Raw genomic sequence first — 72089 nt, forward strand, 5'->3', positions numbered from 1 at the left:
ACTGCCAGTTCACCAATGGACTTTTCACATTTTATTCTTTCATGGGCTGATAGCATCACTGGCTGGGCCAACATTTGTTCCCATCCCTAAGTGCTCTTGACCTGACTGCCTTGCTTGGCCCTGTTAGAGATCAGTTAAGAGTCAACCACATTACTGTGGATTTAGAGTCACACAAAGACCAGACTAGGTAAGGATGGCACGGTGGCACAGTGGTTAGCACTGCTGCCTCACAGCACCTGAGACCTGGGTTCAATTCCCGACTCAGGCGACTGACTGTGTGGAGTTTGCACGTTGTCTACGTGGGTTTCCTCTGGGTGCTCCGGTTTCCTTCCACAGTCCAAAGATGTGCGGGTCAGGCGAATTGGCCATGCTAAATTGCCCGTAGTGTTAGATAGGGATAAAAATGTAGGGGTATGGGTGGGTTGTGGGTCGGTGTGGACTTGTTGGGCTGAAGGGCCTGTTTCCACACTGTAAGTCTAATCATCTCTTTCACAATTATTTGATTCATGATCTGCCATGGTGGGATCTGAACCCCTGTCCCCAGGACATTACCCAGGCCCTTTTGGATTATAGTCAAATAACAGCACCACTATTTTACTATTGCATCCGTTTGATTTCATTCTTATTATTGAACTGAGACACCTAGCCTGTCCTGTCTGACAGGCACAGGACACAAGACATCCCCCCAAAAAAAGGCCAAGTTAGGGACATCCCTTACAATTAGGGGACATGACTTGTAGGTGTCGGTGTAATTTTGCAGAATTACATTTTATTTTGCTCAAACACTGCAAGAATCCATGTAAAAATCTGTAAAACTGTACAGAGGGTTTGACAGTTTGACATAGCATTGGGACACAGACAGACTTCACACCTGGTGTTTAAAAAGCTGAGCCATTTTGATGTAATTTAAAAGAAGTCCTGGGATTTACATATCAAGAACAGAAACCAGCATATCCCATTATAAAAGATGAAAGTTTTAATCTCAGATTGTTTACTGTGTCACGTCTCCATGACACCAGATACCTTTGGCTATAAATTCTGTGGAATTAACCTTCTGTGGATCTTAACCTCCACAACCACCTGATGAAGGAGCAGCACTCCGAGAGCTAGTGCTTCCAAATAAACCTGTTGGACTATTGCCTGGTGTTGCGTGATTTTTAAATTAGGAGACAATTGGCCACTGGTGTTCCAAGGCACCTGGAAAAACTGGCCTGGTCTTGAGTGTTGCATTTTTTAAAATTTTCTCAGTTTTGTATCTATAAGGCTTTTGCTGCACAAGTAATTTTGCCAAGCCCTCCTGGTGCTATTCTAAAGTGCAACAATACATTTTTACATTGCTTTCTCTACACAGATGCTGCCAGACCTGCTGGGTTTCTCCAGCAACTTGTGTTGTTCTTTTTAACACTGTTCCCCTTACCTTTTAGCTTGTTTGAAAAGTAAAGGCTTCTGCAGACATGTTTTTGGTGAAGTGGCCTGTCTTTTTACAACTGAGAGATTTGGAGGATAAAGTTCACACTTCACATCCACAGTAAGGTTTCCTGGGGCCTCAAGTAAATTGAGGAACAACAGAATGACATGACCAGCAATTTAAATAGTCGCAAGGAAACAGAGCAGAGTGCAGTTCAGGAGGAAGACCAAGAGCAAGCTGCACTGATGAAGCATCGGCAACTGAATCATAGCACTGGAATATTGACTGCTGATTGTAAGTTCGGTGCTGCTCTGAAACAGAAACATGTTGCAGGAAAAGGGAATTAGCTTTCAATCAGGGATTTCTGTTCTCGTTGATAGGTTCTTTTTCAACCTGTATATTTTGGGGAATGTTCCTGAGTATAATGAAGTTTTTCTCTCACTTTATCAATTATTCTTTCCAATTGGGTGGCACGGTGGCATAGTGGTTGGCACTGTTGCCTCACAGCGCCATAGATCTGGGTTCAATTCCTGCCTCAGGCAACTGACCGTGTGGAGTTTGCACGTTCTCCCCGTGTCTGCGTGGATTTCCTCCGGGTGCTCCAGTTTCCTCCCACAGTCCAAAGATGTGCGGGTCAGGTGAATTGGCCATGCTAAATTGCCTGTAGTGCTAGGTAAGTGGTAAATGTAGGGGTATAGGTGGGTTGCGCTTCGGCGGGTCGGTGTGGACTTGTTGGGCTGAAGGGCCTGTTTCCACACTGTAAGTAATCTATCAATTATCATGATCATTTTATGGTGCTGATAATGGACGTCGGTGTATCTATCTGTGGATATTAAGTTCTAAGTTCTTGACTGTATTCGAGACAGAGCTTGATAGATTAATGGATGCTGATGGGGTGAGGGAAATGGGGATAGAGTGGGAATATGGAGATGAGGGGCCAGATCAACCATGATTGTGTTTAATGATGGAGTGGGCCTGAAGGCAAAATAGCCGATTCCTGTGTACTCTGTTTTAATGTTCTATAAACTATAAACCTGGTTATAGGATAAATCAGCACAGATCAATATATTCTCATTCATTGCTGCATTTTGCAATTAATTAGCTGATACAACCTATTTAGAGGTTTCTTTCATTTAGTTTCTGAAGGCCTCACAAGATGAAACGTAACTGCCTCCACTCTCTTTCACTCTGGAACTTCACTGTCTGTGCCTCAATTTCCTCCTTCCTTTCCTGAAGGTGCTGACTCTCACTGGGGTATGGGGTCTCTCTCCCCTCACCTGAAGCTGCTGACTCACTAATTCTTGGTTGACTCACCCCCAGAGCCTCAGCAATTGCTATTTTTCATGTTTCAGCCTGCTATAATGTGTCAGAAGCTGTTTGGAGCTGTTGCAAGTCAGTGCTCTCCAGGCCTAGTTCCCACAAGCACTCCCTGTCTAGCAGCACTCACATGGGACTCAGGAAGGAATCTGGTCTGGAAGAGTTCATAGAAACTCTGGGCTCAGTTACTAACAACTCCAAAATGTTCAGCCTGAAAGAATGATTGAAACTGTCAATGGACATGATCCTACACAGTCCTACACTGATGTTTAGCCACAATCACCATTTCAGTCTGTAGGCTTTATACTTTTGCTATCTTTCTCCAATACTATAAACTGTCCATTTGTATCTCCACTGCCCAGTTCCCCGCTTTCTCAAAGTCCTGCTCCACTGTCACATCACTCCCTTTACTCACAAACCTATGTTGAATCTGGCGGTGCCACCACTTCAAGATCTCATCCTTGATTTCAAATTCCAACCTGGTCCCGCCCCCATCCTTATCTGTTCAAGCCTCTCTAGCCCCACGATCTTCTGAAATCTCTGTTCTCCTCTGATTCTGAGGTCCTGCACAGCTCTTATTTCCTGTTTCATTATTGGCAGCCATACCTGAACTGAGAATTTCCCTCTCCACTTCCTCTTGCCAGGCACTAAGTAAAACCTACCTCTTTGACTAAGGTTCTGGTTGGCTGTCATAATATCTCTTTGTGTCAAATTTGAGTCACATTTTGACTGAGGGTCAAATTTTGTTTGATGGCATCCCTGCAGATTATCTAGGGATGGCTTACTATGTCGAAGGTGCTTTGGAAATGCAACTTGTTATTGTCACTGATTATCTTTCTCTCCGTAGGTGAGGAACAGTGAAATGGATCTCCTCTTGCTGCTGTCATCTCTCATATTCTGTGGTAAGTACTTTGTTTATTGGAAACAGTGACGGAAGAGTGGCCTGTATTAGGCAGAGGGTTTGAGTCACAACTGTAATTGGGGCTGGGATTGCTGACTGTGGCTCGTTACATTCCTGGAGATTTTGTTCCATGGTTCACCCACCTCTAAATATCAAGCCCCCACCCAACAGTCATCATTGATTTGTTTTTAGTTGAGCTGCATTGAATCTATTTAAGAATGGGCTCAATGAGTTGAACAGTGGACTTGCAGCTCAGATCGGGCTGAATTGGAATCTATTTTCATGCCTGTGAGCAAAAATAGATTTCCAGCGCATTAACTTAAAACAAAGAACTGTGGAGTTTGGAAATCTGAAATGAAAACAGAAATTCAACAGGTCTGGCAGCATCTGTGGAGGGAAGGTAGAGTTAACTGGCTCTCAACGTTAACAGTTTCTCTCTCCAGAGATGCTGCCAGACCTGCTGAGTTTCTCCAGAAATTTCTGTTTTTATTGATGGTACTGTTTGGTTTTGAGGACAGAGGAGGAAAGACTCAGCTCAGTGTCAGTGTTGACAAAAGGAGTAAAGATTGTATTTTGGTAGCATTTTTCATGACCTGAGAGTATCCCAGATGCTCTGCAACCAAAGAAATGCTTTTTAAGCATAGCTGATGTTGTCATATTGGAAACACTGAAATCAATTCGTATACAATAAGCTTCCACAAACAGTAATTCGATAACGATTTTTTATTGGTGTTGATTGAGGGAATAAATATTGACACTGAGAAGAGCTCCTCTACTCTTCTTTGGAAATAGATCTTTCAGGTCCACGGGGGCCTGAATTTATCAAATCATACGTCAGATGGCACCTCCAACATTGTGACACTCCCTCGATGCTGCACTGAAATGTCAGCCACAACTTTTGAGTTCAAATCCTGGAATGGGATTTGAAGCCATAACTTGTACCCATACTGAGGTAACATTGTTACCCACTGTTCCCATATACATAAGCACCCTATCCTCCAGTACTCCTGTATTTATATATAAATTAATTCAATACTAATATTTATAAATTTGGTCTTTGTTTTCATTGTTATCTTTGTTAGTGAATTTTACACTCTCACAACTGCCTTGAGTAATAGGGCACACTTTTCCTGCTCTTTTTTCTAAATCACTTTCAATCTTACATTGATATCTTTTCATTCAAGACCCTTCAACTACTGGAAACATTCTGGGGGTTATTGGGACCCATCATAGGGAAATTAAAGGCTTTGGGATCAATGCTGGTTTTAGACTCTGCCTGATTTTACTCTTCATTAAAGTCAACAGAGAACAATTTTGGACATTCCTTCCCATTCTCTGGAATTTCCACCAGCGAAATTATGTCAGAAAAAGACCCTCTGTTTCTGCTTACCCTGTTCCTTCCATTCATAATGTTAAATACCTCTGTCAAATCACCTTGTACACCAGACAAGAAGAAATAGGAGCAGGAATTGGCCATTCAGCCCGTTGAATTTTCTCCATCATTCAATGAGATTATGGTTGATCTTTTAACTCAATTCTACTTTCTAACTCTAACCTCATATGGCTTGGTTGCCTCAGTGCCCAAAACTCTATACATCCCAATCTTAAATGAGTTCAGTCTTCCAGGTTCTCTCTGGGATTGAGAATTCCAAAGATTCATACTTATTTTGAGCTGAGACATTTCTCCTCAGCTCAGTGTTAAATGGCTTTTTCCCAACTTTCGACTATGAATCATAGACCCAGATTCTCCAACTTAGGGGGCAACAGCCTCTCAGCATCTACCTATAGCAACCGCCTTGTCCCTAAGAAAGTTATGGACAGAACTTGCCATTTTGTTTCTGACCAAATGTGGCAGTGAGTGCCTGTAGGATTGAGAGACTGCACCGTCCCCCACCCCCGCCATTGTGTCTTACCCAATCAACTCCCATGACATAGACGTCCCACCTCTCTGGCTGAACAGCAGCACAAAGGACTGGCACCATCAATGGCTTTGTGCTGCCACACTTTCACCCTCATTCATATCTAGATTGCCTCTATCCTGGGTTGAGAGTGTGATGCTGGAAAAGCACAGCAGGTCAGGCAGCATTAGAGGAGCAGGAGAATCAACGTTTCAGGCACTCTTGACTCGAGAAACGTCGGTTTTCCTGCTCCTCGCATGCTGCCTGACCTGCTGTGCTTTTCCAGCACCACACTCTCGACTCTGATCTCCAGCATCTGCAGTCCTCACTTTCTACTTCCTCTATCCTGGGTATAGTTCCTCCTAGCACCCCACCTATCCTACCCACCCACCCCCAACTCCAGTTGGTGATCTACTCTGTGTAATAGATGAGAAGACTACCACTTTACTCTACTGTCATGACAAAGTCAACTGGAGGGTTTGAGGCCTTTAACATGCCTTTAATTAACCCCTTAATGCCCTCAGTTTGTAGGGGTCAGGAAGGTTGCCCATGCACCTGCCCCCAAAACATAACTGCTGAACTGGGAGGAGGGGCAGTAACTTCTTGGCGTCAACTCACCCCAGTAGTTACCCATCCTCCACCTTCCTTGTCACGTTTAGGGAGGAAAGTCCCATCCAAATTTACATTTCAATGAGATCACTTCCTGCTTACAAACTGCACAGACTGTAAACCCATTCCTCCTCTCAGAGGACAGCTTTCTCTCCTAAGCCCTAATGAGATGTCATGGCTTGGGTGCAAGATTTTTGCTAAATTCCACAAATCGTATCCTTTGAACAAACTGTTCAGGTTCTGTACAGACGCTGATATATATGATCCCAGCTGTCTCTTTGCTGAGACTAAAACTGAAGGAGCAAGATTGAAAGCTCTGATGCAGTTGCATTGCTGCACAGGAGAGCATTTATTTTAATGGAAAGGGGAAGCTGAACCTGCAGATCCTTCCTATCACTACCTTGCCCGGCTACCAAAAACAAACCCACAGTTTCCCATTTTGAAGCCAGCTGACTTCAACTCATGATAATTTTAATACTGTGAAGCAATTTAACCCATAATAAAGTGCAGTTAATCCAGTCCATGCTACTAAACATGGGCTGTACCTTAACCAGGGTTCTGTATCTCACATAGCATGGTAAATCAAGCACCTTGTGGCTTTAGCTTTTGTCTGATATTGTGCAGGAAGATTTGCAGGCTTTTTATAAAATAAATATACCTGGCAGTGACAACATCAACTGGCTTTCATTTATGTAAATTATAAATCAACACCAGCACAACTGGTTCAAGATAAGTCATGAGTTTGACTGAATTCTTTGACAATATAAGTCATAAGACTGATGAGAGGAGTACCATTGGAAACATTAAAAACCACACAACACCAGGTTACAGTCCAACAGGTTTAATTGGAAGCACTAGCTTTCAGAGCAACGCTCCTTCATCAGGTGATTGTGGAGGGCACAATTGTAAGGCACAGAATTTATAGCAAAAATTTACAGTGTGATGTAACTGAAATTATACATTGAAAAATACCTTGATTGTTTGTTAAGCCGCTCATCTGTCAGAATGACCATGTTAGTTTCACTTCTTTCGTATGTAAATCACAAAACCTTTTTTAAAAGTTACATTCTCAGATTAACTTTAACAATTGGTGTCAGCCCAGACAATGTGTTGAAGGTGTTGTCCCCCTGTGTGGTGCTGTCTGTGCCATAATGTTTAGACTGATTCTAATCATGGATTCATGCAATTTTTGAGCAAGGTAACTCTGCAAGTACAAATTCACCCCACAAATGTGTGTGTGTGTGTGTGTGTGTGTGTGTGTGTGTGTGTGTGTGTGTGTTCACCTGCTTTTGATAAAGGGCCAGATCATAGACTAATGGTTGGTTTACTGATCAATGGATGTCTGCTGCCATGTTCCCAAGGAGCAGAGTTGTGACCATTGCTCTTTGTCATCTATACTGCAAGCGTGTTGTTTCTGGGCCTTAGTTGTAATTAATGCTAATGAATAAAATTGTATATATATTTGTGGCTAAGAACTGTTATCGTTTGCGCTCAGAAACAGAAATCAGAATTTGCGTCATACAGGCTGAAATGTATTTGCAATGTCTACACAATTTATATTTGGGACAATAGATACTCAGGAGCACATTAGAGTCTGGAACATAATCAAGAAAGCCATGTAGTTTCAAGTAGAATGACAGATATGCAGCAGAGAGTGGTAGCCTGGAATCTAAATCAAGGGTTTGTACCCAAGAGAGATTTACAGCCTTGAATCTAATTGTGGAGCTGTCATGCTTTATACATAAAATAACAGATACCCAGGAGAGGTTTACAGTCTGGAATCCACTCAAATCGGTTTAAGATAAGAGGGGAAAGATTTAAAAAGGACCTGAAGGGTAACATTTTCATGCAGAGGGTGGTGCATGTAAGGAACAAGCTGCCAGAGGAAGTGGTGGAGGCTGGTACAATTACAACATTTAAAAGGCATCTGGACGGGTATATGAATAAAAAGGGTTCAGAGAGATATGGGCAAAATGCCGGCAAATGGGACTAGGTCAGATTAGGATATCTGGTAGGCATGGATGAGTTGGACCGAAGGGTCTGTTTTTATGCTGTTCTGACTCTATGGCTCTAAGGTGTCTGGGTAGTTTATGTACAGGCTGAAGAATAGCTAGTGTAGCATCATCAACAGTGGGAATCAATCCATTGCCTGTCAGCCCAGATACTGAGGCTTCTACCCATCAATGGGCATTGGATGTTGGTTTCTGTTCTTCAGGTATCTGCTCCACATTAGCGATTGGTGTCTATACCCCAAGATCCTTGGTTGTAAAGGAGGGAATGGAGTTACGGTTGGACTGCAAACTCGAATACCAAACTGACATTCAACAACACAACATCAAACTGGAATGGTTGTATAGCTCTTACAGTGATACCAAAGAGGTCTTGGTGAGTGATGTGTTCCAGAGTTCTCTGTCGATTTCAGTGGCTGCACTTTACTTACATGATTTGTGACTTCTCTGTAACTCAAATGTCGTGACAGCTGCTGCCACTTACGGCAGTGATGTGGTTGAGAGCTTTCAGTAATCTCTGAGAAATTTTACAAAGGATCTGCAGAAATTGTCCACCAAAGCACATTGCAAATGAGGATAAATCAGTGGGTGATTGCTCTGATTATGTTTCCATTAAAAAAGATTGTACTTTTTTAATGTCACACACTGTCACATTGCAACACTTCAGCAACACAGAATGCACAATAACTTCAGCAAGTCACGGGCAGCATGTTTCCACTCTTCCAGGTCTATTTTGAACAGCTATGACTGTAGTTAGCAGTAAAAGTAAAGTCACCAGAAGAGCACACTCTAGTTAGACAGACATAGCTGATTGTGTTTTAACCTGAGGGTCACCATGCCTCAGGTGAAGGGAGAGACTGAGAAGGAGATTCTGAGAAGAAATAGTGCTGTGAGGAAGGCATATGGTGTACTGGGCTTTATTGGCAGAGGAATTGAGTTCTGGAGTCCTGAGGTCATGTTGCAGTTGTATAAGACTCTGGTGAGGCCTCATCTGGAGTATTGTGTGCAGTTTTGGTTGCCATACTATAGGAAGGATGTGGAAGCTTTAGAACGAGTGCAGAGGAGATTTACCAGGATGTTGCCTGGAATGGTAGGAAAATCTTATGAGGAAAGGCTGAGGCACTTGGGGCTGTTCTCATTGGAGAAGAGAAGGTTTAGGGGAGATCTGATAGAAGTGTATAAGATGATTAGGGGTTTAGATAGGGTAGATACTAAGAACCTTTTACCGCTAATGGAGTCAGGTGTTACTAGGGGACATAGCTTTAAATTAAGGGGTGGTAGGTATAGGACAGATGTTAGGGGTAGATTCTTCACACAGCGGGTTGTGAGTTCATGGAATGCCCTGCCCGTATCAGTGGTGAACTCTCCTTCTTTATGGTCATTTAAGCGGGCATTGGATAGGCATTTGGAAATTATTGGGCTAGTATAGGTTAGGTAGGATTCGGTCGGCGCAACATCGAGGGCCGAAGGGCCTGTACTGCGCTGTATCCTTCTATGTTCTATGTTCTATGAGAATTCTTCATGGTAACCTGAGCCTGAGCAGGAATTGAATCTATGCTGTTGGTGTCACTCTGCATCACAAACCAGCCAACTGACCCCCAATAGTAATGAGCAGGCCGACCAGGGAAGACCAGAGAAATGGGCAGCACGGTGACTCAGTGGTTAGCACTGCTGCCTCACAGAACCAAGGACCCAAGTTCGATTTTACACTCGGACAACTGTCTGTGTGGGGTTTGACATGCTACCCTTGTCAGTGCGGGTTTGTTCAGGTTTTCTCCAACAGTCCAAACATTGCAAGTTATGAGTTTGGCAACACTAAATTAGGTCATAGAGCATAGAATATTACAGAGCAGTACAGGCCTTTTGGCCATCGATGTTGTGCTGACCTGTGAAACCAATCTGAAGCCCATCTAACCTACACTGTTCCATTCTCATCCGTAAATTTATCCAATGACAATTTAAATGCCCTTAAAGTTGGTGAGTCTATTATTGTTGCAAGCAGGGCGTTCCACTCCCCTACTACACTCTGAGTAAAGAAATTACCTCTGATGTGTCCCATATCTATCACCCCTCAATTTAAAGCTATGTTCCCCCATGCTAGCCATCACTATCCAAGGAAAAAGGCTCTCACTGTCCACCCTATCTAACCCTCCGATTATCTTATATGTCTCTATTAAGTCACCTCTCACCTTTCTTATCTCTAATGAAAACAGCCTCAAGTCCCTCAGTTCTTTCCTCATTAAACCTTCACTCCATACTAGGCAACGTCCTAGCAAATCTCCTCTGAACCCTTTCCAAAGCTTTCACAACCTTCCTATAATGTGGTGACCAGAACTGTACGCAATCCTCCAAGTGCAGCCACACCAGGGTTTTGTACAACTGCAACATGACCTCATGGCTCCGAAACTCAATCCCTCTCCCAATAAACCGTGTGTCTTCTTAACAACTCTATCAATCTGGATGGCAACTTTCAGGGATCTATGTACATGGAAACCGAGCTCTCCCTGCTTATCTCTGCCAAGAATCTTACCATTAACCCCATACTCTTTATTCCTGTTGCTCCTTTCAAAGTGAATCACCTCACACTTTTCCACATTAAACTCCATTTGCCACAACTCAGCCCAGCTCTGCAGCTTATCTATGTCCCTCTGTAACCTGCAACATTCTTTTGCACTGTCCACAACTCCACCAACTTTACTTTTATCCACAAATTTACTAACCCATCATTCTACGCCCTCATCCAGGTCATTTATAAAAATGACAAACAGCAGTGGTCCCAAAACAGATCCTTGCGGTACACCACTAGTAACTGAACTCCAGGATGAACATTTCTCTTCAACCAGGTAAAAACAATGACTGCAGATGCTGGAAACCAGATTCTGGATTAGTGTTGCTTGAAAAGCACAGCAGTTCAGGCAGCATCCGAGGAGCAGGAAAATAGATGTTTCGGGCAAAAGCCCTTCATTAGGTATTCCTGATGAAGGGCTTTTGCCCGAAACGTCGATTTTCTTGCTCCTCAGATGCTGCCTGAACTTCTGTGCTTTTCCAGCACCACTAATCCAGATTTCTCTTCAACCACCATCTAGTTGTCTTCTGTCTTCTTCCATCTAGCCAATTTCTGATCTAAACCACAAAATCATCCTCAATCCCATGTCTCTGTATTTTGTGCAATAGCCTACCATGGGGAGCCTTATCGAACATCTTACTGAAATCCATACAAAGAACATCAACCACTTTACCCTCATCCACCTGTTTGGTCACCTTCTCAAAGAACTCAGAAGGTTTGTGAGGTATCCTTCACTTCACCGTGTTGACTATACCTAATCAACTTATTCTTTTCTAGATGAATGTAATTCCTCTCTCTTATAACCTTTTCCAACATTTTACCTACAACTGAAGTAAGGCTCACTGGTCTATAATTACCAGGGTTGTCTCTACTCCCCTCCTTGAACAAGGGGACAACATTTGCTATCCTCCAGTCTTCTGGCACTATTCCTGTAGACAGTGGTGACATAAAGATCAAAGCCAAAAGCTCTGTAATCTCCTCCCTGGTTTCCCAGAGAATCCTAGGATAAATCCCATCCGGCCAAGGGAAATTATCTTTTCACACTTTCCAGAATTGCTAGCACCTCCTCCTTGTGAACCTCAATCCTGTCTAGTCTGGTAGCCTGTATGTCATTATTCTCCTTGGCAACATTGTCTTTTTCCAATGTGAATATTGGTGAAAAATATTCATTTAGTTCTTCTCCTATCTCCTTGGACTCCACTCACTATTTCCCACTACTGTCCTTGATTGGCCCTAATCTAACTCTAATCTTAAAGGATTCTTTTATTCCTGATATATCTTTAGAAAGCTTTAGGGTTTTCCTTGATCTTATCTGCCAATGATTTCTCATGTCCTCTGCTGACTCTTCTTAGCTCTCTCTTTAGGTCTTTCCTAGCTAACTTGTAACTCTCAAGCACCCTAACTGAGCCTTCATGTCTCATAAGCATTCTTCTTCCTCTTGACAAGAGATTAAACTTCTGTAGTAAACTACAGCTCCTGAACTCGACCACTTCCTCCCTGCCTGACCAGTACATACTTGTCAAGGACACGCAGTAGCTGTTCCTTGAATAAGCTCCACATTTCAATTGTGCCCATCGTCTGCAGTTTCCTTCCCTATCCTATGTATCCAGAATCTTGCATAATCGCATCGTAATTGCCTTTCCCCCAACTATAAGGCCTTCCCTGCAGTATATACCTATCCCTCTCTATCACTAAAATAAACATAACTTAACTGTGGTCACTATCACCAAAGTGCTCACCTACTTCCAAATCTAACACCTGGTTTATTACTCAGAACCAAATCCAATGTGGCCTCGCACATTACTGGCTTGTCTACATACTGTGTCAGGAAACCCTCCTGCACACATTGGACAAAAACTGACCCATCTAAAGTACTCAAACTATAATATTTCCAGTCAATTTTTGGAAAGTTAAAGGCCCCCATAACAACTACTCTGTCATTCTCGCTTCTATCCGGAATAATCTTTGCTCTCCTTTCCTCTTCATCTCTGGAACTATTCGGAGGCCTATAGAAAACTCCCACAGGGTGGCCTCTCATTTCCTGTTTCTAACCTCAGCCCATACTACCTCAGTAGACGAGTCCTCAAACGTCCTTTCTGCCACCGTAATACTGTCCTTGACTAACAATGCCACATCTCCCTCACGTTTACCATCTTCCCTTTCTTACTGAAACATCTAAATCACGGAAGCTGCAACAACCAGTCCTGTCCCTGCTCTATCCTTGTCTCTGAATTGGCCACAATATCTAAGTCCCAGGTACCAACCCATGCTGCAAGTTCACCCACCTTATTCTGGATGCTCTTGGCGTTGAAGTAGACATGGGGCAGCACAGTGGCACAATGGTTAGCACTATTGCCTCACAGCACCAGGGTCCCGGGTTCAATTCCCGCCTCGGGCAACTGTCTGTGTGGAGCTTGCACGTTCTCCCCATGTCTGTGTGGGTTTCCTCTGGGTGCTCCGGTTTCCTCCCATAGTCCAAAAATGTGCAGGTTAGGTGAATTGGCCATGCTAAATTGCCCATAGTGTTAGATGAAGGGGTAAATGTAGGGGAATGGGTCTGGGTGGGTTGCTCTTCGGAGGGTCGGTGTGGATTTGGGCTGAAGGGCCTGTTTCCACACTATAAATAATCTAATCTAATACGTTTCAAACCAGCTTCCTGCTTGCTGCTGCACTCTTGCAACCTTGAAACCTTATTTCTGACCTCACTACTCTCAACTTCCTAAATTGGTCGTAGTGTCCGGGGATGTACAGGTTAAGTGGGTTGGCCATGGGAAATGCAAAGTTAAAGGGATAGGTGGGTGGAAGTGAGTGAGATGCTCTTTGGAAAGTCAGTGTGGATGGGCAGAGTGTAGCGATTCTATTTATCTAAAGGGGGTTGGAATATAATAGCAGCAATGTACTTGTAAGACTTTATAAAGCTCTAGTTAGGCCCCATTTAGTATACTGTGTCCAATTTTGGGCCCCACACCTCAGGACATACTGGCACTGGAGCATGTCCAGCGGAGATTCACACGGATGATGATTGGCTGAGGATCCTCGGATTGTATTCATTACAGTTTAGAAGGTTGAGGGGAGACCTATTAGTAACTTACCAGATAATGCATGGCTTAGAAAGGGTGGATGCTGGGAGGTTGTTTTCATTAGGCGGGGAGACTAGGGCCAATGGGCACAGCCTTAAAATTAGAGCGGGTCAATTTAGAATGGAAATGAGGAAACATTTCTTCAGCCAGAGAGTGGTGGGCCTGTGGAATTCATTGCCACGGAGCGCAGTTGAGGCGGGACGTTGGGTGTCTTCAAGGCAGAGATTGATAAATTCTTGATCTCACAAGGAATTATGGGCTATGGGGAGAGTGCAGGTAAGTGGAAGTGAAACGCTCATCAGCCATGATTAAATGGCAGGGTGGACTCAATGGGCCAAATGGCCTTACTTCCCCTCCTATGTCTTATGGTTTTCCATGATTCTAAAAGTAACAAACCACTACTACCACTGAAAACAATCAGAGACTATGCAGTGATACCATTCGTAACAGCCTTCTCTCTCAGTTCATGTTTCCTCAGCCCACTATCATTGACACACTTTAAGGTTTGAGGAGAAAGTGAGGTCTGCAGATGCTGGAGATCAGAGCTGAAAATGTGTTGCTGGAAAAGCGCAGCAGGTCAGGCAGCATCCAAGGAACAGGAAAGGGCTTATGCCCGAAACGTCGAATTTCCTGTTCCTTGGATGCTGCCTGACCTGCTGCGCTTTTCCAGCTACACATTTTCAGCACTTTAAGGTTTGGCCTTGTATATTTTATCCTGTAATTTGAAGCAAGCTTCTGTTGGCGATTTCTCAGTCCATTTTACGGGCATTCTTTTGTTTCTATATAAACCATTCCTAACTTCATTAAGATCATCGGCTGTGTATTGCATGTTATCAAAGCTTCTTGTCTTGCACTGATCAGGGATGCATCACAAGAATACCAAATCTCAAATACAATTTTATACTGCCCGAGAAGAGAGTGCTGATTGGTTAGCATATGGTGTTTTCATGGTGAATGTGCCAGTGAACAGTTAACGGATGATTGTACAATAAATTGTGCTATTCTCCAGCTGAGGGGAACTTGTGAAGTGACTGGTGTTGGAATCGGCACTTCCTTCCAGTTCAGTTTCAATGAGAATAATTAAGTTAATTGTATACCTGTTGAGTGATATACCTGGCCTGGGAGTGTTTGATGGGGACAATGTAGAAGAAGGTTTACCCTGTATCTAACCCTGTGCTGTACCTGGCCCTGGGACTGTTTGATGGGGAGCATTGTAAAGGGTGTTTTACTCTGCATCTAATGCTGCGCTTCATCTTTAGTTAATTTCCTTCTTGATTCCAACACAGATTTTCTTTCACTACCAAAACCTCAGTGTGATAGCACAGGAAACCGTATTCTTCCCAAGACTGCAGTGGGTGGGTGACATTGGAAAAAGCAATGGCTCCATTCTCATAACTGACGTGGAATGTAGCGACGAAGGCTACTTCACTTGTGATATGCGGATCCCTAGGTCATCCAGCAGCATCGAGAGGAGCAGAATTCACCTCAAGGTGTTGTGCGAAGGTAAGTCAGACCACATTCGGAATATTGTAACAGTTTTGGGGGCCTCTTATCCAAAGAAAGGAATACTGCCATTTGAAGTCGTCCAGAGAGGGTTCACTTGGTTGGTCCTGGGCATGGAGAGATTTCCTTTTGAGGGAAGATTGAGAAGGTTGGGCTTTTACTCATTGGAGTTTAGAAAAATGAGGGGAGACCTTATTAAAATATAGGATTCTTAGGGGTCTTGACAGGGTGAGATGCGAAGAGGTTGTTTCCCTTGTGGGTGAGTCTCGGAACAGAGGGCACAATATCAGAGTAAGGGATCATCTATTTAAATCAAGAGAAAAGGATTTTTTTTTTCTCTGAGGGTGGTGAATCTGCAAAATTTATCATAGCGGGTTGTAGAGGTTTTGCAATTAAGTATATATAAGGCTGAGATGGATCAATTTTCAATCAGTGAAGGAATTAAGAATTAAGGTGAAAAGGCTGGAAAGTGGAGTTGAGGATTATCAGAACAGCCATGATCTCATCGAATGCAGAGATGACTTGATTGGCTGGATGGCCTGCATCTTATGACCCAGTGAAATAAGATGCTGTACTTCTATAAATTGGGAATGATGAGAAAGTGGCTGCTTGGAATTAAATATGAAGTGATGTTGTCTGTTGGGATTGTATGTACTGAGTGCAAATGGGAACAAGTTTGGTCCACTGTGATTCAATCCTCTGGGAATTAATCGGAAAGAATTTATGTCATGGGTGTTTAATTAAAGTTTATCTCGCTGTTGTGTTAGTACTGAGTAAGTGGATAATTATGTAAAACGTGTGTATTTGGCCTCCTGTTCACAATAGCCTCATCAATTAAATTAATGCATGAAAAATCCTGTGGTGTTCCCCATATTCTGACACACGCACACAGCTAATGGATGGAACTTTCCATAAACAAAGAGCAATCACAAAATCTGTCTTTGTATTAATAAGATTGCTAAACATCCAGAAAATTGAATGAAAAAGAAAGAACCCGCAATTTGTACAACTGTTGTATATCTTTTTAATATCCCAAAATGCTCATCCCAAATGGCTTCCCAGTGAATTCACTGATGTAATGTAAATAAAAATGGCCAACAATTAGCACATAAGATACTATAAAGAGCAATCAATTCATCCGATGTTGGTTGATGATTGGAACTTGATCAGGAAACTTTGAAATGCTTTCAGTAATGTTATTGGTTATTGCACATTCAACAAAACAGTTAGGTTTAGCATGGCATCCACCCTTCTGACTGTGTAGCATTCCTTTCGCACTACGCTGATGTGTTTGTCCAGATTCCTCATTTAAATCCAAGATCAGGGCTTGAATCGATTTGGCAGTTGTTGGTGAGATTCTCCCCAAACGTGACAGACTTACTAATTTTCTGAAATGAATGCCTCTTTGGGCAGCGAGGCAGAGATTTTGCATTTAAATTTATCTGAACATTTCTATTTCCTTCAGACAGCAATCGTTCACGGAGGTTAAGACCAACTATGTTAGTGGAACGAGTTCCAAAGAATATCATCATATATACAACAGCAGGTGTTTTCATCTTATTTGTTGCACTTATCGTTGGAAGCACATGGAAGAAATGGTCGATAAGAAATCAAAGGTAAATATTTTGAGGAGCAAGAATTTAAGTGAATTAAATTGTCATCTTCCTTTTCACACAGTGAATAATTTTGATCTTTCTCCCCCATTCTCTGCATCAATAAGCAGAAGATATCCAAGAAGGCTTGAAGACTCTGAGGTAAGGGACATTTTAACGTACAGTTTTTATTCTAAACTTTTAACAATCCAGAATATTGAACATTTACTTATTTCTCAGTCACTAAAATTTGTGAATTATAGTCAACATGGATTCAGTGTTCATAGTATCGCTTCAGTGTGGAATCAGGCCTTTCAGCCCATCGAATTCACACCAACCTGCTGAAGAACATCCAACCCAGACCCACCCCCATTCCCCTACTCTATAACCCTGCATTTCCCATGCCCAATCCACCTAAGCTGCACATCTTTAGACTTTGGGGAGGAAACCAGAGCACCCAGAGGAAACCCATGCAGACACGGGGAGAATGTGCAAACTCCACACAGACAGTCTGTGTGTCCTTAGTGCTGTGAGGCAGCAGTGCTAACCACTGAGCTATTATAGTTCATCCAAAGCTTCTTCACAATTAGAGCAGCATTTACTGAAGTCTTACGTTTCCCAGCACAGTGTGAGAGTAATAGACCATTAGATGTAGGAGCTCAAATAGGTCATTCAGCACATCAAGTCTACCCTACAATTCGAAGCGATCATGGCTGATCTGATAATCCTCAACACCACTTTCTTGCATTTCCTTTGTTCCCTTACCTAATGATCTGATTGAGATTGTATACACTAATGGAGGGAATGAATTATACCTTAGTTGACAATTTGATCCAATTACATGGATTAGGGAGAACCAGGACTCTCAATTTTTCATTGTGTGAGGCTGGAGTGAAGTTAGATGTCAGGCGTTGGTCCTTTAATCAGGATACAGTGAACCTCTAGAACAGGATGGTGGCTTATGGGTTAGCACCCATTTTCTGAATTCTTTCCAGTGAGAACTGAATCTGTGGTTCAGACAGACATAACTTCTTACAAAATACATGTATTTCAAGGCATTCATGGTCTCAAAGGGTGGAAACAGAATGTCCCAAATATTCCTCCCCAGTACAGCTTAGGTTTTTAAATCTGGCTTCTTGCTTCTCCCAGGAGATGGCATGGCTTTTGGTGGGAAGGGATGGAGAGAGCTTTCACTTATAATCCTTCATTATGGGCAATGTCAACATTTATTATCCATCAAGATGGTGGCAAGCTGCCTTCCTGTCCCGTACGCATAGTGCTTCACCCATAGTGTTTCACCCATAGTGCTTCACCCATAGTGCTTCTCTGTAGTAGTTTGACCAACAGAATGGCCGGTTCAGAGGGCAGCTGAGGGTCAACCATATTACTGTGGGTCTGGAGTTACATGGAGGCCAGACTGAGTTGGGTGGCAGATTTCCACTTTTGAGGGTCATTAAATGAACCAGATGGCTTTTTGTCACAATCTGGCAGCTTCATGGTCATCATTACTGCCAAATATATTTTTATTCCAAATGTATTAAGCTACTTAATTACTTACTGTGACGGGTTTTGAACTTAGTTCTTCAGTGCATTAATCTAGATTAACAGTATCATGACCGAACAGGATACTCCTGTGTGGGCACATTGTGGGACATGTTAAATATTACTACTTCCACATCTGTGGGCTTCATTCAGCTTCTATCCCAGGGCTAACCCTGTGAACAAACATAGAAAATAGGAGCAGGAGTGGGCCATTAGGCTTTTTGAGTCTGCTCCACCTTTCAGTACAATCATATATTAACGCAGGAGCAGGAATGGGAGAGGATCTTCTTCAAACAGTGAGGAGATGAATTTTCAAATTCTGTCACAGTTGGAATCAGCAGCTCAATGATGGATAATGACCCAGACAGTCACAACCCACACACACACTACCTTGACCCATAGCAGTATTGCAGAAACACAAGAGGGGATTGCAGGGGAGGGTATGGACTTAAATTAGAAAATGAAGATGATGTGAAGATCCAGATCCAGCTGGTGAAATAAATTTGTTCAATTACCATCAGGACACCGAGCGCTACGTCACTGTGGCCAACCGAAACCCGCTTCAGATTGAGAGACAAAAGGAAGAAGTGATAAGTAAGGACTCAAAAACTGGTGAAGAGGAAACTTATGTAACAATGGTAAGATTGTTGGGAGGTCAGGATATGACATTGCATGGTGTGCCTGATATCCATAGTCAGTGATGAATTACAGAAATATGGCAACATTTACAGCAGAGAGGGAGGTCATTTGGACCATCTTATCTGCATCAGTCACTGAAAAACTGCTCAGTCTAATTTAATCCTCAAGGTTCTGGTCCACAGCCTCAAACACTTTATGGGATCTCATGTGCCTCTCCAAGTCATTTTGTTTTGAGTACCATCAACCATTGGATACACAAATTGTGTAAGTCCATTCCAGTAACAGAAGGTGGCCAACAGACTCATCATTCTCTTGTGATCTCAATCCTTTCCACTCATCTTCCCAACATATCCCTCAATCCCACCCAATCACCTTTCCAATATATCTTTCAATCCCATCCACTCATCTTCCCAATATATCCCTCAATCCCACCCACTCATCTTCCCAACATATCTCTCAATCTCACCCAATCACCTTTCCAATATATCCCACAATCCCACCCACTCAACCTTCCCAACATATCCATTAATCTCACCCATTAAACCTTCCCAATATATCCTTCAATTCCACCCACTCATTTTCCCAACATATCCCTCAATCCCACCCACTCATCTTCCCAACAAATCCCTCAATCCACCCATTCAACTTTCCCAACATATCCCTCAATCTTATTTATTTTCCCACCGTATCCTCACCAAATTCTTCAGCACTTTTCTTTCTTGAAAAGTACAACTGATATTGAATGGTTGATGGCTTTCTGATCCATTTGGCAAGGTTAATGGAAACATGTGCTACAACTGAATACATCTTTTATGAGATGTTTCTGCTTATTCTCCACTCCATCACTTTTAACTTGAATGCACATTTAGATTTGAGTCATGTGACAGTGAACAATTTGTCCAGTTCAGTACTGTTGCTCCTACTCTCAATCTCAAACATTTCATGGAAAAATGTTTTCCTTTCTTACCACCATTCTCACCTTCATTAGTAAAGCATTAATCCTAAATAAAATGAACTATTGTTATTGCTCAACCCTGTATTCTCTCACGCAAAAGTGTACCTCCTTAAATCTGGGATTCCCAATATGAAACCATCGGCACCTTCAGCAATTCAAAACGGATCTCTTAGACACTGTTCTTGTTCATCTGTTGTGTATTTTTGGAGTTTGTGGAGATAGTTCCCAGGTGAACCACACTAACCATTTGGGAACACTCAGAAAATTAGCCTGCTATTTGTAAATGATTGCTGCATATTTTGTACTTATCACTTTTTGTCTCTCTTTGTCTCCAGCGCTCAATTTTACAAGTAAAGACACCAGATGATCTTCCTAAACCTATAGTAGTCAATGCTCCTGTTCCCGGAAAACATCCCTGCCCAGCTTTGTCTATTGATTTTCAGGACAATCATCGGAAGTTTTGATACTTGTTTACAGCATTTATCTTGTTAACAGCAAAGACACACACAATTCGTCCGGACTAAGTCAGATAGTTCTGGTTTGATGAAGATAGTGGCATTACGGTAATATTACTGGACTACTAATTCTGAGCCCCAGGATAAAATTCTGGGGATTTGTAGAACAGAGGATCTGGTGAAATTTAATACAGTTAATAAACTCTGGAATATAAAGCCAGTCTTAGTAATAGTGGACAAGAAATTATCATCAATTGTTGTAAACCCCATCCAGTTCACTGATATGCATCAGGGAAGGAAATCTGCCATCCTTACCTGTCTGGCCTACATGTGACTCCAGACCCACAGCAATTTGGTTGACTATTAACTACTCTCTGAATGGTGGAGCAAGCCATTTAGTTCAAGACCGATGAGGGATGGGCCACACTTACATTGCATGAAAGAATAGGGAGAAACAATATGGGGTGACTCAAATTCCTTCTGCAAGACTGGTTCCTGAATTTCTGGTCATTGTCAAAACACTTTTGCATTAAAATGCACAATGCAAATTATAAAATTGTTATATTTTAATGTTTGTTTAAAAATAAAACTGAATTAATAAATGTTCTATGTTGTGTTCTTTTCTCTAGTTCTGAATTATGATGTTAAGGAAATACCATTTTAGTGAAAAGCCCAGTGTCAAACATGTTCTGATTTTGTTTAAACGCTGGGGGACAAGATCAAAATGGGACATTTTATTCCTCATAATTCAAATGTGTCTCAGAGGCACTTCCTCCTTCTCTGCTCAAACCCCCATCGCCACAGTGCCATGATCTCCACCAGGGCAGGGCAAGGAGGCAACCCCTGAGACTACTACAGCTTGGACAGAGATTAAGACTCCTACTCTTGGTATGGACCAGATCCACACCAGATACTGATCCAAGGTGTCTGAGTTACTGTGAATGTGCACGACCCCATGCATAGTGAAACCTCGGGCTATGATAGTGATGGCAAAGGCTCCAACTTTCTTTCCTGGAATTTCTCCCACTCTTACCACTACAATGTGGTGGAAGTATTGATATGTTGATGCTCAACCCTTTGACCATGCTATTAATGTGTTTTCCTTGGTGATCAGGCCCTGCATTGGGACTTGAACCCAGAGATTCTGGCTCCATGGCAGGGACTCTACAGCACAAGAGTTGCCCAGTGACACTTGATCACCTGAACTCTGTTCCATTGAGATCCTGTAAACAAATCATAAGACCATAAAATGTAGGAGGTTGTGAAAAACACAATTTTTATGCAAACTTCTCTCAGAACTAAATAATCTCTCCAACTGGATGAGTAGTTACAACTTTGAATGATCTGACTGCAATTCTTGATGTAAATCTGTAATGAATGCAAATTACCATACAACCATAAAACGTAAGGGCAGAAATGCGTCATATATTTAGATCATGGCTGATCTAATAATCCTCAACTCTATTTCCCTGTCTTTTCCCTGAAACTATTGATTTCCCTTACTGATTAAAAATATCTTCCATCCTCGAATGTGGTTAACCACTCCGCCCTGACAACCTTCTGCAGTTGGGAGTTCCACAGATTGACTACCCTCTGCACGAAAACAATTCTCTTTATCAGCATAGCAGTTTACTCATGAAGAGTGTGCCCATTGAACACTGTTTCATAGTGCAGCTTTAATCCTTGTGTGTCTGTGTTCAGAGCCTCAGAGAGGAAGTAATTACATTCGATCACAAAAACATAAAACACCAGAAATCCAGCAGCTTTGGCAGTCGGTTTGGAAAGAGAAACTGAGTTAAATATTTGAGTGGGAGGGCTTTTTATTGGAATGATGGAATTGCACTGGAAAAATTTGCATTTGTATAGCATCTCTCCTCATTCTGCGGATGTCTCAAATGCTTTAAAGGCAATGGGATTCTTCAGGCGTGTAATCACTTCTGTGATGTAGCTAATCTGAGCACAGCAAACTCCCACAAACAGTAATGTGGTAATGACCCAGGCTTGGAAAGGGTGGATGCTAGGAAATTGTTTCCGTTAGACGAGGAGACTAGGACCCGTGGACACGGCCTTAGAATTAGAGGAGGTAAATTCAAAACCGAAATGCGGAGACATTTCTTCAGCCAGAGAGCGGTGGGCCTGTGGAATTCATTGCAGCAGAGTGCAGTGGAGGCCAGGACGCTAAATGTCTTCAAGGCAGAGATTGATAAGTTCGTGATGTCACAAGGAATTAAGGGCTACGGGGAGAATGCGGGTAAGTGGAGTTAAAATGCCCATCAGCCATGATTGAATGGCAGAATGGACTCGATGGGCTGAATGGCCTTACTTCCACTCCTATGTCTTATGGTCTTATAATCTGTTTTCATGACGTTGCTTGAGGAATAAATATCAGGCACGGGAGGAACTGCTCTGACTTTCTTCAAATTAGTAACACATGATCTTCTACACTCACTGGAAAGGATAGACACAGCCTTTGTCTTAGGTCTCGATTTAAAGATGGCCCTTACAACATTGCGGTGCTCCCTTGGTACTGCACTAGGAATGTTAGACTTTACTTTGTGTTGAAATCCATGGGCTCCCAACCTGAGCCCCAGAACTCCTTGACTCAGAAGCTGAAATACCTGGAACCACGTCCACTGATATCTGCCATCCTCTCTGCCCCAAAGCCTGGGAGAGGGGAGCGCACATAACTCCAATCATCAAAACCAGTCCTTTCAGGAGCATCCTGGACTGAGCAGTATTGCTCCTCTCTCAATGGATTGAATGTGGTGGCAGACCTCCAGGTGGTGGCAGCCTCCTGTGAGTGCATTTTTAAAACTGAACAATGGGGAAATACTCTGAAAACAATTAGCCCAACTCACAGTGGATAAATCACTGTACCCTGACCACGTATACCTTCAATGGTTGAAAGAAATTCCTTGTAAAACATTGTAAATTGCGAGGTGAGAGCGGAGGATAATGAATGGAACATTCTTGTTCACACACAGATGAACCAGATAACTGCAGACTATTCAACCTAATGTCAGTTTTATGAAAGGATTTTTTGTGAACAAAATAATTAGCAAGTAGAAATGGATGGGTTAACCGAAAGTGGATTTATTAAAAGCAAGTCATGTTTGCCAAATTTTATAGATTTTTATGAAGTGGCGACTGATTGGCTGAATAAAGGGATTCTGGCTTGATATTTTTCAGATGTCCTTTAATACAATCTCTCAGGAGTCATGTTACAAAAATTCTAGTGTCTATTTTTATTACAAAGGAAGGTGTGACAGCATGGATAGAAAGTGGGTTAAATGGAAATCAAGTGGACGAGAAAAGGGTGAATATGGTGCACCCCATGATCTACTTGTTCTCATGTTGTGCAGGTAATTTGCAATTTGTGCAGGGTCCGTGACATTGAGTAATAGAAAACTTGGAGAGTGTCAAGGACAATAAAATATGTTAATGATTTGGGCAAGCAAGAGGCAAATGCAGTTCCATGGGCAAGGTAAAACATTTTGAGCATTAATAAGGAGAAGGCAGTCAGTGGAAAGGTGATGAAGAGAGTGTGTGTGTGTTCACAAACAGAGAGGGATGCTGGAGGACAGGTATATACCTGAAGGTGTCAGAGCAGTAGATAAACATTTCCAAGACCAACACTTTTTTTTATAACTAGGATACATGCTGAAACAATAAAGGAGATGGTGATAAATTTGTAAAAGGGTGCAGTGTTCTGAAGCTTTGATCACCCTAAAACAGATTAGATATTGGCCAAATGTAATGACTCAACTGGGTTTTCGTTTTTAAATTGTGAGGACTTTGATAGATTGAATGTGGAAGTGGCAGAAAGCAAAAGGAGAGTGGGAGGAGAGAGGGGGAATACAGTGGGGAGGTCAGGAAAGGGGAGAAGGGAGGGGAGAAAGAGGAAGAGGGAATAAAGAATGAGCAAGGCATGGATGGAAAGAGGAAGGGATGCAAACACAAACTGAGATTGATGTGTAATGGAACTAAAATACAAGATTTAGAGTAAAATGATAAACCTTAATAAAAATAGGGAAAAACATCATTCTGAATGGAAAGAAAATAAATAGGCAACTCATGTTTGAACAATTTTAATGTAAGAAAACACTTTACAGAGTATTTGCTTTATTGCCATTCGGCCCAATTAGTCTGTGCCAGTATTTAAACATCATTCCAGTCTCCTGTCACCCCTCTTCATGACAAACCTATCCTCTTCCTTTGTCCATCCTTCCCTTTAGATGCAGCCGTTGTAATGTGCCTGAAATGGTTAATATGCTGTTTATTCAAAGCCCAAATAACGGGATAAAAACCGTGGATGGATAGCTCATTCTGGCGCCCAGCAACGAGGTTTTTTCTTTTTGCCCGTCTCCAAAAAAAAAGCGGCCCTAAATTTTGCAGATGCTGGAGCCCCGTCCGGTCTCTGCGCGCCTGTTTGTCACGGATCAGGACGGGTCCCCGACTCCTTTCGGCTGGTCCCCCAAGCCCACAATGTGAGCTCCTGCCCACAACACAGCTTTGCTCAGTCTTGCCAGCCAGCGCCCAGAACACCAGCAGAAGCAGCTCTCCCTCCTGCTCCTTCGCCCGGCTCTCCATCCCTTGCTAATTCGCAATGAAACTCCACGTTAGCGCGGCTCCTTCTCCCCTGCACTCCTGTTTCCTGGGTCTTATGCTCCTGACCAGTAGTTCGGGTAAGTTGTCATTGTATTTATTCAGCCCTGGATATTTCGTTTGGTTGGGGGGGTGGGGGGGTGTTGGAAGAAAGAGACAGAAATGGAGGGGGAAGAGAGAGAGGGTCGAGATTGAATCTGTAACCAGCCAAAAACGATAAGGTTGTCATTTTTTTTGTTCATTTAATAGCGAAATAAAAAGATGAAAAGATATGATCCAATATTGAATGTATGGATTATGCTTCCCAGAGTGCAATCCCTTATCAGGTTCATATTATCTGTTTACATACTAAGTATATATTTTTGCACAGACTGTTATATATTGTACTTGTCAGGGCAAATTCTGCTGTTACTGATATGAATCAGATTGTGCATTCTTTAAAAAGAGATCCAGCTTTCAGGGTGAAATGGAATGCTTGCTCTTCCCCAGGTTGGTGACTGGGTGTGTCAAAATGTCCTCCCCATCAGATGTGTTTCCTCTGTGTTACATATCTTCACAGATCACAGGCCACATGACAGTGTACACAAAGCAGCGGCTAGTGGCTCTTCGGAGGTATCCCCAGCTCTCATTGTTTGTTTTGCTTCCACTAATGTTGACTCCAGAGTGGGAGGGAGTGTGGTGTTGATGGATAGAATCTGTATCTTGGTGGATGGGGCAGGGTGCTGAACCTAAAATGTGAAGACGCTAGAAACACAGATCAGACCAGGTCAACATCTACATTGAGAAAGAGAGGAGAAAAGACAGATTAATGCCTGGGTTGACAGTGTTCCTCAGAACTGGTTCAACGACTGTACAAATCAGAATCAGGAATACGCCATTCAGCCCTTTGAGTCAAGATCATACTGGTGTTGGAAAAGTACAGCAGGTCAGGCAGCATCCAAGGAGCAGGAAAATCGATGTTTTGGGCAAAAGCCCTTCATCAGGAATAGAGGCCCTTCAGCCCCTTAAGCCTGCTCCCATTCCATAAGGAGTGTGACCTGATTGTGGCCTCAGCTCGACTTATCTCTCCTATCCCCAATGACAGCTGACTCCTTTGTTAGTCAAGTCTGTTTCTACTACTGCATAAAAATATCTTATGGACCCTCCCTCCACTGCTGCCTATGGAAGAGAGCTCCAAAGACTAGCCCAGAGAGAAATGTTATAGAACAAGGAAGAGGGAGGACCAGGGCAAAAAAACAGAGTGCCATTTGGCAAAGAGCCTTTCCCACATTTGTCAATCTGCAGCTTTCTCTGGTATTTTGGAAGGTAGCTATTCTCCTGTGGAGGAATCACAGTTGGGCAGCTGATGTACAGGCTCCAGTTTGAAAACACTATAGTTGGGGTAATCAGATATCCAAGTAAAACTCTATCACCAGTGGGGCCCTCACTAGTTGGAAAAAGAGGTAGCATAGAAATACCACAGATTCCTGATGAAGAGCTTATTCCCAAAATGTCAACTCTCCTGCTCCTCGGATGCTGTCTGTTCTGCTGTGCTTTTCCAGTGCCACCCTTTTTGACACAGACCTCACAGCCTGGCCAAATGACAGTAAAGAATGGAAAACAAAGGAAAAGGAGGATGATATTATTGATTCTGTATTTAGTCATTTGGTAGTACTGAAGCTGAGTATTGCTGAAATAGATAACTTTAGTCCGAGTTTTTCATCTTGAGTTCATCAGGACATTCACAAGAATACCAATATAAAGGGGAACAACAATTTTTACCTCTGAGATGAAGGTGCTGATTGGTGGGTAGTGATTGGTCGAGGTGTTGCCATGGAAAGAGTACCAGTTAGATGATGACTGAGTATTAACTCTGCTAGGACCACTCTTCCCTCTGAGTTGCCCGGCTGCGGCCACTCTGAGGGTCTGGGCATGGTGATCAGCTTGTCAATACCATCTCTGGCATTGAGTTCTGATTGCAAATTCACAGCCATAGACTGACTTTAAAGGTTTGTGCAAAAGAATAAAAGATTTGCAGGAATGTCAGTCATGACACCCAGATCCCTGTAGAATTTTGCTCTGTCCATTCAAATGGTGGCATGGTGGCTCAGTGGTTAGTGCTGCTGACTCACAGCACCAGGGTTCAATTCCTGTCTCGGGAGACTGTCTGTGTGGTTTGCACATTCTTCCTGTGTTTGTGTGGGTTTCCTCCCACAATCCAAAGATGTGCAGGCCAGGTGAATTTGCTGTGCTAAATTGCCCAAAGTGTTAGGTGCATTATTCAGGGGTAAATATAGGGCAGAAGAATGAGTTTAGTTGGATTACTCTTTAGAGGGTTGGTGTGGACTTGTTGGGCTGAAGGACCTGTTTCCAATACCATAGGGAATCTAACCTAAATAAAATAATATGCTGCTTCTTTATTCTTCCTGTGAGAGTAGACGCAACTCACATTTGCCAACATTAGACTCTAGCTGCCAATGTTCTGCCCACTCACATAACCCATTCATATCACTCGTGACAACTTACTTTCCTACCTATTTTGTACCATCAGCAAATTTAGCTACCATGTCTCTTAGCTCATCTACAAAATTTTCAATGTACCCTGACAAATGTCACCTAAATCAGCTCAAATAGTCTTGTGAGTTTGTTAAATTGTTAAATCATAATGGCTAAATTCTGAAGCAATATAAATATATTATTATAAATAGTGTATTTTAAAGAATCTCACCTGATAAAAATCTGACTTCATAATAATACGGGCATCCAACAGAAATGAATATTATTCAGTGTCAGCCCAATGGTTCTCTCCACTCTCACTCAGGATATTCCACACTAGAAACCTGACAGTATACCCCAGACTGACATTCCAGTACTGTGCTAAGGGTGCGCTGAGGGTATCATCTTCCAGGCGAGATGTTAGTCAATTCTCTTTTTCCCACTGAACTATTTTTAAGAAAAGCGGAGAGTTCCTGATATATAGTTATCGTCAACAAACACCAGTGAAACAGATAATCTGGACGTGATCATCCCAGTGTTTGTGGCAATTTGGTGGATAAATATGGTAGCAATATTTCCCTTACATACCCAAGGATTGTTATGATCTAGTGGTAGTATCCCTATCTCTGAACTAGGAGGCTGGGGTTCAAGTCCCACTTTCTCTGGAGGTGTATAATAACATCCCTGAGTAGGTTAATTAGGAAAATATCTAACAGTGCCTGGACTTTCAAAAACTTTATTGGCTATAAAGCACTTTGGGACATCTTGAGACCGTGAAAGACACGATAAACGTGAAGATTTCTCCCAGGAGTACTACCATATATACTCGAGTAATAGTCGAATTTTTTTTTGACTACTTTTTAAGGTTAAATTCATGGGGTCAACAATTACATAGATATTCATGCCTGTCAAAAGTCATACCATATCATCTGCAGAAGCCCAATTAATCTCTATAATAAAGAGAAAAAAAACAAATTGCAGTAACTCTGAAAATCCACAGCGGAGCGCAATGGCTGGCACACTGACTCATAAATGTTGATTTGTTATGTGTGAAGAACTAGGGTCGACTGTTACATTAGATATATGGAAAATTCCAGATTTTTTGGGCCAGAAATAGGGGGCTGACGTTTACATGAAATCGACCATTATATACACTAACTCCACCTGGTGAACTGGATGAGTAGTTGCAACTTTGAATTGTCTGCCTGCAATTACTGATGTAAGTTTGAAATGAGTGCTAGGTAGCATAAAACCGCAAGTCGTAGAAGCAGAAGTAGGCCATTCAGCCCCATCAAGTCTGCTCTGCCATTCAATTAAATCATGGCTGCTTTGGTAATCCTCAACTCCCACTTTTCTGCCTTTTCCCATGATCCTTGGTTCCCATACTGATTGTAACACTGTCTATCTCAGCCTTGAATACACCCAATGACCCGGCCTCAATAGTTCTCTGTGGTAAAGAATTCCACAAATTCACTACCCTCAGAGAAAATAAATCCTATTCGCCTCTGTCTTAAATGGACGACTTTTTACTGTGGGAGTATACCTTCTGGTCCTAGACTTTCAACAAGGGGAAACAACCTCTCCACATCAAGTCCCCTAAGAATCTTATGTTTCCATATGTTCTCTGCTCATTCTTTTAAACACCAAGGAATACCTACTCAACCTCTTCTCATAAGAAAATCCCTCCAAACCCAAAATGAATCCAGTGCATCATCTTTGCCTCCACTGCCAGAGTATCTTTCCTTAGTTCAAGGGACCAAAATTGTTCACAGCGTCTAGATGTGGTCTGAATGCTCCCTTGTATCTTTTAGCAAGGCCTCGCTATTTGTATTTTCTATTCCCTTTGAAATAAACACCAACTCAGCCCATTTGCCTTCCCCATAACCTACTGAACTTGGATGCTAGCGTTTGGGAGTCATGCATTTGGACCCACAAACCCTGCAGTGCTGCACCTTTCTCCATTTAAATAATATTCAGCTCCTCTATTCTTTGTGCCAAAGTGCAAAACCACACATTCTCCAATATTTGCCAATAGCATCTGCCAAGTTTTTGCCCACTCACCTACCTGTCTATATTTCTCTGTGAACTCACTGTGTCATCCTCATTACTTGCCTTTCCATCTATTTTTGTGTCATTTTAAATCTGATGATAATACATTCACCAGGACACAGGAACATTGACTAGATACAAAACGACATGACCCTCTCTCACTAGTATCCTTACATACAGATAAGGAAGGACATCACTTCGACTGGGACAACACATCCACCCTAGGACAAGTCAAACAGACACACATACAAGAATTCCTAGAACTCTATCAATGAACATATTGACTCGGACCCTATTTACCACCCCCCAGAGAAAAAGAACAGGAATGACATCACAATAGGAAATGACACCAACACAGGAAATGACATCACCAGCCAAAAGAAACCCAAACATATAAATAGAAAGCAGGAAACATCAGCAGTGCTTCGCCTGGAGGCTCACTGAAGATGTTACCTAGTATGGTGACGAAACGTCTGAAAATGAACTTTCCAGCACAGCGAGCAAACCTACATCCAGAACCTCAACCTGAGCTACAAATCTTCTCCAAACTCACTGGTACATTCACTTTCCTCATCCAAGTCATTAATGTAAATAGTTTTAAATAACCTGTTCAGAATTTTTATGACATAACTGTAGAGTTTGTGGGACTTGAAACCTTCGGCCGTTTAGCTTAAAGGTAGAGAGACTGCCACTGCACCCCAAAAGCCCTTACGTTGTTAATATTGTAAATAACTATAGACCCAGCACTTATCTCTCCAGCACTCCATTTGTTATAAGTGGACTTGTAGAAAATGCCCACTTTACCCCACCTCTGTTTTCTACTGGTTAGCCAATCCTATATCCAGTCTATATCACCCCAACACCATGGGGTCATTTCTAGGGTTGAACAATTACCATTGTAGGAACACCAAGGAGCTCAGTGGGTCAAGAAAAGGACCTGTCATTTCCTCCTCTGGGCGTCTAAGCAAGGACAATAAATACTGATCAATCTTATTTCTTTTAAAATAAACTGTCTAATTAAAAGGTAATAACAAAATCAGTTCTGAGGACGGGTCACTGGTGCTGAAAAGCTAACTGTGCTTTCTCTCCATAGATCTGCCAGACCTGCTGAGCTTTCCAACAATTTGTTTTTGTTTCTGATTTCCAGCATCTGCAGTTCTTGTAGTTTTTAACAAAAATCAGTGGTTAGCACTGCTGTGTCACAGCATCAGAGACCTGGGTTCAATTCCCACCTCAGGCAACTGATTGTGTGGAGTTTGCACATTCTCCCCGTGTCTGCGTGGGTTTCCTCCGGGTGCTCCAGTTTCCTCTCACAGTCCAAAAATGTGCAGGTTAGCTGAGTTAGCCGTTCTAAATTGCCCGTAGTGTTAGGGGCAGGGGTAAATGTAGGGGAATGGAACTGGATGGGTTGCGGGTTGGTGTGGACTTGTTGGGCCGAAGGGCCTGTTTCCAAACTGTAAGTAATTTAATCTAATCTAAAAAAAATCCCATGTTGACTACAGTCCATATTGCAAATTGTAATAATTCAACGATCAATCAGAAAATGAATCCAAATTGTGAAGAGATTTTCACTAAGGGCATGTTAGTTTTTGTATCAATTATGAGAGTAGAGTGTGTTCTCCATTTAGGTCTGATAGGTAAATCACCTAAGGTTGCAAGAAAGCCTGAAAGGAGAATTAGGCAATTAAACAGTTACTGGGTAGTGTCAGAGACCTGTTACTGACATGTTACAGACGAATACAAGAATACCAAATGCTAAATTTGGAAAGGTCAGACTATTTTACACTACAAGGGAAGAAAAGGGTGATTTGTTTGGCAAGTTGACTGATTGGTTTGATTGGCAGCTTGGGGAGCTTATAGTTTGCCATTGCTTTCCCCATGGCAATGCCTCAGCCAATTAGTGTCAACTTATTGATCAGTCTTCTGTAGTAAAAACTGTTGTGATTTCAAATTTGCATTTTTGTATTTTCCCTGAGGGTGCAAGAGAAGAGAAGCTTCACCTTCACCTTCCACACTCACAACCACTTCCATCTAGATGACAGCAGCAGATATATAGGAACATCACCTCCTGCAAGTTCTCCTCTGAGCCACCCACCATCCTGACTTGGAAATATATCGCCATTCCTTCACTGTCGCTGGGTCAAACTACTGGAATTCCCTCCCTAAGAGTCAACCTACAGCAGGTGGACTGCAACAGTTCAAAAAGGCAGCTAACCACCACCTTCTCAAGGGCAACAATAGGGATGGGCAATAAATACTGGCCCAACCAGTGATGACCACATCCTGCGGGTGAATAAAATAAATATATAGAGCAACCAATCACAACTCAGTTCACAGTTCACGCAGGTCAATATCAGGCATTTATTCCATTCCAGAAGATCCAAATCTCTCTAACCATATGTAACTCCCTTCCAGAACATACCTGATCCACAAATACCTCTGTAACCCTCGACCAAGGATGATTCATTTATTTTCCGAAAACATTTCTCGACCAGTCTATTCCACATATTCAGCATCAAGCGACAGCAGTGAATGGTGCTGTCATTCTGCTTGCTGTCACCTCCCTGTCCAAATCCACCATCATACTGGTTAGAAACAGTGACATTCCTAAATCCAGCAACAGATGGCCTTGCCATTTAAAGCACTGAAGGACAATATTCTTCAGGGAAGACACTTGGCATTCTTTCTTGCATTTAGAAATTGGCCATGCTAAATTGCCCACAGTGTTAGTCAGAGGTAAATATAGGGTAGGGGAATGGGTTTGGGTGGGTTTCTCTTCGGAGGGGCAGTGCGGACTTGTTGGGCCAAAGGGCCTGTTTCCACAAAAAAAATGACAATTTGCATTTAGATAACACCAAGTAAAACAATCCCTCACAAAACATTGGAGGGATTTATTCAGCCACAGGTATTGGCATGAATATAAGGATGAAGATTTTAGGAGAGGTGATCAAAGGTATGGTCAAAGTAGTGGTAGACTGAACAGCGAAGAAGGTTACCTCAGAGTACAATGGGACCTTGATCAGATGGGCCAATGGACCGAGGAGTGGCAGATGGAGTTTAATTCAGATAAATGTGAGGTGATGCATTTTGGAAAAGTAAATCAAAGCACGACTTATACATGTTATGGGCCTGGGGAGTGTTGCTGAACAAAGAGACCTTGGAGTGCAGGTTCATAGCTCCTTGAAAGTAAAGTTCCAGGTAGATAGGACAGTGAAGCAGGCGTTTGGTATGTTTTCCCTTATGGGTCAGAATATTGAGTATAAGAGTTGAACATTGGTTAGGCCACTTTTGAAAACTTGTGTGCAATTCTGGTCTCCTTCCTATCAGAATGATGTTGTGAAACGTGAAAGGGTTCAGAAAAGAATTACAAGGATGTTGCCAGGGTTGATGGATATGAGCTATAGGGAGAGGCTGAACAGGCTGGGGCTGTTTTCCCTGGAGCATTGGAGACTGAGGGGTAACCTTACAGAGGGTTATTAAATCATGAGGGGCATGGATAGGCTAAATAGACAAGGTCTTTTCCCTGGGATGGGGTAGTCCAGAATTACAGGGCATAGGTTTAGGGTGAGAGGGGAAAGATTTAAAGGGATCTCGGGGCAACCTTTTCACACAGAGGGTAGTGTGTGTATGGAATGAGCTGCCAGAGGAAGTGCTGGAGGCTGGTACAATTACAGCATTTAAAAGGCATCTGGATGGGTATATGAACAGGAAAGATTTGGAGGGATATGGGCCAAGTGCTGGCAAATGGGACGAGATTAGTTTAGGATATCTTGTCAGCAAACACAAGTTGGACTGAAGGGTCTGTTTCCATGCTATACATCTCTATGACTCAAGTGGCTATTATGCTTCTTAAAGAAGGATTCACTGGTGGAAAGCATTTCCAGGGCTTGGGACCCAAGCAGCTGAAGGTACACATGAGCATGTGACCACATCAATTAGAAACAGGAAAAGGCTATTCGGCCCTTCCAGCCTGCTGTGCCATTTGATAGGTTTGAAGCTGATCTGATTGTAGCCCCTTCTTGGACCTCTCAATCTCCATCAACAGTGACTGACTCAACACTAACATGCACTACAAACCCACCAACTCCCACTGTGACTTAGATTACACCTCCTCCCACCCTGTCCGCTGTAAAAACGCTATCCTGTACTCCCAATTCCTCCACCTCCCATCAAAGTTCCATCAAAGAACATACCAAATAGCCTCCTTCTTTAAAGACCATGGTTTCCCCTCCCACGTGGTGGTTGATGATGCCCTCCAGCACATCTGATCCACTTCCCGCACCTCTGCCCTGGAACCCCAGCCTTCCAACTGCAACAAGGACAGACCCCTCCCCTCCACCACCCCACCACCCAGTCCTCACCTTCCACCCCACAAATTTCCGTATACATAGCATCATCCTCCGCCATTTCTGCCACCTACAAATGGACCCTACCACCAAGATATATTTCCCTCCCCACCCCATCCGCTTTCCATAAAGACCATTCCCTCTGCGACTCCCTTGTCAGGTCCACGCAACCCACCAATGCACCCTCCCCTCCTGGCACCTTCCACTGCCACCACAAGCATTGCCACCTGCACCCAAACCTCGTCCCTCACCTCCTTCCAAGTCCCCAAAGGAGCCTTCCACATCCATCACAGTTTCACCTGCACTTCCACACGACATTTACTGTAACTGTTGCTCCCGATGCGGTCTCCTCTTTTTTGGGGAGACAGGATGCCTACCTGCAGAATGCTTCAGAGAACATCTTCGGGATACCTCCGCCAACCAACCACACCATCCCATAGTAGAACGCTTCAACTCCCCCTTCCATTCTGCTAAGGACATGCAGGTCCTGGATCTCCTCCATCGCCACTCCCTAACCCCCCAACACCTGGATGAAGAACGCTTCATCTTCCACCTCGGGACCTTCCAACCCCACGGCATCCATGTGGATTTCACCACGTTCCTCATTTCCCCCCTCCCCCCACCTTATCCCAGTTCCAATCTTCCAACTCGGCACTGCCATCATGACCTGTCCTACCTGTCCATCTACCTTCCCACCTACCCATTCCATCGTCCTCTCCGACCTATCACCTTTACCTGCATCTACCTATTGCACTCTCAGCTACCTTCCCTCCAAACCTCCCCCCTCCCATTTATCTCTCCACCCCGAGTCTCACAGCCTCATTCCTGCTAAAAGGCTTATGCCCAAAATGTTGATTCTCCTGCCCCTCCGATGCTGCCTGACCTGCTGTGCTTTTCCAGCACCGCACTCTCAACTCTAATCCCCAGCATCTGCAGTCCTCACTTTTGCCAGATTGTAGCCTCAACTCTAGTTTCTCACTGAATTTTTGATTTGTTTGTTGGTCAAGAATCTATCTACCTCAGCTTTTATAGTATTCAATAACCCCACCTCCTCCCCTCTCTGGGCAAGAGATTTCCTCACTGTCACAACTCTCTGAGACAAAACATCCTCTTCATCTTTGTCTTAAATGGGGGGACCCTTAGTTTTAAGCTATTCCCTCCTCTCTAGTCTTGCCTACAAGAGGAAACATCCATTCAGTATTCAACCTGTCAAGCTCCCTCAATATCTTGCCTGTATGTAGATTATTTTAGATAATGGACCAATGAATATTGAGCATACACATTGGAGTCCAGGAAAATAGATATCCTGGAGAGTTATGGGGCTAGCAGATTACAGCAATATGGAAGCGATGGATGGACTTCAACACAAGGATGAGAAGTTTAAATTTGAGGCTTAATGTGAGCCAACATAAGTCAGCATTTCTCTCTGTACCTAACCTCTCTGTATCAGCACAAATAATTATTTAATGGGCTAATGTAGCACAGATGGGGCAGCAACAATTGACTTTAGCATCTCCTCATTAATGAAGCCAAAAATCAGCTAAAGATACACTGAACCTTCTCTGACTGGAAAATGAATGGCTATGTTTCAAACGGGTTCTAGCTGAGTAATACCCCCACAGTGGAATGTCCTTTTGCCACTCATTGCCCATTCTCACATATAAGTATTGGTTAAATAGTAGCGGTTTCCCGTGGAATATTGCTCCGGGGAATAACTGGATTCCAGAGGAATGAATAGCTTCTGAGATGTACAACAGAGAAACATACACTTTGGTCTAACTTATCCATACCAACCAGATATCCTGAATTAATCTAGTCAGCATAGAGGCCCATATCCCTCTAAAGTCAAGATTAGAGTGGTGCTGGAAAAGCACAGCAGGTCAGGCAGCATCCAAGGAGCAGGAAAATTGCCATTTCAGGCAAAAGGCCTTCATCAGGAATGAGGCCATCAGGAAGACCTCTGTGAAAATGTTGTCCCTTAGGCCCCTTTTAAATCTTTTCTCTCTCACCCTTAACATATATCCTCTAGTTCTGGACTCCCCTACTGTGGGGAAAAGACCTTGATGATTCGCCCTATCCATGCCCCTCATGATTTTATAAACCTCTACAAGGCCACCCCTCAGCCCCCAATGCTCCAGAGAAAACAGCCCCAGCCTTTTCAGCCTCTCCCTCTAACTCAAATCCTCCAACCCTGGCAACATTCTTGTAAATCTTTTCTGGCACAACAGCTTACCTACAGCAGGGAGACCAGAACTGAACGCAGTATTCCAAAAGTGGCCTAACCAATGTCCTGTGCAACCACAACATGACCTACCAACCCCCATATTCAATGCACTGACCAATAAAGGCAAGTTTACCAAATACCTTCTTCATTGGGACTGTGACCTGAAACATCGATTTTCGGATGCTGCCTGATCTGCTGTGCTTTTACAGCAAAACACTCTCAACTCTGATCTCCAGCATCTGCAGACCTCACTTTCTCCTTCTCCATTACCCTGTCTACCTGAACCTTATTTTCAAAGAACCATGAACCTGCACCCAAGATCTTTTTGTTCAGCAACATACCCCAGGATCTTACCATTAAATGTATAAGTCCTGCCCTGATGTGCCTTACCAAAATGCAGCACCTCACATTTATCTAAACTGAACTCCATCTGTTACTCCTTGGCCCATTTGCCCATCAGATCAAGATATTCTGGTCATCATTTCATCATTCGCAAAACCGTTAAGGGTTTGATAAAACCCAAAAGGATTGAGCAATTAACCACTTAGGGGCCTAATCATTTGGCCCAGTTATTTTGTTATTTGCTCCTGAGATGTGGGGATCTCTCAGGAGGCCAGCATTTGCCACCCATCCTTAACTGTGCTGGAGAACAGTTCAGAGTCGAAAATGTGTTGCTGGAAAAGCGCAGCAGGTCAGGCAGCATCCAAGGAGCAGGGGAATCGACATTTCGGGCATGAGCCCTTCTTCAGTTCAGAGTCACCCACTAGGAAGATGGTCATGTGTCAGCCAGACCAAGTAAAAGTGGCAGGTTTCTTCAGGAGAGTAGCAAACCAGATGGGTATTTAAAGTAATTTATGATAGTGTCATGACTATTATTAAGACTCATCTCAAGTCAAGGTGTTTTTAAAAACAATTAATTGAACTTAAATTCCACCAGCTGCCAATGGAGCTATCGATAGCCAAACACTATCTTTGGCTGCCATCAGACTGGGCATCTGGATTATTAGTCCAGTGATATTCCCACTAATCTACCACCTCCCCATACTAACTCTCACTCCTTCCAGCTCAACAACACTCTCATTCCCTCCCTCCCCAGACTCACTTTATCCTTCCTCTACTCACCCTCCATGCACCATCTTCAACACTGATTCACTTCATTGTCCAGTTCCACAATTTCATAGTTTCAGTCAAATGTTCTACTCCCTCCAGTCTGCTCTCACCCTCTCACTTCTTCTTTCCCCTCAAGCATTGGTTAGAAAAGTTACATTTGCCCCTTGACACGCTCCCACACAAGATACAGTACCGGTTAGATGTAGTGAAAAACTCCATCTGCATTATTCCACAGAAACATTGGACAGCACAGAAGGAGGTCATTTTCCCCACTGAATATATGCTAATTTTTCCAAAGAACAATCAAGTTACTCCCATTCCACTCTCATTCCCACATCCAGTCAAATTTACTTTTCCCTCAACTTATATTCAATTCTCCTCTGAAGGATCTAATTAAATATTTATTTTCATCATCCTATTAGACAGTGCCTACTTGGAATTTGGGAGTAAAGTTTTAACAATAGGTTTTCAATAGCTGAAATGTTAAAGACCCTTTAACCTCCCCAGGAAAGACTGAAGAAGGATTTCCTAATAGGGACACAGTAAATGCAGTGTAAGGAGATTGATGTAGAGCGTAATCACCTGCTAGGGTACAGTCCTGACCCTCAAAAGAAATAATTCTGGCTGTTTTACAATATTTTAAGATACTGTGTTAAATACAGAATAAAGGTCCCTTGACACTGTCCCCTTGAACCCTTACAAGGTAGGTACTACACAAGGTTAGATAGAGAGTAATGCTACCTCTACTGTTTTAAAATGACAATAAAACCCCCTTGACACTGTGCCCATTAAACACCCCCTGGTCAGGGACACGTGGTCAGACACTGAGCAAAGTTTCTTCCACACTTCAAAACTGAAAGTAAATGGAAAGTAAAACTCCCACAATGCTGTCTCCATCACACACTCCTGGGACAGGTATGGCATGGAATCAGATGCACAGTAAAATCCCTACTGTCCCTATCAAACACTCCCAGGACAGGGACAACACAGGATTAGATACAGAGTAAAGCAAAGTATTCTGTCCCCATTAAGTACTCACGAGACAGGGTTAATACAGTTTGATATAAGGTAAAGCTCCCTCTATTCTTTTAAACTGAAAGTAGTTCTCCCTCAACATTGTCCTTATCAACCACACCCTGGACAGGTACAGCACAGGTCTGGATACAGAGTAAAGCTCTCTCTACCTACTCCAGGATAGATACAGCACAGGGTTAGATCCAGTATAACTCCTTCACTACACTGTCCCAAACTAATATTCCCAGGCTAGAGACAAACAGGGTTAAATAAAGAGTAATGCTTTCTCTGCCCTCCCTATCAAACACTCCAAGGACCAGTAGGAAGGGTTAGATATATGGTAAAACAGCCTCTACTTTTTTCAACTGCAAGTAAAGCATACTCTACTATTCCCAATCATAATAATGAACAGGCGAATCAAGCATTGGTTCTGAGGGATAGTTTACAGTCTATGGCCCAAATAATAGTTATTTTTATGAGTGTAAGGAATAAAGTAAATGCATTGTGGTCACAAATTAAAATTGGAGATTTTGATATAGTAACTATCAATATGGCATGGCTACAGGATGGTCTGGACTGGGAACTACATTCCCCAGATCCTAAAATTTACAGGATAGACAGGGGAAACTGCAGAGGAGGTGGAAGAGCCCTACTTATTAAAACAAAATTACTTCAATGTTGAGGGAGGAGATAATGAGGGGAAAGCATTCAGTGGAGACTTTTTGGGTGGAATGGAGGAACAGGAAAGGATCTAAAGCTGTAATAGGTGTATAAATCCCCTGTTAGCAGGTGTGAGGTGCTAGATTTATAAATGCAGAAGTTGGGAACATGTGTAGCAGTCAGAGTGGTTTAAATGAGAAATTTAAACTTTAATGTAGATTGGGAGAGGCAGTCAAGCATTTGTCAGAAAGGTAGTGAATGTCCAGAGTGTGTCCGGGATAATTTCTAACCGAAATATGTCCTCAAACAAAAAAAGGTCAAGCAATATTGGAGCTAGTAATGAATAATAAACCAGATTTAATCAATTATCTAAAGAACCTTTATCAAATAGTGATCATAACATGTTCGAGTTCAATGTAGTATTTGAAAGCAAAAAGCATGAATCATTTACTAGAATTTTAGATTGAGGTAGAGCTGACTTTAATGAGATGAGTTAGGGACTGTTCATAGAAAACTGGGAAAAATCTGGTAATGAATCAAACAACTGAAGTATAGTGGAGGATGTTTCAAGAATCAGAACATAATACAAAACCAGTTTACACCCTGACGTGGAAAAGTTTCACTTCACAAAAAAAGCCATCAACAACTAAAGTGATAAGAGATCACATAAAATTAAAAGAAAGAGCTGACAAAAATGTAAATAATAGCACAGACCCTGCTGAATGGAAAAGATACAAAGACTAACAAAAGACCACACTATATAGAACTTCTAGAAGGGATTTTGAAAGGAAATTTCCAAGGAACATTAAAATCAAAAAGCAGAAATTTTATAGTTATGAAAAGGGAAAGGAATGTTGGCCCATGAAAGAATGTGGGGACATTGTCAAGGACATGTTTAATAATTACTTTGTCTCAGTATTTACTGTAGAAAAGAAGGAGAGCTTGCACGAAATTAATAGTGGATCAGGGACAGGGACTTAATAAAATTCATGTAAGTAAAATATCAATAATGAGGAAATTAGTGGAAGTAAAGATTGGCAAATCCCCAAGACCTGATAGTTTCCATCTAAGGGTATTAAAGGAAATAGAGTAGCACATTATAGAGTCCCTAACTATAATCTTTCAGAGTTCCTCAGACACAGGAGTTGTCCCTCTGGATTGTAAAATTACATTTCATTTTTTATCAAGGACAAAAAACCAGGGACTTACAGACCAGTTAGCCTAACATCTGTTGTGGCAAGATTATTGGAGTCTATAATCAAGGGTAGGGTATTAGACCACCTCAAAATTTTTCAGTTAATCAGGGAGAGCCAGCATAGATTCATGACAGATTGGTCATGCCTGACAAACTTCAGGGATTTTTTAAAAAAGGTAACTAAGGTATTGAACAGGGAATGTCTACGGATGCTGTATATATGTTGTTAAACTTGAAAGGGTGCAGAGAAGATTTACAAGGATGGTTCCAAGGTTGGAGGAGAGGCAGAGCAGACTGGGATTATTTTCCCTGGTGTGTCAAAGGCTGAGGGGTGACGTGATAGAGTTTATAAAATCATGAGATCCATAGATAGGATGAATTATCAAGGTCTTTTTCTCAGGAGGGGGATTCCAAAACTAGAACACATAGATTTAAGGTGAGAGGGGAAAGATAGAAAAGGAATTTAAGGGACAACTTCTTCACATAGAGGGTGGTGCTGCATGTAGGTTATAAGCTGCCAGAGGAAGTAGTAGAAGCTGATACAATTACAACATTTAAAAGGCATCTGGATGGATATATGAATAGGAAGGGTTTAGAAGGAAATTGGCCAAATGCGGGCTAATGGGTCTAGATTAATTTATGTTATCTGGTTGGCATGGATGAGTTGGACCAAAGGGTCTGTTTCCATGAACATAGAACATAGAAAAATACAGTGCAGTACACGCCCTTTGGCCCTCAATGTTGCACCGACCCAAGCCCACCTAACCTACACAAACTTCCTGGTAAACCTCCTCTGCACCCGTTCCAGTGCCTCCACATCCTTCCTATAGTATGGTGACCAAAACTGCACACAATACTCCAGATGTGGCCACACCAGAGTCTTACACAACTGCAACATGACCTCAGGACTCCAGAACTCAATTCCTCTACCAATAAAAGCCAGTACGCCATATGCCTTCTTCACAGCACTATTTACCTGGGTGGCAACTTTCAGAGATCTGTGTACATGGACACCAAGATCCCTCTGCTCATCCACACTACTAAGTATCCGACCATTAGCCCAGTACTCCATCTTCTTGTTACTCTTACCAAAGTGAATCACTTCACATTTACCTACATTGAACTCCATTTGCCACCTTTCTGCCCAGCTCTGCAGCTAATCTATATACCGCTGTAACCTGCCACATCCTTCCTCACTGACAATTCCACCGACTTTCGTATCATCCACAAACTTGCTCACCCAACCTTCTAGCCCCTCCTCCAGGTCATTTATAAAAATGACAAATAGCAATGGTCCCAAAACAGATCCTTGCGGAACACCGCTAGTAACTGCACAAGATGAACCTTTACCATCAACTACTACCCTCTGTCTTCTTCCAGCCAGCCAATTCCTAATCCAAACCTCCAACTCACCCTCAATGCCATACCTCCGTATTTTTTGCAGTAGCCTACCATGGGGAACCTTATCAAACGCCTTACTAAAATCCATATACACCACATCTACCGCTTTACCCTCATCCATCTCCTTAGTCACCTTCTCAAAGAATTCAATAAGGTTTGTGAGGCACAACCTGCCCTTCACAAAACCATGCTGACTATCCTTGATCACATTATTCCTATCCAGATGTTCATAAATCCTATCCCTTACAATTCTCTCTAAGACTTTGCCCACAACAGAGGTGAGACTCACCGGCCTATAGTTACTAGGGTTATCCTTACTCCCATTCTTGAACAAGGGAACCACATTTGCTATCCTCCAGTCTTCCGGCACTATTCCTGTAGACAACGAGGACATAAAAATCACAGCCAATGGCTCTGCAATCTCCTCCCTTGCTTCCCAGAAAATCCTAGGATAAATGCCATCAGGCCCAGGGGACATCTATTTTCACCCCTTCCAGAATTTCCAACATCTCTTCCCTACATACCTCAAAGCCATCCATTCTAATTAATTGTGACTCAATATTCACATCGGCAACAATGTCCTGTTCCCGAGTGAATACTGACGAAAAGTATTCATTCAGTGTCTCCCCAATCTCTTCAGCCTCCACGCACAACTTCCCACTACTATCCTTGACTGGACCATGCTGTGCTATCTAAGACTCTGTGACTTCCTGAAGGCATTTGATAACGTCTGACATAAGAGACTGTTAACTATGGTAGAAATGTGGAGAATTGAGGGCAAATTACTGACATGGCTGGGGAATTGGTTGAGTGTCAGGCAACAGAAAATGGAGATGTTGGCTAGATACTCAAATTGGCAGGACGTGACAAATAGTGCCCCATAAGGATCTGTGTTTGGGCCTCAATTATTCACATTAGTTATTCACATTATGGCGTTGAAAGTCATAGATCGAAATTTGTTGATGACACAAACTTGGATGGCATTGTAGACAATGTAAATGATAGCATAAAATTACAAAAGGATATTGATAGACCAAGTGCATGGGCAAGACTGTAGAAGATGGAATTCAATGTAAGCAAGTGTAAGATAATTCATTTTGGACCCGAAAAGGGTGGATAAGGGTATTTTCTCAATGAAGCGACATTAAGTACAGTGAATGTCCAAAGAAACTTAGGGAATTGGTGCATAGATCTTTAAAATGCCAAGAACATTTGCAGAACATAATCAAGGTCGCTGGAATGCTGGCTGTTATATCTAGAGCATTGGAGAATAAGGATGCGGAAGATTTGCTGCAGTTTCACAAAACCCCTGTACTCGGTGTTCTGTGAACAGATCTGGGCACCACACCTTAGGAAGGATATATTAGTCTTTGACGGAGTACCACGTAAACCTATAAGAATGATACCTGGACTTTACAGGTTAAATTATGAGGAGGGCTGACAAACATTAGGTCTGTTTTATCTCGCTTTTAGAATTAAGGGATGATCTGATCAAAGTCTTCAAGATATAAACAAGAAAAGACAGATACAGGTAAACTATTCCCACTGTTTGAAGATTCTTGAACTAACGGTTGGTCTAAACATTAGGGTGAGACCATTCAGTCAAGATGTTAGGAAGCACTTCTACACAAAAAGTGGTAGAGGCAAGGAATTGTCTTTCATAAACATCAGTTAATGCTACACCACTTATTAATTTTAAATCTGTGATAGATACGTTTTGTTAAGCAAAGATCTGAATGGATATGGACCACAGACAGATATATGGAATTTGGCCACTGATCAGTCATGATTTTATTGAATGACAGAGCAGGAGCGAGGGGCTGAATGGCCGACTCCTGTATCTATGTTCCGATGTAAATACACCCAGGATAGGTGCCGCACGGGGATTAGATGCAGAGTAAAGCTCCCTTTAATCCTGTCCCCATCAAAAACTTCCAGTGTACACTATCCCTTTAAAACTCCCATGGTCAGGAGCAGCGTGAAGCCCGCAGTACGCTGTCCCCTCATCAAACACTCCCAGGACAGGGTCAGCCCAGAGTTAGATGCAGAATAAAGCTGCCTCTATATCTGGTCGACATCTCGAGTCGGTCTCTCTGTGTGTAACAAATAAATAAGCAAATGCAAGTCGGAGACCTTGAATGCCCATTGTCGATCAATAGATTATTGCGAGAAAGCTAAAACAAGCCTTAACCCTTTCATTGCCATCCCTTTGCACGTACCTTTAGCTTTGTCACTGTTAAACCAGACAGAAGCAAGTGAGCAAGAGTTTCTTTCAACTTGCTCTAGTTTCTCACTGAAGTGGGGCGGGCAGCTGAGAAAAAATGAGTTGGTCTTTCAGTGGACCCATTATGCTCGTGAGAAGATACACCCTTCATTAACCCATTGCTTCCGGGTGCTAACAATCAGCTGCGGATCGCCGTGACACTTTGATGTTTGGGCTGCAGCCACCATCCGCTTGTTTCCATCTTGATCCCCGGGCGGAGACACCCGTCCGGAGTTGTGTTCTCAGGTTAAAACCCTTGGACCGCATCTGGGGGGCTCCTGGATGGGATTTGGAACATAATCCGAGAGTGTTCATTCTGGAGAGCGGGGGAATTGCCTCCCTCCTTGGGCTGTTAAAGAGGGTGTGTGTGTGTGTGTGCTAAGCGTGCACAGACTTCTGAAAAGAGTCAGCCGATCGAAGGCCTTCTTAATTCTTAACAGTGACCTTCACAGATGGCGTGATTCCAGTTCAGCCAAACGTCCTGCAATCTCTAAGTATCCTGTCCTCGCAGGCTAAGTGAACATTGCAGGAATTTGTTCCTAACTTCCCCGAGAGAAATCTAGCTCCTCCCTGGAGTGATGCAAAGGCTGACAGGATGAGATTCTTTCTCATGGCTCTTTTTTTTTGGAATGGAATCCTGTTCCATTGCAGTGTCCCTCGGGATAGGCCCAACTTAGTATTATTCAGTATCTGTCCTGCAGAGTCAGCACTGGAACCCAGCTGCATCGCCCTCTGATTGATGCAGTGTTAGGAAATATAGATTTTTTTTTACAGAGCCTTAAAGCACAGCAATATGCAAATAAAGCTGCAAAGAGTGAAGGCACAACTGCAGGATTACAGCAGGACCGAGGCTGGTGCAGTCTGAGCACCATCAGAGTTCTCTTGTCAGGATACTCTCATCATCAGGATCCATCATTTTGGTTCATTCACAGAATGAGGGCCATCACTGGCCAGGCCAGCATTAGACCCATCCCTAATTGCCCAGAGGGCAGTTAAAAATCAGCCACATTGCTGTGGGTCTGTAGGCCAGACCAGGTAAGGACAGCAGATTTCCTTCCCTGAGGGTCAGCAGTGAACCAGATGGATTTTTCTGACAACGGATTCGCAGTCATCATTAGGGCTGTTCATTCCAGATATTTGATTGAATTCAAAATCCACTATCTGCCGTGGTGGGATTCAGATCTGGGTCCCGATCCATGCCTGGGTCCCGATCCATGCCTGGGTCCCGATCCATGCCTAGGGTCTGGGTCCCGAACAGCCCAGTGATAATGCCCCTAGACAATCACTTTCTCCATTTGAATTGATCAGCTTTGCTCAAATCCTTTCTCTGTTTTTAAAGTTGTCCCAGCAACTGAGCATCAGTTCATCTGTCTTTACTCGGCTGTGTTCAGTTTTGATTTATGATACTCACTCCAGTGAAGGGCTTCTGGATTTTTATTTTTAAGGTGCTGCACAAATGCCCATTGTTGGTGTCTTGCCAAAGGGACTAATATTGGAACTGTGACTGTTGACTTTGTCATTTTTGGTGAAGAGGAGGCGAGCTGTCGGCCTCCCTTTCACCAGGACTGAGTCTAGGGGTTAATAGAGGTGTCTGATTCTCCCTGACTGATGTTTGAGGTTACATGTTGAGAGGGTGAGGCATGTCTTTGTTGGTCTCTGTCCTCCTTGACAGTTTAATCCTGGGGAGGTGTCTGCAATTTGGTGATCTGGGTTTAAGGTCCAATTGTTGATATTTGGGTTTAATTTTAATTTGGGTTTAATCCAAGTCATGGGTTTAATGGAGATACTTGATTAAAGTTTTGCTCCTTCTGATTTCAGAGGGTGCCCAGACTATATCATTGTAACAGTGCACCTCCAATTTCTTTCTCACTGCTGAGGAAACTGTCCTTATTTTACAGTTGTGGAACAGTCCATAATTCTTAATGCTTTGGTTCCTGACAATCTCTTTCTCACACCCTCCCCACCTCCTTTAGTGCACTTTGGCGCTGCTATGGAAGTTACAGTGTCACCTGATGTCATTGGGCTCAATGGTTCCTCGGCCAAACTGAGCTGCACCTTTAACTCCTGCTATGACGTGAATGAACAGCGTTTCTCTTTAAATTGGACCTATGCTGAATGTAGCAACTGCACTCAAGATGTGGTAAGTGTTTTGCTCTTTAGTGTAGGTGGGATGAGAATTTCAGCAGTCAATGAGCTGAGACAGGGATGCAGACAGATGATGCAATGAAGTTGAAAATGTGTTGCTGGTTAAAGCACAGCAGGTTAGGCAGCATCCAAGGAATAGGAAATTCGACGTTTCGGGCATAAGCCCTTCATCAGGAATGAGGAGAGTGTGCCAAGCAGGCTAAGATAAAAGGTAGGGAGGAGGGACTTGGGGGAGGGGCGATGGAGATGTGATAGGTGGAAGGAGGTCAAGGTGAGGGTGATAGGCCGGAGTGGGGTGGGGGCGGAGAGGTTAGGAAGAAGATTGCAGGTTAGGAGGGCGGTGCTGAGTTGAGGGAACCGACTGAGACAAGGTGGGGGGAGGGGAAATGAGGAAACTGGAGAAATCTGAGTTCATCCCTTGTGGTTGGAGGGTTCCCAGGCGGAAGATGAGGCGCTCCTCCTCCAGCCGTCGTGTTGTTATGTTCTGCCGGTGGAGGAGTCCAAGGACCTGCATGTCCTCGGTGGAGTGGGAGGGGGAGTTAAAGTGTTGAGCCACGGGGTGGTTGGGTTGGTTGGTCTGGGCGTCCCTGAGGTGTTCTCTGAAACGTTCCGCAAGTAAGCGGCCCGTCTCCCCGATGTAGAGGATGCAATGAAGGCGAGGGTAGTGATCTTTATGAAGAAGAGGGTTTGAGTGTCAGGACCATAAAGGACACGGAGCTTGTGAACAGCCTCAGGGAGGGAATGCAGCCAGTGACAAGTGGCGAAGGACAGGGACAATCATTTAGCCCTTTCTGATGTTTATTTAGAGGAAAATATGGCTCGTTCTTGACTGGATGTTGGGCAAGTAGTCTGACAAGTCAGTGATTCCGAGAGAAGGGCTGAGGCAGAAGTCAGTGTTTCCAGTGTAAACATGGAACTGGCTGGTGTATTTTCAGATAATGTGTGTAGATGATGAATAGGAGATCGACAAAGTTAGGTCTATGTGAGGCTCCAGCGAACACTGCGAGAGTAGGGGGAGGAACTGTTACAGGAGACGCTGTGACTACATATGATTGTGGTATGATTACAGAGCTAAACCTATTATTGACCATTCCTCAGAGCGGACGATGGAGGAGACTTGCTGGAGGGTTGCATAGTGAGAAGCTGTGGACATGTCAAACCAGAGGGAGAGAGAAGTATTTTACCATAGTCACAGGAATATAGGATATGATTTGTGACATTGAAAAAAGCTGTTCTATGGCTGCCACAGGCAACAGAAACCAGATGGAGAGACTGGTGCAGGGAATTAAGGTAAATCGGTGCGAATATGGGAGGCACCAACATTTTCAGGGACTTTGGAGATAAGGGAGTCTGGAGCTAGGTTGATACCCAAGGAGACACTCTTTCAAGGTGGAAAAACCTTCCACCTTATACAGCATTATCAATAGAGACAAGGGGTTTTCATTGAAGTGTTATCAAACAAGACTCAGCACTGAGCCATGTAGAGAGTCATTAGGGGCAGTTGACTAAAAAGTTTGAAGGCAATAAGCTTTCAGGAACATCTTAAAAGAGCAACAGGAGCTGAAGAAGTAGAGAACGTTAGGAAGTGAATTCCAGGGACTTGGGTCTCAGCATCTGAAAGCACGACCACCAGTGGTGATACCATGAAGATTGTGAAGGTTGGATTGGAAGCACCAAGATCTCAGAAGATTGTAAGAACGAAGGATGTTGCAGAGACTGAAAGCATGAAGCTGTGGAGGAATTTGACAACAAGGATGAGAATTTTCACATTGGCTCCCCATCATGCAGAATGTCATTTATATTTCTGTTTGGCGGCACAGGGGTCATGGTTGAGTGGGGATTGGTGTGCATGTTAGCGTACGGGTTGCAGTGTTTTGGCTGTGTTCAGATAATTTGTGCGTTAAAAAAAGATTTGCATGGAGATGAATTGACAAAAACTCCCACAAAACCATTTAGCTTTTTCTCTTTTCTTCCCCCCCCCCCCTCCCATAGCTTGTTCAATTCTGGAAAAAAGTCATTATCCCCAGAGATGACCGCTTTGCAGGCAGGGTGGAGTGGTCAGGGAACCTCAAAAAAAATGATGTCTCTATCACAATTCACGACATCCAGCTCAGTGATGAAGGCTTTTACAACTGTTCTGTGTTAAACCCACCTGACAGACACAACGGGTGGGGAATAATCCGCCTGCAAGTTGTCACAGAAGGTATTGTAAAATAATATTGTCATCTCCATCACTTTCCCTCCAATCTTTGACATGCCTGCCCATTCTCTTTCTGTGATGTGCATTGCATTTTCTTTGTGTGTGGTACTACCTTCTGCTCTTCCACGCTGTGTGTTTAATGTTGCCCCCCCCAACCACCACTGACTGTATAACTATCTGTATAAACTAAATCTTGGATCTAGTGCATAGTTACAATTGGTTTTATAATTCTTGACAAAGAAAGATAGCATGGTGTCTCAGTGGTTAGCACTGTTGCCTCACAGTGCCATGGACCTAGGCTCAATTCCAGCCTCGGGAAACTGTCTGAGTGAGTTTGCACATCTCCCCGTGTCTGCATGGGTTTGCACATCTCCCCGTGTCTGTGTGGAGTTTGCACATCTCCCCATGTCTGTGTGGAGTTTGCACATCTCCCCGTGACTGCGTGGGTTTCCTCTTGGTGCTCCGGTTTCCTCCCACCATCCAAAGATGTGCAGGTTAGGTGGATTAGCCATATTAAATTGCCCATAGTGTCCAGGGATGTGCAGACTAGGTGGATTAGCCATAGGAAATGTGGGATTATGGAGATGAGGTAGTGGTCTGGGTGGGATGCTCTTCAGAGGATCAGAGCAGACTCAATGAGCTGAATGGCCTCTTTCTGCATTGTAGGGATTCTGTGAAAATTTAAAGACATTTGAAACTCCTACTCAACAAGGTGTGAGTTGCTCATAGTTGTTCCATGAAGCAAAACTGTTGAGGTTTGGCAGGAGGAGGAGAACAGGGATGGAACCTGTTCTTTCGCTTTAGTTTGCACCACACTACAGTGACAACAGCTAAGTGACCCCCTTACTATAGTAAAGATGCTATACAAATGCAAGATGGCATATACCTTTGATTTCAATGCTTGCTCCAGTTTTGTTTCGCTGTCTGTCTCAGTGGGGTGGCTGGTGCTGTGGGTGTGTGAGCACTACATTCCAATGCAACAATTGGAGCACGGGGATTTTAGAATTAGAGTTAGGTTTACTTTCGCATATAGTCAGGTTACAAGAGAACCAGAGGACAGTGAAAAGTGTGCAATGTTGCCAACGCACTGCGCCATCTCAGATACAAAGTACCTAGGTACAAAACTTAGGAATAGAAAAATAAAGAAAATAAGCAAAAAAAGGTACACTACATTACAGATATACAGACTACAAATTAGGAAAATATGAAATAAAGCTAAAAAGATAGACATTGCAGTTGTCTTTGCACCTACAAAGGAAACATTGATCTCCAGTAGGTCCCTGCCACAGCCAATGTAGCGCATGACTATTTTGTACAATTTGTCTTTGTGAGGGGTTTACAGCGACCAATTGACACACAGCTGATCACACTCCTCAAAGTGCTTTTATTTGAACATGTAATAGAAAGTTTCTTGTTCCTATTTGTATTTATTTTCTCCAAATGTGTGCATTTGCCACAAGACTGCCTCCGTACGTTGAGGGAACATTTCCCTGATCCAGTGATATTTACCTTGCAGTTCCCCCTGAGCGTGACTCCACCGTGGCTGTGATTATAGGGGCATCAGTCGGGGGCTTTCTGGCTGTCATCATTCTGGTCTTAGTCATCGTGAAGTGTGTGAGGAGGAAAAAGAAACAAGATCATCATTCTGAAGATCAGAAAACCGAAGAGGAAGGAAAAACAGATGGCGAAGGCAATCAGGAAGAAGATGAAAAGTAAGACTGTCAGTCAGAAGCAAGTATTAACTTGTACTTCCTTAGACAGCACCTTTCAAACACATGACCGGTTTCATCTAGAAGGACAAGGGCAGCAGATATATGGAAACACCATCTCCTGCAAGTTCCCCTCCAAGTCACTCGACATCCTGGCTTGCAAATACATTGCCATTCCTTCATTGTCGCTTGTTCAAAATCCTAAATCCCCTCCCTGATAATATATTCACAGCAGCCAGTGACAAACACATTCCCAAATGCATATAAAATTGAGAAAAGGTGTTGGCTGTGGCTCAGTGGAAATCAATCCCATCTCTAAGTTCCAGGTTTTGACCCAGTGACCCTAAAGAAACAGCAATGTATTTCCATGGTGAGTGGCTTTGAGGGAAACGTGCATGTGGTGGTGTTCCTACATAAGTCCTGCCAATGTCCTTCTAGATGGAAGCGCTGTCTGAGGATCTTTGGTGAATTTCTGCAGTACACCTTGTAGATGTTACACACTGCTGCTGCTGAGCATTGGTGGGAGACGGAGTTAATGTTTGTGGATGTGGTGCTGATCAAGTGGGCTGCTTCATCCTGGATGGTGTCAAACGTCTTGAATATTGTCGGAGCTGCACTCATCAAGTGGGGTGGGATAATCCATCACATTCCTGATTTATGCCATGCAGATAAGGAGTCAGGAAGTGCAGAATTCCTAGCCTCTAACCTGCTCTTGTAATCACAGTACTTACATGACTTATCCAGTTCAATTCCTGGTCTCTCCTAACCCCCTCCAGTATATTGATGGTTGCTGTTTATAGGAGAATACTCTCAATGCAAGTCTTGTTTGTTCTCCTATCACTAAAGGAGACAGATAATGTTGAGCCCAAGACAGCAATAGAGGCAGGAATGTACATTGAATTATTTTTGTTGTAATTGTTAAAATCCCTGATATTGAGATTGAAGTTCATGCAAAGTTTTAATCCAATGACATTTCTATGTTTTTCCTGCAGGCAACACTAAAACAACACAGAAACTATGAGCAAAGATGGAGGCTGACAGTGACCTGCCTCTGGTGAGAACTGTTGGTCTTCGTGCTTCGTGGGATATTTCCAATACGTCTCTGTGTTCAATCCATTGCCTCGTCACATGAAACATGAATGCTGATATGATACTGCTGTGCTGTGAAACTGTGCTTGCTTCGCCATGCATGTCATCAACCTCCAAACCACACATAGGTGAAACTGGAAAACCTGGAAGTACCCAATGAGCCATAGGCTTCACACCATCGCTGTGTATATTGCACTACAAGTCATGCCAAATGTCCTATCAGTGTGGTGACTTCTAACTGGAGATATCAATTATGCATGTTTCAACAGAGCAGCAACACTGTACCTTGCAGTATAAATAGTGCACATTCAGGCTGATGCTGCATGGCTTCCTTACACACTGGTGAGGGTAATTTTAACATAACCCACTAGCAAGGATTCCCAGGGATTGGGTGCAGTATTGATTATACAGCTCTCTCGAAATCAGCCTTCAATTGGAAGTAAAATCAAGTGAGCCGCAAAACCAGGAATACTTCAGAAACAGCCAGGGGTCTGGGGGGAATCCGGGTGTAAAGATGATTAAAATGTCATGAATAAGGAGAGAAGCTGATGGGAAAGGCTTTTACAATAATGATGGGAAAGGCTTTTACAATGTTGGCCTATGGATTCTAAGGAGTTTAATGCAAGGGACTAGATGTCATGCAACATTAAACCACACTCGGAGATACTGTGAGCATATTTGGACACGGAGCTCTCAGTTGTGAATTTTGGCCTCCAGCAGAATGTCGTGTAGATTTCCCAGAACACTACCTGGATTCGAAGGGTTAAATCACAGAGAGAACCTGCACGAACGTGGCTAGGAATTTGGACAGTCAGCAACTGACGATCAAAATTCTCAAGATATTAAGGGGAGCAGATAGAGTCGATAGAGAGAAGCTATTTGTCATTGGTTGTTTGAGTCTGGGATGTAGTATAAAAATAAAAGCCTGATCTTTTAGGAGTGAAATTAGGAAACATTTTGACACACAAAAAGGGCATTTGAAGTTTGGACTTCACTTCTGCAAGCAGATATTGTTTTGGTTCTGTTCGCCGAGCTGGGAATTTGTGTTGCAGACGTTTCGTCCCCTGTCTAGGTGACATCCTCAGTGCTTGGGAGCCTCCTGTGAAGCGCTTCTGTGATCTTTCCTCCGGCATTTGTCGTGGTTTGAATCTGCCGCTTCCAGTTGTCAGTCCCAGCTGTCCGCTGCAGTGGCCGGTATATTGGGTCCAGGTCGATGTGCTTATTGATTGAATCTGTGGATGAGTGCCATGCCTCTAGGAATTCCCTGGCTGTTCTCTGTTTGGCTTGTCCTATAATAGTAGTGTTGTCCCAGTCGAATTCATGTTGCTTGACATCTGCGTGTGTGGCTACTAAGGCTAGCTGGTCCTGTCGTTTCGTGGCTAGTTGGTATTCATGGATGCGGACCATAGATCAGGCCGTCACCAAAGGACAGAACAGGACCACACACCGCCAAAAAACGGCACTAAAAGAAAAAATGGCCAAACTAACACTTAACAGAGAGGACACCACAACACACATCTGGGTTAGAAACCTCTCCCACAGACAGCTCACAGACACGGAAAGAACAATACTGGCCAAGGGACTCAACTACAACCACAGGGATGCCAAGACAGCAGACTTCCTAGCAGCACTAGAATGCACACTCAGGAACAATGGACTGACAGAAGAGACACAACAAACAGTGAGACAAAGTATCGTACCTCTGATAACAAGGAAAACACAAATACATAACCTCAACACCAAGGAGAGGGAAGCACTAAAATCATTAAGAAACGATAAGAACATAATCATACTTCCAGCAGACAAAGGCAGAATGACGGTCATACTGGACAAAGCAGACTACATCCAAAAAGTGCAACAACTACTTGCAGATACCAACACCTACCAAAAGAGGGAGTTTGACCCCACCCCACAGCTCACCAAAAGGATAAACAACACACTGAGGAATCTACAAAAAAATGGACAGATAACCAGGTTTGACCTACAGAGAATGAAACCGGAAAGCAACAACACCCCCAGATTCTATGGACTACCTAAAGTGCACAAACCAGACATCCCACTCAGACCCATAGTATCACTACCAGGGACACCATCACACAAACTGGCTAAAGAACTACAGCAGAAACTGAAACACCTGATCAGCAGATCCAGACACTCTATACAATCAACACAGGAATTCTTGGACATCATCAGAAATATACATGTGGCAAGGAAGAAACTATGGTCTCATTCGATGTAACGGCACTGCTCACCTCTATCGACAAAACGCTAGCCAGAGAAACAATAGCCAACCTGCTGGACGTACAGAACAGATAACAGGACGTTGAACCTATCAATAAAGACGGCATACTCAAACTACTGGACCTGTGCCTCACAACACACTTCACATTCAACAACCAAATATATGAACAAATCAATGGCACACCTATGGGCTCACCCATCTCTGGACTCATAGCAGAAACTGTAATGCAAAGATTAGAACAAACAGTCTTACCGCAAATTCAACCGAAATTCTGGGTCAGATATGTGGATGACATCTTTGTAATCATTAAAAACACAGAAATAGAGAACACACACCAGATCATCAACGCCCACACTCACAGGAATCTGATTCACTAGAGAGGAAGAAAAGGACAACCAACTCCCATTCCTAGACGTGATGGTATAGAGAACATCGAAAGAAGAATTCACCACAAAGGTATACAGGAAAGCCACACACTCAGACCAAGTCCTGAACTACGAAAGCAACCACCCCAACACACACAAAAAAGAAGTTGCATCAAGACACTATTCAAAAGGGCCACAATACACTGCAGTGCACCAGAACTGCAAAAAGAGGAAGAAGAACACCTATACAATGTATTCACCAAAAACAGATACCCCCGCTATTTCATCAACAGGTGCCTAAGGGAAAGACAACAGAATGAGGACATGCCACAACCCAAAGGACTAGCCACGCTACCATACATCAAGAACATTTCCGAACTGACAACCAGACTACTGGGACTCATAACAGCACACAAACCAACAGCCAATCTCAGACAACTCACCAGGACGAAGGATCCAATACCCAGCATGAGCAAAACCAATGTAGTGTACAAAATCCCAGGCAAGGACTGCACAAAACACTACATAGGACAAACAGGAAGACAGCAAATGATCCGTATCCATGAACACCAACTAGCCACGAAACGACATGACCAGCTATCCTTAGTAACCACACACGCAGATGACAAGCAACATGAATTCAATTGGGACAACACTACTATTATAGGACAAGCCAAACAGAGAACAGCCAGGTAATTCCTAGAGGCATGGCACTCATCCACAGATTCAATCAATAAGCACATCGACCTGGACCCAATATACCGGCCACTGCAACGGACAGCTGGAACTGACAACCGGAAGCTGCAGATACAAACCACTACAAATGCCGGAGGAAAGATCACAGAAGCGCTTCACAGGAGGCTCCCAAGCACTGAGGATGTCACCTAGACAGGGGACGAAACGTCTGCAACACAAATTTCCAGCTCGGCGAACAGAACCACAACAACGAGCACCCGAGCTACAAATCTTCTCACAAGCAGATATTAATGCTACATCTATTGTTAATTTTAACTCTTAATAGAATACTATTAACTGAAGGCATTAAAAGATATGGGACAGGTAAAGGCAGGTATATATAGAGTTAATTGTAGTTCCACTATGTTCAGGCAGGAGTGTTTTGGTAGGATTCTTATTGAATGGTAGAAAAGGGCTCAGGGGAATAAATGGCTTGTTCTTGTGCACCCAATCTCCTGTTTCCATTGGGCGGGTAAGGTCAAAATTGCCCTCAATATTAATATTGTTGCTGACTTTAATTCATTTTGAACATCGCCACAAAACATCATTGTGAAAACTTGGAAGCTAGTGTCTCTACTGATATGGTTAAGAGGTCCTGAATGTATTATGGTGTACAGTGTTTTATTGTCCAAAATCCTTATAATTCTAAGAATAGGGGAAACTTTGAAAATGGAGGTTTAGACACGGTGGTTGTAAGTTGGCCACCTCAATACATCTTCTGTTGCCTCTCTCCCTTGGAAAAAGAGGGAGTGAAGGCTGTTTTTCATGTGCAGAATGTTTGGGAAGTTTTGTGTAGAGTAAGTGAATTAACTCAGGGCTGGACTGAGAGGAACTATCCTTGAACAGAAAGGAACATTGTTGCAACAGTCTTTCAACAGGACTAGAATTCTTGAAACCAGAATATATTGACTGGCCAACAAATAGTCTAAATTTATTATTCTAGTCATTGACAGGAGAGGGCTGCAGAATGATTTTCACAGTCCTTGGGAATGACCAGGAGCTTTCCAAAATTGGGAATTCCTGTCCCAAGCGCTGTCTACAGCAGTTTGACAATCTCTGATTTAATAATCCCACTGCTTTTGTGTTAACATGAATAGCAGATATTGTACCCCAGCAGTGGGAGCCAGGATCAGATTCATGTGTCTTTATTTTAAACAAAATTATTTCCAAACCATTCCCACGGAGGTCATCACCTGTTCCAGCTGAAAGCCATCGTAGACATGGAGCTGAAAGCACCCAAGGGGCAGGGTGGCTCTGTAGTCTGACATGTGGAACAGGGAATGGGAGATGGGGACTCAGTGGGGGAAGAAGGAGACTAGGGAAATGGGGGATAGGAAGTGGGAGACTGTGGAATGAGGGTTTGGAGTCTTGGGAGCAGTGGAGAATTGAGGATTTTTGGATTTGAAGATGGGGACTCAGGGAAGAAGGGATCTGAGGACTGGGGTGTCATGATCTTGGAGACTCTGGAGAATTGGGGCTTTTTGTGGGTAGAGAAAGAGGAAAAGGAGACTGGGGTATGTGGGCTCAGAGCAGGGTAGAGACTAGGGGATGCAGGCTCAAGGGACAGAGACACTGGGGAATGGGGGCTTTAGGGAGTGGGAGACTGGGGAATGGGGGGGCTCAAGAAAGTGGGAGATTGAGCAATAGGGGCTTAAGAAAATGGGAGACTGGGGAATGGGCCTTTAGGGAGTGGGAGACTGGGAATAGGGGCTTTAGGAAGTGAGAGACTGGGGAATAGGGTCTTTAGGAAGTGGGTGACGGGGGAATGAACGCTCTGGATCTCAGGGATGCCTGGGACTTGGGGCTTTTTGGGAGGTGGGAGAGGAGGTGAGGGCTCAGGAGAGAGAGACTGGGGGCTGTTGAATTGCAGGGTGAGAATGGGTGGGTTTAGGGACCAGCACTCCTGCAGAGCTGGGTCCAGTTGCAGGAATAACTGCAGCAGTGAGTGAGGGTCAATCAGTAAACAGACATGTAAACCGTGGGTCCTCACTTGGGTCCGAAGAGAGAAAGGATCTTCCCACAGAGGGAGTGAGCAAGTGGGAAATGGGAAACCAAGATTTTTTTGTGAGCATCAAGGGGGAAGGAAAGAGGAATGGCCTGATACTGAGGGCTATTAGACCTCAGAAACTTCACCACATCTGGTCAGTGAGCACAAAGGGAAGTATAGGAATCTTGATCATGCAATCAGATACTACATGGCCAGAAGATAATGTGATCAGAACTACAGGAATGCTTCCAACCAGAGATGGCAACTCTATTTTCTTGATTTCCTGTTTGAGGTAGGCTGAAATTCCATCCCAACTTTTCCTGGGTGTTACTGATGATATTCTATTCATGCGATGCTTTGTATCAGGCAACGATGCTGAGGTCCTGTGTTGGACTTGAGTGGGCAAAGTTAAAAATCACACAACACCAGACTTTGGTCCAACAGGTTTATTTGAAAGTACAAGCTTTTGGAGTGCTGCCCTTTGTCAAGTAGCTAGTGGGGCAGCATACATAGGATTTTTAAGTAAAAGGTCAAAGTGAAATTCAACAGATGAATGGACACTACACAGCAATCACCAGACAGAGGTGTTCCCTCCCAGTGGGAGATCACTTCAGCGGTCAGGGACATTCAGCCTTGGATCTTTGGGTGAACGTCCTCCCCTTTGGGATATGCAACAACGCAGAGTGGTCGAGCAGGGGCTCATAGCCAAGTTCAGTTCTCATGAAGATAGCCTCAACCAGGATCTTGGGTTCATTTCACACTACAACTGAACCCACCACAATATCGAATCTCACACATACACACACACAACCTCTCTCACACGCATTCACACACTCATATGCAGACCCTCTGACAGGTGTATATTTCATCACACTTGTGCACACACAAATAGACAAACACACACAGTCTCTCCCTCTCATGCACACATTCATATAAATCTATGAGGTTAATTTGCATTTGCAGATACATTCTATTTTGTTCAAAAAGCACACAATCTGTAGGCAGTCAATCAATGTGACGTTTTATAAATTCCTGCTTTGGAAATAAAACCAGTTTGACTCCAGGATGAGATATAGACAGACTCTGACCTCATGCCTTTAATGCATTGTCTGAGCCGAGATGTCACCTTGTATTAATATATTGATAAAACTTTAAGTTATCTCGAGGCTGTGACTTGAAAGAAATTCTGGGATTTACATATTAATCAATCAAAACCTGTGTCACCATTCTAAGCGATTCAAGACTTAACAACCATCTGGTTTTGGTTAATATATCACATCAGTTAGATGACACTTTGACCTTTCACTTATAAATTCTGTGTCCTATGTATCCTGCCCCATTAGCTACCTGACAAAGTAGCAGCGCTCCAAATGCTTGTACTTTCGAATAAACCTGTTGGATAATAACCTGGTGTTGTGTGATTTTTAGTTTTGTCTCAAGTGAGCAGACTGAGGTTGAGTCAGCTCAGGAAGTGAAAGATGGTCTGAAATGCACCCTTTCTCTCACTTCCTTGCATTACTGTATTTGGAATATTCCTTAAGACCTCAGGGCTCCAACTAACCTTCAACCCCTCACCAGCTGAGTAGCACTTGTTCCCTGGAACAGGTGTACCAGACTCACTCGGGGCGTGTCCAGAAGCTGTGCACAAAAAGATTGAAATAAGCCACTTTTTTTAGTTGTCATGGGCTTCAGTCTGAAGGGCATCTCTAATTTCAAGTGCTTTTGATGAGCATACAGAAGCACATTTGGAATGGATGGGGATGTATCCAAATGATAACCAGATTCAGGATAATACCTGGTTAAACTAAACAGGAGCATTTACACAAACCAGGGTTGGATTCCTTGGAATTCAGAAGATTGAGGAATGACTTCACCAAAGTTCTGCAGATGTTAAGTGGTGTATAGTTGAGACTCAGTGTTGAAAGTTAGAAGCAATGATTTGGCATACTGATTGCTGCCCCACTACAAATAACCCAGAGAAAAGATCAGTAGCCAATTAACTGACTGGTTAGAAGCCCACTCACAAACAGTAAGGCTGTGGGGTGGGAGGGGAGGAGGTATTAAACAAGCTCCGAATGGGAGTTCTGCCCATTAGTGGGAAGGTGACCCACTATCTGAACTTTCTGACAGCACTAGAGCTCCCTAGAGAACACTTTTGGAACTGCAGGCAGGCCTCTACAGGAGGCTAGATCAGAGTGGTGCTGGAAAAGCACAGCAGGTCAGGCAGCATCCGAGAATCAGGAAAATCGATGTTTCGGGCAAAAGCCCTTCATCTGGAATGGAGGCAGGTAGCCTCCAGGGTGGAGAGATAAATAGGGGGGGTGGGGCTGGGGAGAAGGTAGCAAAGTGTACAATAGGTGAATGCGGTTGGAGATGGAGGTGATATGTCAGAGAGGAGGGTGGTGAGGATAAGTGGGAAGGGAGATGGGCAGGTAGGACAAGTCATGAGGACAATGCTGAGCTAGAAGGTTGGAACTGAGGTAAATAGGGGGAGGGGAAATGAGGAAACTGGTGAAGTCCACATTGATGCCCTGGGGTGCTTCAGGGAACATCTCCGGGACACTCGTACCGATCAACCCCACCGCCCAATGGCCCAACATTTCAACTCCCCCTCCCACTCTGCCGAGGACATACAGATCCTGGGCCTCCTCCACCACCACTCCCTCACCACCTGACGCCTGGAGGAAGAACGCATCATCTTCCGCCTGGGAACACTTCAACCCCAATGTTGACTTCACCAGTTTCCCCATCTCCCCTCCCCCCATCTTACCTCAGTTCCAACCTTCCAGCTCAGCACTGTCCCCATGACCTGTCCTACCTGCCCATCTCCCTTCTCACCCATCCGCTCCACCCTCCCTTCTGACCTATCACCTCCATCCCCACCCCCATTCACCTGCTGTACACTATGCTACTTTCTCCCCACCCCCACCCTCTATAATATATCTCTCCATTCTGCAGACACTCTGCCTTTATTCCTGATGAAGGGCTTTTGCCTGAAGCGGCGATTTTCCTGCTTCTCGGATGCTGCCTGACCTGCTCTGCTTTGTCAGCACCACTCTGGTCTAAACTCTGGTTTCCAGGATCTGCAGTCCTCACTTTTCCCTACAGGAGGCTTCAGTTCAACAGTAATTCAATGTGGTCAACAAATGTAGCTGAGTCAGTGAGGTCTATATCCCATTAATGAATTCAAGAAAAACACGTTTAGTGGGGGCCTATAATGCCTAGCACAGAGAAATAGCATGGGAGCCAAATGTTTGAGGGCAGGGTCAAAAACTGAGAGCCCGTCCTTTTCTGAGTGTGGTTTAAAAAACCCATCAATTTGGAATCCACTTCAAAACAGCAATTGACAGAATTTTGTTAACCTGATGTGTTAAGGGACATGGGGTGGAATCCTGCTGGGGTACTGTCTGTTGGTCAGAGAACCACGGAGAGAGACCCACATTGTCTCTTTTCAGGATAACCCTCTGAACCCCAAGCCCAGGCCAGCCAGAAGGCCTTCCCCTGGGGCTGACACCCTGCCATTGAGAGCTGCCAGTCAGTCAGACAGAGGCGCTGGCAGCTCCAGCACTCAGCAGGAGATAGCCATGGCTGCTGATGAAGCAATTCCCAAGGATCACAGTGGAGCCAAGACAGAAGTAAGTAACTCACTGATGGTTTCCTGGATTTGGGTTTGCAGGAACCAAAAACATAGGCGGAGGTGGGATGTGGTTCCTTGCAGTGTACCTCTGTCCATTGTCCAGACTGTCAGTCAGGTCTTGGGTACCTTTGATTGCAGGATCCCCCATCTCTGGGATGACAAGTTGCCCACGGGATTGTAGCCAGCATCCACACTGATTAACTACTGTAGCTGGGACAATGCCAGGGGTGGAGGCTTGTTGAGGTCCTTAAGCAGTCACTAGTAGGCCTCAGATGCCAACAAGATGGCAAAGTCGAACCATAGGCTTTGCCACCTCGAAATTAGTTCTGGCAGAGATGGGAAAACAGTGGAGTCTTGAGGGTGCCTCTATGCCCCCTAGTTGAACACCCATCCCATCTCTACACTCGCCAACTCTGAGAGTAGGAGATTCAGCTTGGGGAGTTACATCACAGGTCTTCCGAATTGGTGGAAAAGACTTGCTGGGCAGAATGGGCTCCTCCCAATCCAGGTGGGAAAGGCAATTGTAAATTTAGGTACAATGGGGCCTCAGTTCCTGATCCTGTTGGTGATGGGGGACATATTTCCACTTTAGTCAGAGCTGTCAATTCTGAGTTGCTGTAATCCAAGCAGTTTCATCGCACGATATCTGACCTCCCCACAACCCAATGCGCATCACCAATGCCGCACCCCCACCCTGTCACTTGTCATTATTCGTCCCACACATTGATCAGTGTGGTCCTCTCTCTTCCCACAGGCAATGGGAAAACAAACATTCTTTGTGACCTAAATGGATCGTTCCTGATGAAATATCAAATGCTTTTTGTTTCTATCCCACCCATTTTGATATTTTTGTAACTAACAAAAGTGATCACCATTTGTAACAAGATGATATTCTTCCTGCGGGCTTTAGCTGATAACCATGTCCAGGAGGCATCGTTGAATTCCCGGAAACTCCTCAGCAAACTTTGCTTTGCTTGATGACTTCCTTTTTACTGATTTTTCTGTAAATTTCCCAGTTTCTATGCTCCAGCAAAGCCTCCATCCCTATCCGTTTTGTTATTTATGTGATATCCCAACAGAACTAAGCTTTAAATTTCACTCCAAATAGCCATCATAAATCACCTCCCCCAATGCTCAAATACGTACTGACTCACTACAACATTTTGCCGAATAATGTCGAAAAGGGTTGAGGTATTTGAGAACTATTACTGTTTTTATATATTTTACATGGTGTTTTCCCCATTTGGGGGGGATGTTTTCAGTACTGCCAATATTATATGAGGGGGATTGTAAGGGGTACTGGATATCTGTTAGTTGTAACAAGGTTAAAAATAAAGTAAATGTGATTCAAATAATGCTGCACGGTGTTCTGAAGTTTCTTCTTATATTTTCTTCAATCCATCCGCCTAGAAAGCTGTTGTTAAGAGCGGGGCCTATGCAATCACTAAACTACGTTTACATTGGCCACCTTTGAGGTTGAATATAGTTCATGCCATTAAGCTATTTTAAATAATAGTGTGTTGATTCAATATAATGCAGTGTACCTGATCTACACACACTGTCCACTCTCCAATGGAGACATAAAGGACTGTGACCTAGAGTGAAAGTTGTAAAGTCAAAACAATTGGGAGCAGGGATAGACTTATCAAGGGATTAGATTAGAATGGTGCTGGAAAAGCACAGCAGGCCAGGCAGCATCCGAGGAGCAGGAAAATTGATGTTTTGGGCAAAAACCCTTCATCAGGAATTGCTCCAACCTTCCAGCTCAGCACTACTCTCATGACCTGTCCTACCTGCCTATCTTCCTTTCCACCTATCCACTCCACCCTCCCCCTGACCTATCACCTCCATCCCCACCCCCTTTCACCCATTGTACTCTTTGCTACCTTTCCCCCACCCTCCTCTTTGACTATCACCTCCATCCCCAACCCCATTCACATATTGTACTCTATGCTACTTTCTCCCCACCCCCACCCCTCTATAACATATCTCTCCACTCTGCAGACACCCTGCCTCTATCATGATGAAGGGCTTTTGCCCGAAGCATCGATTTTCCTGTTCCTCGGATGCTACCTGACCTGTTGTGCTTTTCCAGCACCACTCTGATCTAGACTCTGGTTTCCAGCATCTGCAGTCGTTGTTTTTACCTATTTGACCTAACAAGACTGCTCCATTCAGTAAGATCATCATTGATCTGATTATTGCCTTAACCTTCCTGTTTCTTGCCATTTCCCATCTTGGAGAAGCTCAGGTCCATTTGTAACCCTTGGCTTCTGTTTCCTTTTGGTTTGGACAAACCTAGATCCTGCTCAATGTACTGAGATCAGAACCAGCATGAAGAACAGCCATTCTAGGAAATTACAAGATTCGGGCCTCTAAGAATTTTAAATCAAAACATCTCTGCCTTCCAACCAGTTCCGTCAAGACCTTCCTTAAAAACGTACCTCTTTGGCCAAGTTTGTAAATGCTTTACACTAATGACACATTCTCAGGATCCATGGAAAATGTCACAAAAGTTAGGCTGACGCCAAAATGCCATGCCATGGGGGTGCTGCATTGTCAGGGGTACCATGCTTTGGTTCAAATTGAAAATTGCAGCTCTCTCTGCCCTCTCATGAAGTCTGATAATGAAACTATTCAATAAAGAATAGTGGAGTTCTCCACTGTATCCTGGTCAAAGCATATCCCACAACCAACATAGAAACACAAAACAAATAGGAGAAGGAGTAGGCCATTCAGCCCTTCAAACCTGCTCTGCCATTCAATTTGATCTTGGTTCATTACTTAGTCCCCTGTTCAGACTTTCTCCTTAACTCTTTGATTCAGTCAGCCCTAAGAATTATATCTAACCCCTTTCAAAAACATTGTATGTTTTGGCCTTGACTGCTTTCTATAGCAGAGTATTTTACAGGTTAATCACTCTGGGTGACGAAATTTCTCCTCATCTCACTAAATGACTTACCCCTTCCTCAGATTTGAAGACTAACTTTGCACACAGTGTGGCCTCACGTAGGCTCTGTCCAATTGCAATCAGCCATTTTTGCTCAAATATCACTAAAACAGACTTATTTGGCCAAATGTGCAAGTCTCAGTTTGGCTGTCATTTTTCCCATAATACAGCGTATATTGACTCAAGTTCATAATCACTTCATTGACTGCAAATTATTTAGGGTTTTCAGAGATTGTGAAAGATATCTTTCAAATGCACAATGTGGGTTATAAAAGGCTCTAGGAAACAAAGCAGAGTGCAAGATAATGATGTGAGAGACACTTCGATAGGGAAAAAAGAGATGTCTACTCAGACTGTGTTGGTGTGAAACTGTAATACCCAAATTGAAAAATAATTTGATTTTAGTGCACTTAGTGTGTTTACCAAGAAACCACAATAACAGGACATGGGACTCCTTGTTTCATTTACGTTTTGCTAAGGGATCAGCCAGGGTGATTACATAGGTTGGGTTGCAAGACATCAGCCCTATACTCTCCTTCAGTGCCCTGTTATTTCTAAACAGGAAGAAAGAAAGACAAATATTTGTTACATTCCCTACCCCCTGTCCAAGTATCAGATCATTTTGTCTTTGTGCCACCTTATTTAATTAGCTCCACCTTACCTCAAGATTGCTCTTGGAATGAAAGTTGTTTCCTGGCTGAGGTTTGAGTTACTGTCTGACACAGAGCAGGTACCTATTTCTAGACTCATGTCCCTTGCCCTCTGAGCAGTCTGCAAAAGACACTGAGCCAAGCAGCCCTTGCAGTGCCACATACCAAAGCAAGCTATCTGGACAAGTAAACATTTCTGCTTACTGCAGCTCCTTGTCTCGGTCCTGGCTCACTTTGAAGTGCTGGGTTCTTATTTCGTGGGTAACAGCTGCCTGTTAGTTCATGATATGTTTAAGTGACAGGACTGAGTAGCACCAGTGTAACACTTTCTTTTATGCTGCAAGAGAAAATATTGGGTTCTCACCAGCAACACCTTCACTCCACTGCCCAATTCCAACATAATGGTCCCACAGGAATGAGAGGAGCTTTTGTCAGGTAAGGATATGAAGGAGTAGGGAAGCAAAACTGAGCAAATGGATTTGATGTCAGCAAACCTATACTTTTGTAAATAAAAACAAAAATTAGGACTAACTAGCTTTTGCCATTCATCGATCTTAATCCAAACTAACCGCCACCTTGTTATCACTTTCATAACAGCATTCCACAATCCCATTGACCAAATTCCTGGTATATCCATTGACCCCACTCTTTTGAAGTCTCTGAACTCTACCTTTCCAACTATGCTCCAAATTCCTCACCCATTCCTGCTGTAAGTCAGCAGATGCTACACTGCAGTGCTGGTCCCTGACACGATTAGATTATTGCTGAAAAATTGTTGCTGGAAAAGCGCAGCAGGTCAGGCAGCATCCAAGGAACAGGAGATTCGACGTTTCGGGCATCAGCCCTTGGATGCTGCCTGACCTGCTGCGCTTTTCCAGCAACACATTTTCAGCTCTGATCTCCAGCATCTGCAGACCTCACTTTCTCCACGATTAGATTATTCGCTGTTCCCTTTGCGAAATCCAGAAGTTTGTCCAGTTGTTATGGTTTGTCTGCAACCATGTTCCTATCTCTAGGGAACCCTGTTATAACTGTACTGTGAATTACATTATTCCCCAGGTCTTGGATGTTTAAACTGCACTCTTAAAGGCTGCTCCCTCTCGAACTTGGTTGCTACTGGTCTGAATCCCCTAAACCTCCAGCAGTTCCTCAACATAGAGTAAGACTCTCACCTTTCTGCAATACTAAAAACTCTTCATTTACACTTGGATAAGCATCAGATCAAATACAACTGTCTTGGAACAGTTTCTTTCCTGAGCATTCTGATGTCTTGATGCTGTCTAATGTCCAGTTCTTCATCTCTGCTGCATTGATGTGCATTGCTGTCAGAGTCATCAGACCATTAAGATATCCATTATACGTATGGACTGTATCTTAAGACTGCTAATGCCAGTTAATATCTGGGAGAACTTCCTCACCAGCTTAGAGGGGTGACATGTGTTTCATAGTTGGTATAAAATTTCAGTAGGTCTTTTTTAAAAACTGCTTTGAAGGTACTATATCAATGCAAGTTGTTGGAGTTCAGGTAAACCTATGACAAAAGCAAATGGTACAAGATCTGTGGGGGATGTCACGTGATAGGCCAAATGGTCTTGAGCTTTCCATTCCTCATCAAGCCCTTGTGTTTCTCACTAGATGTCTGTGTTCTTTGGTATAGACGTGATGGGATGAATGGCCTCCTTCAGCGCGATAAACATTCTGTGCTTCTGAGATAATTAACATTAATTAATTTTTTCAATTGTTTCTATGATTCTAATTGTCTGTTTGGAATTATAGACTGGGACAGCATGGTAGGAAACCACTTCACCTATCATAGGCAAGGGTTTTAGTTATTCTGTCACATGGGCATCACTGACCTGGCTAGTATTTATTACAAACCCCTGATTTCCCTTGAATTGAATGACCTACTAGTCTACCAAGAGCCAACCACCTTATTGTGGGTTGGAGTCAATTGAAGGCCAGACTGGGTAAGGATGGCAGATTTCTTTCCTGAAGGGTATTAGTGAGCACTTGTGTATTCATAACCATCAATCACCAATACTGAGACCAGCTTTGTTTTCTGGAATTACTGAATTCAAATTCTACTAGTTACCAACTTGGGTTTTGGAGAGGGTGCAAAGAAGGTTTACCAGGATGCTGCCGGGACTGGAGGGCTTGCCTTATGAAGGAAGGTTGAATAAGTTTGGACTTTTCTCTCTGAAGAGAAGAAGAAAGAGAGGAGACCTGATCGAGGTATACAAGGTAATGAGAGGCATGGATAGAGTCGATAGCCAAAGACTTTTCTCCAGGGCAGGATTGACTGGTGTGAGAAATCATAGTTTGAAGATATTAGGAGGAAGTTATAAAGGAGATGTCAGAGGTAGGTTCTTCATGCGGAGAGTTGTGAATGCATAGAGTGCATTGCCAGCTGTGGTGGTGGAAGCAGAGTCATTGGGAACATTTTAGCAACTGCTGGACATTAACATGGATAACAGTGAGTTGGGGGGTGCATAGTTTAAGTTACTATATTTTACATTAGGATTAAACCTCGGCACAACATCGTGGGCCAAAGGGACTGTTCTGTGATGTACTTTTCTATATCTCTATGTCTATTTCTATCCAGGTCACCCCCGATTACTAATCCCATGACCCTGCACAATGTCACCACTTTCAAAATTAGTTTGATAACAAAAGCTCAGTACTTGCAGAGTTAATTGCATGAAATATCCTCTGGCAAAGTTCCTGTAACTGAGATGTAAGTGCAGTAAATAGAGATTAGCTAATACATGCATCAGATGGAAGACCAATGAGTAGCTGTCAATGAACTATGTATTTTATTAATGTGTTGTACATCAATTCTACCCCTGGAATATACAAATGATAGTTCGATGCATTCATTTAGTTTGAATAATTCTCTTTGCCAAATTTGAGATTCTTATGAGCTTAAGATGTTTTGTATTTTGAACGATGTCAGGCACATTTTCAAATCTAATCCTGGTCCTAAAGGGACAGTAAACTGACAACGAAATTGCACCCTGACACATCAATAACTCTCTGAATCTAATGTAATGAGGAGAAAGAGTGAGAATATAGGAGTAATTGGATAATTGAGAAGTTGGTGATATTGTGGCCATATTATGCCTGAGTAATTCAGAGGCCTAGGCAAATGTTCTGGGGCCATGGGTTCAATTCCCACCACAGAAACTGGTGGAAATGCAATTAATTCATAAAAATCTGGAATTGATAGCCGGTCTTCGTAATTGTGATAATGAAATTATAATCGATTGTTGCAATGCCCTATCTGATTCGCTAACATCCTTTCGGGAAGAAAATCTATTGTCTTTTCCCTGTCTAACCTACTTGTGATTCCAGACCCACACAGTATGGTTATGGAGGAGTGCTGACATAGTGATAATGTAGTGATTAGCAATCCAGTCACCTCAGGCTAATGTTCTGGAACATGTGTTCAAATCCCACAATAGCAAATAGTGGAATTTGGATTCAATAAAAATTTGGAAATAAGGGTCTAATAACAACAATGAAACTTTGTAAGTTATCTGAAAATCTCTTCTATTGTTTTTTTAGACAAGGAAATCTGTTCTACTTACTTGATATAACCTACATATGACTCCAGATTCACAGTAATGTGGTTGACTCTTATCTGTCCTCTGGGCAATTAGGGATGGGCAATAAATGCTGGGCCGGCCAGAGAAGCTCACATCTTGTGAACGAATAAAAACAACATCTCAACAGCTCTCTGAAACAATTGTGACAAGCTAGTCAGTTCGAGGTTAACATAAAGTGCTGGCCTTGGTAGAAACAGATTGATCAAAGAACTAAAAAGGATGTGACGCAGTATGGTGGAGGCAGCATTCCAACTGTGTAGAATCATAGAGTCATAAAGTCATAGAGATGTACAGCATGGAAACAGAATCTTCGATCCAACCCGTCCATGCCGACCAGATATTCCAACCCAATCTAGTCCTACCTGCCAGCACCCGGCCCATATCCCTCCAAAACCTTCCTATTCATATACACATCCAAATGCCTCTTAAATGTTGTAATTGTACCAGCTTCCACCACTTCCTCCGGCAGCTCATACACGTACCACCCTCTGTGTGAAAAAGTTGCCCCTTAGGTCTTTTTTATATCTTTCCCCTCTCACCCTAAACCTATGCCCTCTAGTTCTGGACTTCCCCCAACCCAGGAAAAATACTTTGTCTACTTACCCTATCCATGCCCCTCATAATTTTGTAAATCTCTATAAAGTCACCCCTCAGCCTCCGATGCTCCAGGGAAAACAGCCCCAGCCTGTTCAGCCTCTCCTTATAGCTCAAATCCTCCAAACCTGGCAACATCCTTGTAAATCTTTTCTGAACCCTTTCAAGTTTTACAACATCTCTCCGATAGGAAGGAGACCAGAATTGCACACAATATTCCAACAGTGGCGTAACCAATGACCTGTCCAGCCACAACATGATCTCCCAACTCCTGTACTCAATACTCTGACCAATAAAAGAAAGCAATACCAAACGCCTTCTTCACTATCCTATCTACCTGCGACTCCACTTTCAAGGAGCTATGAACCTGCACTCTAAGGTCTCTTTGTTCAACAACACTACCTAGGACCTTACCATTAAGTGTATAAGTCCTGCTAAGATTTGCTTTCCCAAAATACAGCACCTCGCATTTATCTGAATTAAATTCCATCTGCCACTTCTCAGCCCATTGGCCCATTTAGTCAAGATCCTGTTGTAATCTGAGGTAATCTTCTTTGCTGTCCACTACACCTCCAATTTTGGTGTCATCTGCAAACTTACTAACCATACCTCTTATGCTCGCATCCAAATCATTTATGTAAATGACAAAAAGTAGAAGACCCAGCTCCGATCCTTGTGGCACTCCACTGGTCACCGGCCTCCAGTCTGAAAAACAACCCTCCATTACCACCCTCTGTCTTCTACCTTTGAGCCAGTTCTGTATCCAAATGGCTAGTTCTCCCTGTATTCTGTGAGATCTAAACTTGCTAATCAGTCTCCCACAGGGAACCTTGTTGAACGCCTTACTGAAGTCCATATAGATCACATCTACTGCTCTGCCCTCATCAATCCTCTTTGTTACTTACTCAAAAAACTCAATCAAGTTTGCGTGTAGCAATGGAATTCACTCCTATGAGTGTACCAAGCCTTGTGCGCTGGTGGGAAAATTTTGAACATTTGTTCCCATTTGTGGCTGTATCTTCTAACTGTCCAACTTGTTAGCTTACCCTCTGCCTCAATCTCTTTGATGTTCTCGTATCCAAATGTTGTTGTGTCCCAATTTTGAGTGATTGGCTTGGAAGGAACTGATGGTGACAATGCTGATGATGGTGACAGTGATGGTGTTTGGCAGACAGGGAAGGTTTGCACCAATCCTAGGAATGCTGGAAAATATTGAAATCAGTCTGTACAATCCGTCTAATAGACAGTGGCATTGTGGATTCCATAGGAGGGGGTGTGGGGAGATGTTGCCTCGTTAACATCCTCAACTCCTTTCTGTAAGTGACTACCTCATTGCAGTATTGAAAGCTCTTGGAGAATGCGCGGCATGGTGGCACAGTGGTTAGCACTGCTGCCTCACAGCGCCTGAGACCCGGGTTCAATTCCCGACTCAGGCGACTGACTGTGTGGAGTTTGCACGTTCTCCCTGTGTCTGCGTGGGTTTCCTCCGGGTGCTCCGGTTTCCTCCCACAGTCCAAAGATGTGCAGGTGAATTGGTCATACTAAATTGCCCGTAGTGTTAGGTAAGGGGTAAATGTAGGGGTATGGGTGGGTGGCGGGTCAGTGTGGACTTGTTGGGCCGAAGGGCCTGTTTCCACACTGTAAGTAATCTAATGTGAAATTTGAGGTCCCATATGAAAGATGATCAACAAACTGATACTGTACACATTCAGAGTAAACGCTACAAAGAGACTTTTTAAAAATTGAAAGGTGGGAAACCAAAAATACCTCCTAATGCAGTGATGTCAGACGGAGGGAGTTATTGAATGTTTCTGAGTGTCTGGTTTGGTGACAACATATGCTCAGATGATGGAAATGACCACTTGAGCTGTGGACTCCCCAATGGTCAGTAAGGTACCACCGTCCAACAAGAAAACTGAAATGAAAGGCATCTGGAAGGAGGGACAGGCCAGAAAGGTGTAAACGTTAGCCAACGTGGAGGAATAACAACTGACCCAACCTCCACCTGAACAGACAAAGTCAGTGGAGGAGGAGGAAATGAGGGAAGCAAGGGAGGGGATACCAGTGAGAAACAACTGGAAGAGGAAAACAAATTGGGGCCCTCCTGGTTCCACAGTGAAACAGAAAGATGCAGCTGAACGACGGACACTCCAGCAGCTCCTCTGACGAAGGCTGCGGAGGGACGGTCACTAACAAAAAGAGGCACAGCACCACGGGGGAAGAAGGAGAGGAGCACAACCCAACTCATAAATATCCTGTGGGGCCCAGTGAAGCCTAACCTCTGGCCGTTGGGAATCGCAGGTACCCACAGGGAAACCAGGAGCAGCAGCTCAAAGTGTGGTGGGTGTGTGGAATGCACTGCCAGTAGTGGTAGTAGAGTCAGATACATTAGGGACATCCATGCGAATCTTGGATAAGTGCATGGACGATAGTAAAATGAAGGGTATGTAGGTTAGTCTGATCTTAGAGTAGGATAAAAGGCTGGCACAGCATGAAGGGCAAAAGGGCCTGTTCTGTGCTGTAATATTTAATGTTCTATGACTCTCCGAATCAGGAGCAGAGCACGACAGTGTCTTTGTCAGACCCTGAACCGGACCAACTTAGCCTCATTCCCACCCTGATGACACCAGATGAGGGTAATCTACCCCCCAAGAGGGAACAGGACAGCTACCTCAGTGCTGAGAGTGCCCAACTGTTTGTTACACCACAGGAATATGGGGAACTCTCCCAGTGGCAAGACTGCAGCTGAACAGATGTTGGGTCTCCAGGTAATAATTCTACAAACTCTCAAAATGGGTGTTAAAATTGTCAGCATTAACATGCATAGCGTTAAATCTACTTTGTGATGTGCTTCCTCATTGGCTTACCTGGCCAACGTCAAAACAGACCTCCTGTTTCTGCAGGGCTGTGGGATACCGCACCTCAGCAGCTGCTGGAGATGGTCAAGCTTATGGGCCGATAGGCCTTCAGTTTGGTCAGGAGTGGGATTTGGTGGAGTGATTGCCCTTCCTCCAGCATGGGTATCCTGCTGTTGGGAGGTTACTTCACCATCTCCAAGGTTAAGAAGTTGGTGGGCTGGCACCTCCTTGGTGCAGACATTATATACAGAATCATTCCCCTGAGACTAATTAACGTGTACGCTCCAGGGGTAAAGATTGAATGGCTGGCCATCCTGCAGCAGCTCCCACTGCTGCTGGCTACCTCCAGGCCACTCATTCTGGCTGGAGACTTCAACTGCATCATCGATGCGGATAGACAATCCAGAGGGGCTGACAATGAATTGGACTCCATGGCCAGATTCCTGATGGGAATGGTTAAAGTCACCCAGCCGCATGACATCTTCTGCATTCACTGCATAAAAGTAACTTTTCTCATGTTGTCTTTGATTCAGTTTCCACATTTTCTGATCACCTTAAATCTGTATCCTCTGCTTCCACCAATGGAACCGGCTTCTCCATTTGTATTCTGTCCAGAGCTCTCTTGATCTTTGAAACTGTTACCAATCTTCTTCAATCATTGTCTTCTGTAAGGAGAATAACTCCAACTCTTCAATTTGCGCAGTAACTGGAATGCCTTGCTCTTGGAACTGTTCCTCTGAAACTTTTCAGCAGCTTCTTTAAATCCTACGCATTTTCTCAAAAGCACAGTGCAGAGATAAAGCCAAACCAGGGTTTTACAAAGGTTCATAATTAATTCCCTGCTTCCAAGGTCTATGCCTCCACAGGGAGAGTTTGAGTTGTGAGCAGGTTTCGACCTTGAGTCTGTTCACAATTCAATTTGTACGCAAGTCGGAACACAATGCCAGACAATATAAATGAGCTGTTCATCAGTAATGTTTGGATCTTTAAAATTAAAATCCTTCATGGGATGGCATTTGTTACTCCTCGTGCTTGTAAATCAGACATTCATAAATTGAGAACCTCACGTGCGTATAAATTACTTTAACTCAGTTGACTTATCAGCTGGTTTGTATTGCAGAGTGATACCATCAGCATGAATTTAATTCCTACACCATCTGAGGTTACCATGATGGCCTCTCCTTCATCCCTTGCTTGAGGCATGATGACTCTCAGCTTAAATCACCTCTAATTGTCTCTTCCTAATGTGAGAGCAGCCCTATGGTCTAATAAGACTATGAAGACTTTACCTTTTGCTTTATGTAAGGCACAGAGTCATTAATGTCCTTGTAAACACTTTCTCAATTTACTCTGATACCTTCAATGGTTTGTGCACATGCCCCAAATCACTGTATTTCTGCATCATCTTTTCCTTTATATTTCCTCTCCTCCTTACTCCTACCCAGATTTATTACTGCACACTTCTCTGCTGTCCCTTTGTCAGTCCGTTCCACCAGTCTATCTCCAT

At 43.4% G+C, this 72089-nt stretch overlaps 2 protein-coding genes across 5 annotated transcripts; both read left to right on the plus strand.

The window, feature by feature from the left end:
• Positions 1 to 1620: 1620 nt before the first annotated feature.
• LOC132829648 (myelin protein P0-like) lies at positions 1621 to 21008 on the plus strand. Of its 2 annotated transcripts, none has more exons than XM_060846983.1 (8): positions 1621 to 1702; positions 3573 to 3627; positions 8349 to 8518; positions 15075 to 15291; positions 16757 to 16907; positions 17012 to 17045; positions 18947 to 19063; positions 20355 to 21008. In XM_060846983.1, exons 2-8 carry the CDS (start codon positions 3588 to 3590, stop codon positions 20481 to 20483), a joined length of 858 nt encoding a protein of 285 aa, XP_060702966.1. In that variant the 5' UTR covers positions 1621 to 1702; positions 3573 to 3587; the 3' UTR covers positions 20484 to 21008. The 2 variants fall into 2 exon arrangements, with proteins under 2 accessions (XP_060702966.1, XP_060702967.1); XM_060846984.1 differs by having other exon boundaries at positions 17015 to 17045.
• A 4015-nt stretch (positions 21009 to 25023) lies between these two features.
• scn2b (sodium channel, voltage-gated, type II, beta) lies at positions 25024 to 51986 on the plus strand. Of its 3 annotated transcripts, none has more exons than XM_060846865.1 (5): positions 25024 to 25159; positions 45790 to 45956; positions 47954 to 48164; positions 49678 to 49873; positions 50863 to 51986. In XM_060846865.1, exons 1-5 carry the CDS (start codon positions 25081 to 25083, stop codon positions 50870 to 50872), a joined length of 663 nt encoding a protein of 220 aa, XP_060702848.1. In that variant the 5' UTR covers positions 25024 to 25080; the 3' UTR covers positions 50873 to 51986. The 3 variants fall into 3 exon arrangements, with proteins under 3 accessions (XP_060702848.1, XP_060702849.1, XP_060702850.1); XM_060846867.1 differs by lacking the exon at positions 25024 to 25159 and adding an exon at positions 44094 to 44177; XM_060846866.1 differs by lacking the exon at positions 50863 to 51986 and having other exon boundaries at positions 49678 to 49877.
• Positions 51987 to 72089: the final 20103 nt, after the last annotated feature.

The sequence above is a fragment of the Hemiscyllium ocellatum genome, chromosome 29 (assembly GCF_020745735.1).
Source record: "Hemiscyllium ocellatum isolate sHemOce1 chromosome 29, sHemOce1.pat.X.cur, whole genome shotgun sequence".
NCBI classification, from domain to species: domain Eukaryota; kingdom Metazoa; phylum Chordata; class Chondrichthyes; order Orectolobiformes; family Hemiscylliidae; genus Hemiscyllium; species Hemiscyllium ocellatum.

Excerpts from the sequence above, each read along its gene's own strand:
- LOC132829648 (XM_060846983.1), top strand. The coding sequence starts at position 3,588 with ATGGATCTCCTCTTGCTGCTGTCATCTCTCATATTCTGTG. Across the intron at positions 16,908-17,011 it reads TGGTCGATAAGAAATCAAAG|CAGAAGATATCCAAGAAGGC; the intron begins GTAAATATTTTG and ends TGCATCAATAAG. Across the intron at positions 19,064-20,354 it reads AGGAAACTTATGTAACAATG|CGCTCAATTTTACAAGTAAA; the intron begins GTAAGATTGTTG and ends CTTTGTCTCCAG.
- scn2b (XM_060846865.1), top strand. The coding sequence starts at position 25,081 with ATGAAACTCCACGTTAGCGCGGCTCCTTCTCCCCTGCACTCCTGTTTC. Across the intron at positions 45,957-47,953 it reads GCAACTGCACTCAAGATGTG|CTTGTTCAATTCTGGAAAAA; the intron begins GTAAGTGTTTTG and ends CCCCTCCCATAG. Across the intron at positions 48,165-49,677 it reads CCTGCAAGTTGTCACAGAAG|TTCCCCCTGAGCGTGACTCC; the intron begins GTATTGTAAAAT and ends TTTACCTTGCAG.